General features: G+C 44.7%; 4 protein-coding genes across 8 annotated transcripts; 3 read left to right on the forward strand and 1 right to left on the reverse strand.

The window, feature by feature from the left end:
• The first annotated feature begins 11,598 nt into the window (after positions 1 to 11,598).
• LOC125554339 lies at positions 11,599 to 12,946 on the forward strand. Its single transcript, XM_048717914.1, has one exon. The coding sequence runs from the start codon at positions 11,662 to 11,664 to the stop codon at positions 12,751 to 12,753; it is 1,092 nt and encodes a 363-aa protein (XP_048573871.1). The 5' UTR covers positions 11,599 to 11,661; the 3' UTR covers positions 12,754 to 12,946.
• A 7,412-nt stretch (positions 12,947 to 20,358) lies between these two features.
• Positions 20,359 to 35,500, forward strand: LOC125554340. The gene is made up of 7 exons (XM_048717915.1): positions 20,359 to 20,984; positions 29,878 to 30,198; positions 30,815 to 30,987; positions 31,537 to 31,719; positions 31,802 to 31,892; positions 32,159 to 32,228; positions 34,685 to 35,500. The coding sequence occupies exons 1-7, from the start codon at positions 20,641 to 20,643 to the stop codon at positions 34,775 to 34,777; spliced, it is 1,275 nt and encodes a 424-aa protein (XP_048573872.1). The 5' UTR covers positions 20,359 to 20,640; the 3' UTR covers positions 34,778 to 35,500.
• A 903-nt stretch (positions 35,501 to 36,403) lies between these two features.
• LOC125553001 lies at positions 36,404 to 39,145 on the reverse strand. Of its 2 annotated transcripts, XM_048716725.1 has the most exons (2): positions 37,976 to 39,145; positions 36,404 to 37,901 (listed from the first exon to the last, which is right to left on the reverse strand). In XM_048716725.1, the coding sequence occupies exons 1-2, from the start codon at positions 39,038 to 39,040 to the stop codon at positions 37,854 to 37,856; spliced, it is 1,113 nt and encodes a 370-aa protein (XP_048572682.1). In that variant the 5' UTR covers positions 39,041 to 39,145; the 3' UTR covers positions 36,404 to 37,853. The 2 variants fall into 2 exon arrangements, with proteins under 2 accessions (XP_048572682.1, XP_048572681.1); XM_048716724.1 differs by having other exon boundaries at positions 36,405 to 39,143.
• A 1,085-nt stretch (positions 39,146 to 40,230) lies between these two features.
• LOC125553002 lies at positions 40,231 to 44,732 on the forward strand. Of its 4 annotated transcripts, none has more exons than XM_048716729.1 (3): positions 40,231 to 41,711; positions 42,798 to 42,877; positions 44,356 to 44,732. In XM_048716729.1, exons 1-3 carry the CDS (start codon positions 40,411 to 40,413, stop codon positions 44,358 to 44,360), a joined length of 1,386 nt encoding a protein of 461 aa, XP_048572686.1. In that variant the 5' UTR covers positions 40,231 to 40,410; the 3' UTR covers positions 44,361 to 44,732. The 4 variants fall into 4 exon arrangements, with proteins under 4 accessions (XP_048572686.1, XP_048572684.1, XP_048572685.1 ...); XM_048716727.1 differs by having other exon boundaries at positions 40,232 to 41,711; positions 42,690 to 42,877; XM_048716728.1 differs by having other exon boundaries at positions 40,232 to 41,711; positions 44,350 to 44,732.
• Positions 44,733 to 72,089: the final 27,357 nt, after the last annotated feature.

Here is a 72,089-nt window from a genome sequence, read left to right on the forward strand (position 1 = left end):
GTTTTTCACTTGTTCAGCATCATTGCTTTCAGAAAGTTCAGTAATTTCAAATTTAGTTGCCAGAAGGGGCAGGCTGGCCAGTCTGTGGACATTGACCCATAATGTTGTTGTTGTCATGGATTTTGGAGTGGACGTGAAGGCTGCTTCAGGTGGTATCTTTTCATCGGCGTGTGGCTGCTGACGACATGGTCGTGGGCTCGTTGCTATATGCACCTTGATCCGAAGATAGCGAGCGCCAGACACAACTCTATGATGCAAAGCTGCGGGAGTGAGATTTTGAAAAGAAAATGTTTGTAACGCAAGGTAACTTATTATTGTAGTGACCAGACTCTGTGATGAATATGTTACTCTGTAATTCAGATTCTATGATGCAAGTCTGGATTGTTTTCTTTAAAAGATTTCATTTCAGAGTAAGTAAATGGCATATGCATTGTAGCTAATTCTAAAATGCAGCGCGGGCCATTGGGTGAAGGATATGTTTCAAGGCAGGTAGTGTACTCTTATTCCCAAATCAACATTTGTTCCTGGAACATAGTAACAATTTAATTAGTTTCATGAAAGGCGATTTTTCCTGTACACAGCAGTAGAGTGCTGTGCAACAATTGAACAATATGTGCTCCCTCCGTCCCAAAAATTCAAGAATTTTGGGACGGAGGGAGTATTAGGTACAATCATTTTAATTTGTTTGGCAAGCGTAGCTGGTATGTCGGTTTGCTGGGTGTCATCATCAGCAAGGAGCTCTCCCCTGGCTCACTACACGGGGGTACCTTGTCTTAAGCTCACTTTCCGGCGGCAGCTCCATGGAGTACCGTCTGTGACTTTGGTGAGCACGAGGAGGACAGCGTGGGGCCTTTGCTTCGGCGTGCACTGTCTGCCCCTCTGTGGCGCTGCTGACATTGGTGGCGGCGGAGAGAAGAATGTGGTCCGCAAAAACCGAACCATGGAAATAAACCACCCATGTAGCAATCCCAGTCGGCACGGAGGCATGGGCTCAAGCAGTCAGACCGGGGAAACAATTCAAATGAGTAATTTCTAATTTGTGGCACAAGTTTACTTAAATTAGGTAAAGATGTGAAAGATCTTCTAAATGGGTTAATTTCTATCACAATCATGAAAGTTGGAGTAAAAATGGTATTAATTAATACCGCATAATGTGGTTATAGAAAACTGGACGGCCGCTTGTTGAGTGTGGATGTCTAGGAAAGATGAAACCAGTGAAGTGTCTGACCCCACTTGGCAGGAATGTGCCGAGCTGGTAGATATGTGATGTGTCACACGCGGGGAGCTCCATGAGTGCACGAAAATAAGAAAAATATCATAGAGGATGCATGAAATTTTCCCATGATGTTCAAAATCATGTTAGAGATCCTTAAATTCATACGAATTGAGTTATTTTGTGGGGATCTCATATGATCTCTACCAAACTATCCCTTGCTCAAGCGGTCATCTAAAAGGAGAGAACTCATACGGATTGTGAAGTCGGAACCGAATTTCGTTCAACTAAAAAAAACGGACTTTTGTTTTAAAAAGTAAATTCCAGATCCAAAGCAAAATCTCGTTTCACCTGGTTGAGCCCCACTTCATCAATTCGTCATAATTCCATAGAAGACCATTTAATCAATGTTATTTTGCTAATAATTCTTATCTAATAATATACGTAGTAGATAGTAGATGATGTTGCTGAATGCAGAAAATGCTTTCATTTCTCAAAAAAAAAACTTGTGCCATGGGTTGACCATATCTTGAACTTTGTGTGGTGCCACATGCCAGTCATTTGCCTTCTAAATTTATATAGGTATATTTAATCTTTCTTACCAATACATCTGGAATAGCAATGCCCGTTTGAACATTCATGGATCTATCTAAATAGTGTACTTGCACAAGGTAGTTTAACTACATAATGTGAATAGTTGGTGTAAATTGAACCGATGTACTATCATGATCATGCTAATACGATTAAGTTGGATCATTTAAGCATTTGTATGCATTTCATGTTGCTATTTCCCTATGAGTTTTTTAATAGAATGAATATTCAATAGTTTAATAAAATTGATGGTCATGCATTGATTTGTGTTTTCTTCCTATTAGGGTAAATGTTGCTAATTGTTACTTTTTTTAATAAGAGTGGTAACAAAGTCGTTGATTAGAGTAAACTCGAATGGCAACAACAGAAACAATAAAGGTACTATACACAACCTTGGGGTTGTAGGCAGAAGCTTCAAATGTGGTAACGTCAGGTCTTTGCTGAACCTTCTCCAAAAGAGTAGCAACAGAATTGTTCACCTTCTGTGAAATGTGATTCAACGCTCTTATATGTTTCTACTGCATGTTCGTGTTGCCTCAATGGTCAGTGCGCATCTGTTGATCTGTGTACAAGTAACCAGATAAATTTGGTGCCATTCAACATTTGATCTGTTAATTTTTTTTGTCAATGCCATTTCTATATGGCATGTTCAATACCGCATCGCAATGTTTGCCATGCTATGAAAAGACCACCATTATTTTGCTCATCTGTTAATTTTGCACGTTTTTGTGCGTGTTATGAGATGTTGCTGTTACGAAAAACTCATGTGTTACATTTTGTCTCATTCAATGCATTCTGCTACCATCACATGCCCCTTACAAGGGTTCGGTTTTCTGTATATACCAGTTGTACTAACATCTTAGTCTGCTGACATGCGCTGCAAGTGCTAAGCTGATGGGTCAGGCAAGCCGGATTTTTCGTCAGTCATCAGCGCCTTCAGTAGGATCATTTTCTGCTCTGCAGTTGGGTAACACTTTTGCATGGTATTGTAGTTTAGACTCCATGCTAAACTTTGACAAGAATCAAGGCACCAAACTGGAGGCTTTGGCACCTCAAAGAATGACGTTCAACACTTGGTCTGAAGATACCGTCGCAACTAGGATTCTATTCGTATGATGCAAAGCTGCTGAGTGGGGATTAGTCTCATAGGACTTGAAAACTCTTTGTGACTGCTACACATAGTTTCTGTACAATGCTGCTTAACGTTGAATGGTTCAGGGTCCGTTTGTGGTTATGTACAATAATGTTCCTATTACTGAAACATTTCATCTCTTAGAAATAGGATAAACATCATCAACATATTTGATCCTCTACTCTTCTTTCCTTTCTATGTGAATCTATTTTTGATACTCTTGGCAGCAGTTCTCTGTTTGTGTTCAAAACATATTTGTGAGGAATGGGCACTACCATGTAATTGTATGGCTCATTTGGGCCATTCGGGAGTATATAAGTATTTATCTTCAAAACGGCATACCTAATTAGTTTTGCTAAAAACAATTGAGCTACCTGTAGTCTGTCGTGGATCATCAGAAAACTACAGGCCTAACAACAGTGGTACGGTGGCTCTGTTATCAACATTGTGCTGTAAATACTTTGCATTTGTTTGGTCATGTTTCTCTCCATCGGAAGATAGTCATCAGTTGTCTTTATATGCATGTCTGCAGGCCAAGAGCTTTATCGTTAACCATTATCCACAGAAATGGCGGATCAGTACTTCAGTTCATTACGTGCAAGCCCTATCATTCTCTAGAAAACCGCACTGGCCGCCTATGCCAACATGGACCAATAAGATGGTGGTGTGGGTACCTTACTATTTAAGGTGCCTCCTTTCTGTGTATATAGTATAGATCTGCAACTTTTCTATGTTTCTACTTTCATAACGTTGCTCTCAAGATGGATTTCAGCTTGGTTGTTTAGGTGTAGTAATTTTCAGAACTTTCGTGTTGATCTGAATAGCTGATGCTTTCACTTTTTGTTCTTGATCTTGATCACACTGAGAAAAGGAAAATCACCTTATTTGACAATTTAAGTGATGGAGAGAGATTCTTGAACTTCAACTTCAAAAACATCTTATATTAAGGTACAGAGGTAGTACATTCTTATCCAACTTCCACATGCTCGACGAGATTTCTTTTTACCTTCAGTTCATGGTATACATACGGGGTTTTGGATGTGGAGTTTGCAAAGCTTCGTTGAACGCAGAACCGTTTTTCTGTTAAATAGTGCTTAATCATAAAATTTACAACACCTTGTTTCAAAGGAAGTTTGCAAAATACTTTAGATCATAAGTTCATAACCACCTTGAGTAGTGGCGGAGTTTGAGCATAATCCAAGAGGAGGCCATTACCTAGAGGGGAGAAAATTAATAGGGAAGAAGGGGCCAATCTCTAATTTAAACACTAGTTAGGCCTAATATATAGCATATTCTTCAATGGATGCAAAACTTAAGGGGGGGCCATGGCCCGTGGTGGTCTACATGAAGCTCCGCCATTGACCTTACATATAGAAACAAATGGGCATGGAAGATCAACATTTTTCGAAGTTAGAAAAATGATGACATACATCATGCATGGGTGTCCTTGCGGATGTGCTAACTTTGATCTGATTGGGCTCTTGGCCCAGTCAACAATGGCTTGAATCCTGTCGGCGATATTTTGGTTGTCTTTGTTAGTTTCACAGGCTCGGACGACCACCTGCGGGTCTAGTTTTTTGTGTGTTAGTGGCGGCTCGGGGGAACCCTAGTCCCACCAGTCGCTGGCACTTCTCGTGACGGTGCGACTCCTCTCCCTGCCCAGCGGCGGCGCGACTTCGATCTGGTGGCGGCGATGCTTCGATCTGGCAGCGACGGCGCTGCTCGCGATGGGTGTGGTAGGGTGCTCCGCCCGGTGGTGTGCCCTGGCTTGCAGGGATGGCTTGGGCTGTTGATCCCTCCAATTTGATCTGGGTTGGTTGGTGGAGCTCGACCCAAAGCTACGGTCGACCGTGTGCCTCGTCAGCTGATGCGGTCTACTACCGTGAAAACAATGGCGGTTGTCCTCGTGCTCTTTTTGCATCATGGCAATGTCCTCCTCGATTTGGTCATCGACGTGTTCCGAAACTGCTGCCGAAGATCCTGCCCAAGATATTTGGACCGGATAGAATTCGGTCGTGCATGCCATATCAGCCTATGAGGTTCCATGACAGCGTGGAGCGGAGCTCTATTGTTTGTTGACACCATGGGACATGTCGGCTTCTCAATTTCTATGGCGTAGACAGCTGTGGAGAAGGTCATGGTGGTTGAGATGAGATGACCGGTTAAACGGACGGAGCCTTCGAGGCGATGGAGTCAGCTAGGTGTTTGATAACTCTTAGGAGCAACAGTGTCAAATGGGGGCGGCAACACTGGAGGAATTAATTTTTGGTGGTGCTCCTCAGGGTGTCGAGCCGTGACTTTCAGGGTGAAAATCTAAGATCACTACTGGAATCAGATAATTTGCCATCTGCCAGCTCTTTGCCGTCTGCTAGCTGACGGCAAAGAAGCTCTTTGCCATCAGCTACCAAAAAGCAGACGGCAAAGATCAGGCTGACGGCAAAGAAGCTCTTTGCCGTCCGCCAGATCTTTGTCGTCCGCCAGCAGACGGCAAAGAATCTTTGCCGTCAGCTGGCAGACGGCAAAGAGAGAGGTGGCCCCCACCCCCCGCCCGTTTGGGAAAAACTTAACGGCCCACCTCTTTGCCGTCCGCCAGCAGACGGCAAAGAGGCAAAAGGGCGGACGGCAAAGAGGGGCGGACGTCAAAGAGGCAGTATCTAACGGCCCGTACCCCCTGCCCCTCTCTGTTCTCTCCTCGCCCCGCCACCACTTCCCACCCCACCGCCGCCGCCGCCACCCGCCGCGCGCCGCCGCCTCTCGCCCCCGCAGCCGTCGCCCCGTCGCCCCGGCCCCCCGCCGCCCCCGCCCCCCCGCCGCCCCGGCCCCCCGCGCCCCGCCCACCGCCCCGGGCCCGGCCCCCCGCCGCCCCAGGCCGCCCCGGCGCCCCGGCCAGCTCCTCCACCGCCCCGCCCCCCTCCTCCACCGGCCCTGCCCCAGGTGAGCCCCCCTCCTTTTTTCTGTTTTTTTCTTTTTTAGTTTTAGTTTAGATTTAGTTTTAGTTTTAGTTTTAGTTTAGTTTTAGGTTTAGATTTAGTTTTTTCCTTTTTTCTCTGTTTTATTAGTTTTAGGTTTATGTTTAGTTTAGATTTAGTTTTTAGTTTTAGGTTTAGTTTAGTTTGAGGAAAGAAGAAGAAGAAGAGAAAAAGAGGAGAGGAGGAGAAGAAGAAGAGGAAAAAGGAAAGGAAGAAGAAGAGGAGGAGGAGAAGAAAAAAGAAGAAGAGGAAGAAGAAGAAGAAAAAAGAGGAGAGGAGGAGAAGAAGAAAGGAAAAAGGAAGAAGAAGAAGAAGAAGAAGAAGAAGAAGAGAAGAAGAAGAGAAGAAGGAAGAAAAGGAAGAAAAGGAAGAATAGGAAGAAGAAGAAAAGGAAAAAAGAGGAAACCCCGACCCGACACGGCACCCCGACCCGACACGGCACCCCGACCCCGACCCGGCACCCCGACACGACACCCCGACCCTAGACCCCGACCCCGACACCCCGACCCCGACCCGACCCGACACCCCGACCCCGAGCCTGACCCGACACCCCGACCCCAACACGGCACCCCGACCCCGACCCGGCACCCCGACCCCGAGACCCCGACCCCGACACCGACACGACACCCCGACACCGACACCCTGACACCACACCCACCCTTACCCCGACACCGACACGGCACCCCGACCCCGACCCGGCACCCCGACCAGACACCCCGACCCTCACCCCGACCCCGACACACCCGACACCCCGACCCCGGCCCCGACCCGACCCGGCACCCACCCGACACCCCGGACCCCGAACCCCGCACCCCCCACCCGACACCCCGACCCCACCGACCGACCCCGACCCCGACCCCGACCCCGACCCCGCACCCCGACCCGACACCCCGACCCCAAGACCCCGACACGGCACCCCGACACCGACAGGACACCCCGACCATCGACACCTCCCGAAAAGGTGTTCTTTGGCCTTCCAGAGGCCGACGGGGTCATATATTTGTGAATTATTAGTTAGGTCATATATTTTTCGATTTTGTTATGAAAAACATCATATATAATTGTGTTGATCGTGTAGTTTTAAATGTGCAGTTGTTTCATCGCTGCGAGGTTTGGTGTTCGACGACCTCGCCGTGCGTTTGACGAGCTCTGCCCCTTCGTTCGTGGGTGAGCACAAATGACAAGTCCTCCTCCCCCATTAATTATTTGATCTATTCCGATGAAACTTGATAGCTAGCTATATATGTGTCTTGAATCATCAGTATGCGTAACCAATATGTGTCTCCCGTTCGAAAGCGTCATAGTTATAAATATGCATGCATTTGCATATTTATAACCTTGATTCTTTCGAATTGTCCAACGCTATCCATGGACAGCCCGAGTATGTGTAGATTGGGTTCGTTTTTCCATATGCTTTGCTCCGGATCCGACGCATATATTTCGTCAGTGCCTCCCCTGTTGTTCTCCGGGTACACATCCTCTCTGTTTATTGCAGAGACGTGTATCAGGAGAACAGCGGGGAGGTGCTGCCGAAATTTTGCGTCGGATCCGGAGCATAGCATGGGAAAATAAACCCAATCTACACATACACGGGTGGGATTAGGACCTATCATTACCTATTAGAGTGTAGGTTGCATGGACGTAATAAAATTGACAAAGTAGATCAACTGACGAATATATACATGGTGAATTACAAAGTTTCTATTTGCTAACTTAGGCGCCTCTGAGATGGTGTGTGGATCGGATGGATTGTTGGGAGGTGTTGGTCGATGAGTGGTGCTCACAACGATGGCTAGCCCTCCACAACGAGGCCAAGGACAAACGTGCCCAAATGGAAGGTGTGCCACACCATCAAGGCAGCTCCAACTTATATCAGTTCGGGCGCAACTGGGTATGTGGTTTGCTTCATGATTCATGCAATTCATTCATCATGCTAGCTTGAGCCCTTTAATTACTAATTTTCATTGTTTCTCTTTTTCAGGCACGCTACAATAAGGCGGATAAGGTGCCAGAGGTGTACGACCTGTATGCCATGGCCCACACTGCCTCTTTCAAGAAAGTCAAGGCTTTCTCTCAGTCTGACCTCGATGATGCAAACAACTTCACCAACATCTCCTCCCACAACAAGCTCATGAGATATAGAGATGAGGGGAAGGCGAGGAAAGGGGAGGACTTTAACCCGAGCCAGGGTCCCATTGATCCAGAGCTGTTGATGATATCTGGTGGCGGGAGGTCCCATGGCTCCATAGCCATTGGAGATGGACTTATCCGTTGTCCTAGCACTCTCCTGGAGATCAAGGCGCGCCAGTCGAGCTCCGCTCCTGAGATAAGGCCTCGTGAACGGCCAGTGCAACTCGCCATCAAGGTTAGTGATACGTACTCAGTTATCTTTCTCCATTACATTGTGTGCGCTTCCATCAATGATTACAAATGGTCATGTGAGTGGTGTTGCGGGCTGCTATACAGAGTGAGAGAGATAGAACGGAGAAACTTCTGGCGAAGGCGGCGGAGAGGCAGCGGGAGTTGGAGGAGAGGACGACAAAGATGATGGAGGAGGAGAGGGCACGGAATGACATGCAGGCAAGGGCCATGTACGAGCTCCTTGTGGTAAGTTTCTTCTGCAGATTAGCCAAAACATTCATGTAGTGTTTGTCTCATTACTAACTAGTATGACTGAGTTGTCAAAACCAAATGTGCAGTCTGTGTGCGAGAAGACAGGTCAGACCGCTCCGCCGATGCCAGTGATTGCTCCTGGGACCACGGTGAGTTTTATTTAATGGACATTACTTGCTAGTCTTAACATTTGAGTGTCATCATACTAACAAGACATTGGAAATGATCTTTGGTGCAGCGTAACTCCAGACAAGCATCGCACGATCCTTCTCCAGCTACCGACACGAGCCACCCCGCTCCTACACCTCCTACATCTTGGTAAGTTTATCTAGTGTTTTGCTTAACACATGCATAAAGACCTAGACTTAGCTTTATTTCCTCCAATGCTTACCATAATGACCTAGACTTAGCTTCTTCACCTCCAAAATGACTTAATAAGCTTACTGACCTTCAAAACCATCCATTTTACCTAAGTTAGCTCTAAAACGATATGTACTTAGCTTACTTATGTCAAAAATTGCATAATTAGCTTAGTTAGCTTATAGACGATCCATTTTATCTAAGTTAGCTCTAAAATGACCCATTTTACCTAGGTTAGCTTATAAATGATCCAGTTCATTCAAGTTAGCTCAAAAATGACCCATTTTACCTAGATTAGCTCCTAAATGATCCATTTTACCTACGTTAGCTTTAAAATGACCCATTTCACCTAGGTTAACTCCAAAATGACCAATCTTACCTAGGTTATCTCATAAACGATCCATTTCAACTAATTTAGCTCATAAACGATCCATTTCACCTAGGTTACCTAAAAAACGATCCATTTCACCTAAATTAGCTTATAAATGATCCATTTCACCTAAGTTAGCTCAAAAAGATCCATTTCAACTAGATTAGCTCATAAATGATCCATTTCACCTAAGTTAGCTCAAAAACGATCCATTTCAACTAAGTTAGCTCATAAATGATCCATTTCATCTAAGTTAGCTAAAAAAGATCCATTTCACCTTAGTTACCTGAAGAACGATCCATTTGACCTTAGTTAGCTCATAAACGACCCATTTCAACTAAGTTAGCTCATAATGATCCATTTCACCTTAGCTAGCTCATAAACGACCCATTTCAACTTAGTTAGCTCATATATGATCCATTTCACGTAAGTTAGCTCATAAATGACATACTCTTCTTGTTCTAGTCTTCTTCTTGTTCTAGTCTTCTTCTTGTTCTACTCTTCTTCTTGTTCTACTTTTCTTGTTCTAACTTTCTTATTTTTCATTTTGCAGAGTTCATTCACTTGACGAAAGCTTGCATAGATGGAGTGCTCCTTATCCCTTTCTCTGTTTCTTTTGTATCGTTGAACTATGCATGTATCGTTGGATGAAACTATTGTAATATATATGGTTGGATGCCTCTATGTTGAACTTGCTATGTATGATGGAACTATGCATGTAATATATATGGTTGGATGATGAAGTTATGTGTTGGATATCTTATATGTTTGCTCTGTAATGGCCTTTTGAAATATATCTATATATGTCATCTATATTTGTGATGAAAATTGTTGGATTTAATAAAAAACAGATAAAAGAGCCAATATGCAGGCTCTTTGCCGTCTGCCACCGACGACAACGGGCTCTTTGCCGTCTGCCGCGGACGACAAAGAAGGCACGTGGCATCCAGCTGTGCTTCCTGGGAGCTGACCCGTTTGGTCAGTTTGCCTACAGTGGCAGACGGCAAAGACTTTGCCATCAGTGGCAGACGGCAAAGAACCTGCCATGTAGTGACGTGTAGATGACATCATACGGCGGACGGTAAAGACACCAGAAAGTTTGCCGTCAGCGGCGGACGGCAAAGGCCTGCCGTTAGCCACTTAACGGACTGACAGCGCAATTATTGCCGTCCGCCTTCTTTGCCGTCCGCCGCGCTCTCTTTGCCGTCTGCGGCGGACGGCAAAGACTTTGCCATCAGTAGCAGACGACAAAGTAGCTGTTTACCGAAGCCTACTTTGCCGGAGCCTTTTGCCGTCCGCGGCTGACGGCAAAGTAGCTGATTCCTGTAGTGGATCTGGCCTTTATTGGTTGTCCCTGACAACTGCCTTGTTGAAGGAATTGTTTTGAGAGCTCAAACTTCTCCAGGGTGAATACGTAAGATCGTGGATCAGGCAACGATGGTGCTTGTGCGCTGTTTTCTTCTTGGAGACCTTTTTTTAAGTGTTGTATTTAGTGATGATTTGTGTGTGACTGTTGAGAGAAGTCGATCTGTTGAGAGGCGAGTTGGTGGCACCAATAGGCAAAGCTCAATTCAAATAAGAGTCGTTGCCAGACGCATAAGCGATGACTTCGTTGGAGATGATGTGAGCCAGAGCTCATGATGACACCTCGTTGATAGCCCAAACGGCCGCACAACAAACATCGCACTCGCAAAACAAGCTATTGTCAGACCCCTCGACACCGAAGAGGGAAGTGAAGTTCATTGGCTAGAAGAGAGGAAGATATGTTTAGGCATCTCCGACATCCAAAGAAAGATAAGACTCTGCAAAGACTAGTGCAACTTGCACATCGGCGAGCTCCCACGGCTCAAAGTCGCAATCCCTAAGCCCCTATACTATCGAATCTGGTGGTTCATAATCCAGGTCGTGTTTGTATGTCCCACTGCACCTCCTTTCATTGAAATATTAAAATGACACGCTTAATATAGTGCACCGTTGACTTCTTCCTACTCTGAAAAAAATACACATCTAGTCAGAATAGAGAAAATCAACAGAGTTAACGAGAGTGGTGGGATGGAAGCGATATGGTAAATTACAGTGGGTAGAAATTAGACGTGAGTATTTGATAACGACACAAAATATGCCACATGAGTTCGTGACAGAGAATAAGAACCACACCATTTTCTTATTTTATGGCTTAGCAATATATAGGTAACTTACATAATCATGTAAAAAAATGTGCTAAGCTTGGGCTAGGACGAATTTCCTCAGGATTAGAAAAGTAAATTAATTTCTACCCAATCGAAAAAAAAGAAAAAAAATGAATATATAGTGGAAAAAGGAGCGGCCCGAGTCCAACCCCAGCCGCCGAACCATTCTCCACTCTCTCGCGCACACACACTCTCCCCCAGACCTAGACCTAGGGTCGGCCACCATGGAACCGCCGCCGCCGCGTCGCCGCGCCTCGCCGCCGGCGATCCCGGACGAGCTCTTCGAAGAGATCCTCCTCCGCCTCCCACCCGACGACCCCGCCTGCCTCCTCCGCGCCTCCCTCGTCTGCAAGGCCTGGAGCCACACCGTCTCCAGCCCCAGATTCCGCCGCCGCCTCCATGAGCTCCACCGCACACCCCCCGTGCTCGGCGTCCTCCACAACTGGGCGGACGAGCGCATCCCCCGATTCATCCACACCACCGCATCGTCCTTCTCCCTCGCCGCCCCGGTCTGGCGCACCTGGCGAGCCCTCGACTGCCGCCACAGACGCGCCCTCTTCTTCCCCCAGGAATTCGGTGGTCCGGAAATGCTCCTGTGGGATTCAATCACGGGCGCCCAGCAGCGCATACCGGTGCCCGCGGCGTTCAAGAGCGACGATTTCCCAACGGCTGCCGTGTTCTGCGCAGCCGACGGGTGCGACCACGGTGACTGCTTCGGTGGTCCTTTCCGCGTGGTCTTCTTCTTCACCGTCGAGGTAGACGAGGGGACGCACGCCACGTCGGCGTGCATATACTTGTCCGAGACTGGCGCCTGTGGCGAGCTGACCTCAGCTCACTCCAACCGCGAGTTCTTGGAATTCAGAGAAAGCTACAGCGTGCTCGTTGACAGATCTGCGCTCTACTTCATGTTGGACGGCAACGCGGATACTGCGTCGGTCGTGCAATTTGACTTGGCAAGCCATGACCTGACTGTGTTCGGCCTACCGGACACATACTACGACTTTGCATATAGCCTCGTGCTGGTGGAGGACGGTGGAATCGGAGTAATCCAATGCTTGAATACACGTCTCAAATTGTGGAGAAGAGAGGCCAGCGCTGAAGTAGGATGGGTGCTGAACCGGGTCATGTGCTTGGAAAATTTCCTCCCAGTGGATGCTCTCTTGCATGCACAACATAAAGTGCAAGTGGTGGGCTTTGCTGAGGAAGCAAATGTGATTTTTGTTGACACGGTTGCTGGCCTCTTCACAATAGAGCTACTATCGGGGCATGTGAGAAAGGTGTGCAGTGATCCTGGCGTCCGTATTTTCGGTTCATAGTTGCTCCCAATTGTCAGCTTCTACACTCCTGTACCCCAAGGCAAGCACCAGAATCTGCTAGCTTCGAAGCCTAGTGAGGAGGGGGAGAGGAGGAAAGAACAGTGGATCAGGCACAACAATTGTTGAACAAGGGGTCCAATGCTACCAAGGAAGTTTTTATTAACACCTTCGAATACATCAGCCATGACCTTGATATCAGGTTAGAGCTCTACTCCTGAACTCCGAGCCACGCTCAAACATTTGTGTGGATAGCATTGTTGAAAGAAACTTCTATCTAGTTCGGCACTCTTTACGGATCAGCTTTTGGTTTCCATGTGTCCTTACTTGCTTTGGGCCTTTGAGTTTTGTAGTTTAAGAGATGTGTGTAGAAGGTTATTACATGTTCTACAACGAGGTGGTTGCCAAGCGATGTTTATCTTTCTTTTGGTTGGCGCAAGCCCTATTGCGTGCGTGCGTGCGTGTGCGCGCGCGCGCGGCTAATTGAGTCAAGTTAGCATTAGTATTGTTAGATGGCAATACTTTAGAGTTAGGACTTGGCATCTTTTGTCATGATATGTCTATTTTGACGTGCAATTATTGGAGTGATAGATGTTGTCCTACTTGAGAAGAGTTATATGCCTCTGGTGCTGGCTTATTGTAAATATCTCATCGATGTGCCATTTATTTGTATGGTACCTCGTAACTGTACCTGATAGTTCTGTGCAAACACTGCCAGTTGTTAGAAACAGAACTCAACAGAACATATAGCAACTTTGGTCATTAAAACAGATGATGGAATAACTGTAGCTGCGCTACAAAACTTTACAATTATAGACTGAAAATTTATGCCTTTGTTTTCACCTAGGATTTCCTGGAGTTTGTGAATGCACAACCAGGAGAGATGATGCCAGGAACTCAACGAGCTCTCAAAGCAATGTCGACGATGCTCCACCTTTGTAGAAAGGATAGGTTGACTATTGTGCTATATCTCTCATTGTTCCTTCCTTGGGACCATTGTTGGTACCAGAGCTGCACCATTGTGTGGTGAAATGCATGATTTCTGCTGAGGTTGCATTGTTCTATAGGCTTTGTATGAAATGATTTTTCAAAGAAGTTGTCAAATTAATTGAACCTACAATTTTAACATGGCATTGCGATTCACCCGAGAAAGTCATATTACCCACATAAAACAATGGTCATATACTCCTGCATGTGTGTTTAGACTTGGAATTCAATAGAACTTATCTCTTGGATTTACAACATTATTCTGTATGGGGTCATTTAATTTTAATAATGTTATTCAGTTTTGTAATGTAGATGATGTTGGAGAAAATAATAGGCTTAATAATATGTTTGTTTTATTGGTTGGATCATTTTTGCAAAGTGTATGCCAGCTACTTGCCTTATAAGGTTATATATACTTATTTAGTTATTCTTATCTTTCTTACCGTTGGCGGCTTCACTATTTTTTGTTTCTTGCAGTTTACTGTCTAAACTGTGTACTTGTATCGGGTAGGTTTTGCTGCATAAAAGTTACTTTTGTACTCCCTCCGTTCTAAAATAGATGACTCAATTTTATACTAACTTTAGTACAAAGTTAGTATAAAGTTGGGTCATCTATTTTGGAACGGAGGGAGTAGTAATCATGTGTTACAAATTTACGCAATAATGTGAATATCCAATGGTTGCCTTTTGTGTGCTATGTTAAGCAGAGGCTCTCAGGCAAGATAGAAGAGCTATTCTTCTAGTTCTTGCTTGCTTTATTCCTCACAAGGGGTTCTTTTTATATAGAAGCCTAACAATCTGATCTAAGTAACAAATCATGGATATTACCCCTAATTTGTTTAAGGCTCAAGCTAAAAGATATATTCCTAATTTAAATGATAAACTCCTATCCGAGAGATCATGGGAATCCTCTCCCTAACTTGGTGCTCGGTGGGCCAATTAGACGTACCTAACATTATCTTTGTCACTATCACCTTTGGAGATACTTCCTTTGACTGTGTATCCCAAATTCTCATTGAAAACTGAACTGTCTATCAGATTGCTGTCCGCAACAGTTAACATGTCCTCTTTCGCTTGTTCTTCAGAGCAACAGCAAGAGGAAGAGGAGAGGAAACGTCAATACAAAGAAAAGTGAAGAAGGTAAATGCAACAGTTTGTGTATATTACTGCCTTGTTTTACCATTAGTTTTCTGCTGCGCGTGAGAATTACTGTCAGCAGTCCATGGGCTGTTGAAAATCAGTAGAATTCATACTGACTGGGTTTAAATGGTTTCAGAAAGTGCAGGGTGGCCCAGAATGAACCTGAGGACATTGACCCCAGTGTTGTTGCTATGATGGGTTTCGGATGTCGAAGAAGTGAATGCTTTCAGGTGGTGTGTCTTTTCGTCGAAGAAGACATGGCCGTCGGCTCGTTGCTATATGCTCCTGGATCTCATGATTACGCCAGCCAGACACAGCTGACTGATGCAAAGCTTAATATTGGAACGATGAAACTCTGTAATGAATGGCGACCTTGTGCTGTAAATTGGTGATCATCCGAGTAACATTTCATCTTTGAGAAACATGATAACTAGCAGTTGAAGTACTCCATTATTAATCTATTTCTCAAGACCCTTGGGCTGCATGTTTTCTCGGTCACAAGAAAATAATTAGCAGTTGAAGTAGGCTGTTATTAATCTATTTCTCAAGACCTTCTGCCGTCACCACTACTTCTCTGTTTGAAATTATTTCATTTAATAGTGTATGCATTATCTTATAGCTGCAGTTTGGGTATTAATCTCCTAGGACTTGAAAAACTATATGCATTATCTTACAGTTTGTGAGCAATGACGCTTAATTAGCATTGTAATGGTTTAGCTGTTCTGTAGATGATATGCTCGCCTGTTGGGATAGTATTCTTCTTTTCCAGATCAACATTTGTAATTTGTATCTCGTGTAATTCTGCATCGTAGCAACTTACAGGATGTTTCAGTGTCAATATTTCCTTCCATCCGTGGCATAAACATCACTTGCTAAAAAACAATTGATTGCTACATGATACTCCCTTTGTTTCAAAATAGATGACTCAACTTTGTACTAACTTTAATACAGAGTTGGTACAAATTGGGTCATTTATTTTGAAACGGAGGGAGTATTACACAGTACAATGTTGCAAATAAGCTCACTCTCTTGACATTCACAGACTGAGCAAAACTTAGAACGAACGAAGCTTGGTTTTTGTTAGGCAAGACTTAAATTTCTGGCCCTGCACATGTCTGCCTATTTGCATCACATGAATTATGGAATGTGAATAAACGAGCACAAAATTATGGTGGCAAACTGCACAGTACACGAACATTGAGATTTTGGACGAAGCAGAAGAGGTCTAATAGAGGCCGAGCTGGGACCTTCCCGACGGGGACGACGCTACGAGTGACTGCGCGCAGCAAGGTCTCAGGCGGAGGCAACGAAGCAGATTGATGAGTGCGGCTCTGCTAACGTTGGAGAACAGGTGGTCTAGAGATTTAGGCAAACTCCAACCCAGCACCGCATTTGGTCTGCCCCTATCCGTTACGGTAGAGATGCCCAAAACGAGGCATCTGACGTAAAATATGTCGGTCGCCAATTTCTAGCATAAATTTGGACCGGATTTGCATCCAAACGAATTCTGGACGGATGGGCACGTGTCTCGGTGTCTGCCCTCGGATCCGTTTGTCAGCCATCCAAACCACTTCCCACCGGACTCATTTAATCGGACGCATGGACGGGCCCGCTTGACAGCCACCTAGCCACCCCTAGCTGAGGTCCCGGTCCTTTTTAATGGCTATCCCCTGTGCGTGGATCGGACAGTCCACTTCTCCATTTTCGTCGCCTTCCACAATCTTCCTCTGCCCCCAAGCGCCCGACAAGCCCGAGGCCGCGTCACCCAAGCTCCTCCCCTCGTCGGCAATCATGGGAATGTGGAAGTGGACCCCTGGAAAGTCTGTGAAGCACGACCACGAAGCGGGGGGTGCCCTCTGGCTCGTCAAGGCTGAGCAACGCCGCTGGCTTCTCCATCTCCCCGCCGACCGACGTGCGACGGCAGAGGCCCTACGTCAATGTGGAAGTGTGCCAGCAGTACTAAGACATGGCTACCCTGCTGTCGTGGCCCGATGCGCACCTGCCTAACAAGTGGGATATGAGCACGGATCGGGTGCTCATGTCGCTCATCTCGGCGAGCTGCCACGCCCTTCTCCTGGAGATCAACCGCCGGCGAGCGCAGCTGCCTCTAGATCTCCTTGAAGACCCCATGTTCGCTGCCGACTCGCCAATCTGAGACACTTGGTTTCGGGATGAGCATATCATGCGGCGACAAAATCTTTTTTCCGCTCATGCTCCGAGCCGTCACGGCCGCATGCTTGTGCTCCCGCACCACCCTGTGCGCGTACTCCCAGCCCACCCAGTACGCGCACGGTTGCCCTCCCCGCCACCACCACCGCTAGCCCTCGCGTCGAAGAGGATGATGAGGTCATCCGAAAAGTGCTTGAGGACTCCAAGGCCGAGTACGAACGTAACCACTGGGAACGCCTGGACGTGCCGCTCGCCTTGTCGGCCACACGCGATGTAGTCGTCCCGGAGCCGAAGGACGGGGTGGTTTTGGAGCCGCCAACTATTCCCTGGGACCCGCGATGGTGGGGCGGTCGTGGACGTGGACGTCGACGCTGCCATGGACGCCGAAGTTCGTGTCGGCCCCGCCCGTACCCTTGGATGCATGGTCACCGTCACCGCCGCGTGCACCAGTGGTGCAGGCACCGTCCGCCCACCTGTGGCAGCCACCTCTGTTCGTCGACTTCACCATGGACAGCAATGACTACTACGACTAGTACTAGATCTAGGTTTTAGTACTCGCTCCGTAAATTAATATAAAAGCGTTTAGATCACTACTTTAGTTATCTAAACGCTCATCGGTTTGCTGAGGAAGTAGTTTTTATGCCTTTTAAATGTCTTTTGTGTATGGTAGTGAACGTGGACTTTTGGTACACATGGTTTTATTTGATTTGCGAAATACAATCATCCGTGTTGGGTGCAACTACGGGCTAGCTGGCGCAAACAGATTCTCGTGTCTGCCTGGCCAATCCAAACGAACAAAAACCAGACAATAGGGGTGTCCTTTTGCGTCGGCCGGTTGGAGTTGGCCATAGAGGCATGGCCTTCGCTGACACGACATGGCAATGGAAGGCGGCGACTGGGAGGGGGGTGGGGGAGACAATCTAACCAACATTTTTTTGGAAGAACTTACAATCTATTTCATCAACTGCCATGGTTGCACAAAGAACAGAGGTGGATAATCCTTCATAGTAAAAAAAAAGATGTTTTAAGAAAAACCAATGGCTGTGTGATCATGACGTAAACGGATGCTCGTGTTCGTCTGACCGATCCAAACGGACAAAAGTCGGACAAAAAGGTGTCTTTTTGCGTCGGACGGTTGGAGTTAGCCATAGAGACATGACCTTGGCTTACACGAACATGGTGGTAAAAGGTGGCAAAGGGGGGAAGGGGCATACAGTCTAGCCAACACTTTTTTTTAGAAAAACTTACAATCTATTCATCAACTGTCATCATTGTACAAATAACAAAGGAAGATAATCCATAATAATAATAATAAAAATGGATGTTTAGAAAAATCCAGAGGCTGTGTGATCTTGGTCGCTGAATGGTGATCTAATGATCCACAAAAAATCGACTGCTTCAATATTTTTTCCAAGTGCCTGATAAATAGGCGTTCACTATACATATATTACTTCTGTATCAAAATATAAGATGCTTTTTAGACTAAACTAGCCTAAAAAAAGGTACTATATTTTGGAGTAGCTATGTTTTTGAGAATTTCCAAATGGATTCATCAACAGGAAAAAAACAATTATAGTTTTTTCCTGAAATCTAAAAAGTGGCCGCGCACTTTTTAGTCGAACCGAGCGGCCGGCTCTCACAGCGCATGCATGTGGTAATTTATTTGTCTGCTAGTGCATGTAGGCGTGGCATTAAATACGTTCACACTGCTCCTTTAGTTTAAGAAAGACAGATCCATCTGCATTTATTTCGGGTTTTTAAAAATTCAAAAAGCTATATCTTTCAAACCGCGCGTCGGAATTCAAATCCGTTTTCACCGTTGAAATCCTCGCGACGAGATCTTTGAAACTAGATCCCGCATGAGTATATTTTGACGAATTTTTTTCGATGCCAACTTTGGAGCTATATAGTGCAACTCTATTACTGCATTGTGCAACTTTATTACTACATCGTGTAACTTTTTTCCAAAACTAATGTTTGGAGCTGCGCCTTCGTATGAGGTTACAACCTAGCAACCACGACAATTTTGATGTGCGACTAGTCTATTGCCTTGACGAAAGTCGATGTGCAACCTCCTCTTGTAATGTAGTCTAGTCGCACACACATTGATGTTTAGTTGGCTTGTAATGTAGTCTAGTTGCACATATATTGATATTTAGTTGGCTTGTAATGTAGTCTAATTGCACACACATTGATGTTTAGTTGGCAGGAAGACTAATTGCACACGCATATGCTTAGTTGGCTTGTAATTTAATCTAGTTGCACACACACTGATGTTTAGTTGGCAGGACACTAGTTGCACACACATATGCTCAGTTGGCGTGGCAATCTAGTCTAGTTGCACACACATTAATGTTTAGTTGGCAGGACTTTTTTGGCACACACACATATGCTCAGTTGGCGCGGCAATCTAGTCTAGTTGCACACACATTGATGTATAGTTGGCAGGACTTTTTTGGCACACACATATGCTCAGTTGGCGCGGCAATCTAGTCTAGTTGCACACACATTAATGTTTAGTTGGCAGGAAGACTAGTTCGTCGAAACATTCCCATGCGGGATATAGTTTTGAAGAGCACGTCGCGAGGATTCCAGCAGTGAAAACGGATCTTAATTCCGACGCGCGGTTTGGAAGATATAGCTTTTTGAAAATTTGAAAACCGAAACAAATGCATATGTGATCTGTTTTTTCCAACTGATTGTGACCGGTGTGAATGTATTAAATGCTAAAAGATACATGCGCTAGCGGACAAAAATTACACACATACATGTCTATGCAGAGCAGACGCTAGCGGATAAAAAATTTCTATTTTAGGCCGGCGGCCGCTACGTAGACTCGTCCTAGTTTTTTTTAGTAGAAAACAATTATAGTTAGTGGGCAAAACAGTCGAACCATTCCCAGTTCCGACCTGGCTGAGCCGAACCGGAACCATTCCCCACCCGCACCCAAACCCACCATGGCCGCCCCGCCGCCGCCGCCACCGCCACCGCCACCGCCGGCTCTCCCGGACGACGTCGTCGAAGAGATCCTCCTCCGCCTCCCGCCCGACGACCCAGGTAGCCTCTTCCGCGCCTCCCTCGTCTGCAAGGCCTGGAGGAGCACCGTCTCCCATCCCCACTTCCGCCGCCGCTTCATCGGGCTCCACCGCCACCGGGCACCCCCCGTGCCCGGCTTCCTCCACGACTGGAAAGACGAGCGCATCCCAGACTTTGTCCCCACCACCGCCTCGCCCTTCTCCCTCACTGCTCTAGACCGCCGGTTCTGGCGCGCCCTCGACTGCCGCCACGGCCGCGCCCTCTTCCTCTTCGACGACAGCCAGGAAACTCAGGAACTCATCCTGCGGGAGCCAATCACGGGCGCCCGTCAGGGCATACCGGTGCCCTCGGCGTTCACGTGCGGGTGGCCGACCGCGGCCGTGTTCTGCGCAGCCGACGGGTGCGACCACTGCGACTGTGCGGGGGGGCCCCTTCGGCGTGGTCTTCGTCTTCACCCTCGACATCTCGCCCAACGCAGACGTTGTCACATCGGCGTGCTTGTACTCGTCGGAGACTAGCACGTGGGGCAAGCTGAACTCGAGGGAACACGAGTTCGCCATGGACTTTGAGCATAATTCCAGCGTGCTGGTTGGGAGGTCTCTGCTCTACTTCCTGTCCGACGGTGGGATGACCCTGGAGTACAATTTGGGCAGTGGTGAACTGGCTGTGTTGGACACGCCACCTAACGATTACGGCAGTAAAAACCACAGATTTAACCTCATGGTGGCGGAGGACGGTTTGCTGGGGGTTGCCGAAGCCATTGATTTTCAGCTCATATCGTGGAAAAGGGAGGCGAGTGATGGCACTAATGCACGATGGGTGGTGAGCCGGATCGTCGACCTGGACATCGATCCATGCACACTTGTTCCAGTGTTGGGCTTTGCGGAGGGGGCAAATGCTATTTGTTGGGGAACGTAGCAGAAATTCAAAAATTTCCTGCGTGTCACCAAGATCTATCTATGGAGAGTCCAGCAACGAGGGGAAGGAGAGTGCATCTACATACCCTTGTAGATCGCTAAGCGGAAGCGTTCAAGTGAACGGGGTTGATGGAGTCGTACTCGTCGTGATTCAAATCACCGATGACCAAGTGCCGAACGCACGACACCTCCGCGTTCAACACACGTGCAGCCCGGTGACGTCTCCCACGCCTTGATCCAGCAAGGAGAGAGGGAGAGGTTGAGGAAGACTCCATCCAGCAGCAGCACAACGGCGTGGTGGTGGTGGTGGAGGAGCGTGGCAATCCTGCAGGGCTTCGCCAAGCACCACAGAAGAGGAGGGAGAGAGAGATGCAGGGCTGCACCAACGAGAGATCGAATCGCGTGTGTTATGGGCAGCCCTAAGCCTCATATATATAGGGGAAGGGGAGGGGCTGCGCCCCCTCTAGGGTTCCCACCCCTAGGGGGGGCGGCAGCCCTAGATGGGGAGCAAAGGGGGCGGCCAAGAGGGGGAGAGGAGAGGGAGGCGCACCAATATGGGCCCTAAGGCCCCATATCCCCTAGGGTTTGCCCCCTTTCCACCTCTTAGGCGCATGGGCCTCAGTGGGGCTGGTGCCCTTGGCCCATGTAGGCCAAGGAACACTCCCCACAGCCCATGTGGCCCCCCGGGGCTGGTGGCCCCACTTGGTGGACCCCCGGGACCCTCCCGGTGGTCCCGGTACGTTACCGATAAACCCCGAAACTCTTCCGGTGACCAAAACAGGACTTCCCATATATAAATCTTTACCTCCGGACCATTCCGGAACTCCTCGTGACGTCCGGGATCTCATCCGGGACTCCGAAAAACATTCGGTTACCATATACAAACTTCCTTTATAACCCTAGCGTCATCGAACCTTAAGTGTGTAGACCCTACGGGTTCGGGAGACATGCAGACATGACCGAGACGTTCTCCGGTCAATAACCAACAGCGGGATCTGGATACCCATGTTGGCTCCCACATGTTCCACGATGATCTCATCGGATGAACCACGATGTCAAGGACTTAATCAATCCCGTATACAATTCCCTTTGTCCATCGGTACGATACTTGCCCGAGATTCTATCGTCGGTATCCCGATACCTTGTTCAATCTCGTTACCGGCAAGTCTCTTTACTCGTTCCGTAACACATCATCCCGTGATCAACTCCTTTATCACATTGTGCACATTATGATGATGTCCTACCGAGTGGGCCCAGAGATACCTCTCCGTTTACACGGAGTGACAAATCCCAGTCTCGATTCGTGCCAACCCAACAGACACTTTCGGAGATACCTGTAGTGCACCTTTATAGTCACCCAGTTACGTTGTGACGTTTGATACACCCAAAGCACTCCTACGGTATCCGGGAGTTGCACAATCTCATGGTCTAAGGAAATGATACTTGACATTAGAAAAGCTTTAGCATACGAACTACACGATCTAGTGCTATGCTTAGGATTGGGTCTTGTCCATCACATCATTCTCCTAATGATGTGATCCCGTTATCAACGACATCCAATGTCCATGGTTAGGAAACCATAACCATCTATTGATCAACGAGCTAGTCAACTAGAGGCTCACTAGGGACATGGTGTTGTCTATGTATCCACACATGTATCTGAGTTTCCTATCAATACAATTATAGCATGGATAATAAACGATTATCATGAACAAGGAAATATAATAATAATCAATTTATTATTGCCTCTAGGGCATATTTCCAACAGTCTCCCACTTGCACTAGAGTCAATAATCTAGTTCACATCGCCATGTGATTAACACTCATAGGTCACATCGCCATGTGACTAACACCCAAAGAGTTCTGGGTTTGATCATGTTGCTTGTGAGAGAGGTTTTAGTCAACGGGTCTGAACCTTTCAGATCCGTGTGTGCTTCACAAATCTCTATGTCATCTCCTAGATGCAGCTACCACGTTCTATTTGGAGCTATTCCAAATAACTGTTCTACTATACGAATCCAGTTTACTACTCAGAATAATCTGGATTAGTGTCAAAGTTTGCATCGGCGTAACCCTTTACGACGAACTCTTTTACCACCTCCATAATCGAGAAAATTCCTTAGTCCACTAGTTACTAAGGATAACTTTGACCACTGTCCTGTGATCCGTTTCTTGGATCACTCTTGTACCCCTTGATTGACTCATGGCAAGGCACACTTCAGGTGCGGCACACAGCATAGCATACTGTAGAGCCTATGTCTTAAGCATAGGGGACGACCTTTGTCCTTTCTCTCTATTCTGCCGTGGTCGAGCTTTAAGTCTTAACTTCATACCTTACAACTCAGGCAAGAACTCCTTCTTTGACTGATCCATCTTGAACAACTTTCAAGATCATGTCAAGGTATGTGCTCATTTGAAAGTACCATTAAGCGTTTTGATCTATCCTTATAGATCTTGATGCTCAATGTTCAAGTAGCTTAATCCAGGCTTTCCATTGAAAAACACTTTCCAAATAACCCTATATGCTTTCCAGAAATTCTACGTCATTTCCGATCAACAATATGTTAAAACATATACTCATCAGAAATTCTATAGTGCTCCCACTCACTTCTTTGGAAATACAAATTTCTCATAAACTTTATATAAACCCAAAATCTTTGATCATCTCATCAAAGCGTACATTCCAACTCCGAGATGCTTACTCCAGTCCTCAGAAGGATTGCTGGAGCTTTGCATACTTATTAGCATCTTTCAGGATTGACAAGACCATCCGGTTGTATCACATACAACCTTTCCTCAAGAAAATCGTCGAGGAAACAATGTTTTGACATCCTATCTGCAAGATTTCATAAACAATGCAGTAATCACTAATATAATTCCAACAGACTCTTAGCATCGCTACGAGTGAGAAAGTCTCACCGTAGTCAACTCCTTGAACTTGTCGGAAAACATCTTAACGACAAGTCGAGCTTTCTTAACGGTGATACTTACCATCATTGTCCGTCTTCCTTTTAAAATCCATCTATACTCAACAGCCTCACGACCATCAAGTAGTTCTTCCAAAGTCTACACTTTGTTTTCATATATGGATCCTCTCTCGGATTATATGGCCTCGAGCCATTTATCGGAATCCGGGCCCACCATCGCTTCCTCCATAGCTCGTAGGTTCATTGTTGTCTAGCAACATGACTTCCAAGACAGGGTTACGTACCACTCTGAAGTAGTACGCATCCTTGTCATCCCACGAGGTTTGGGAGTGACTTGATCTGAAGTCTCATGATCAATATCATAAGCTTCCACTTCAATTGGTGTAGGTGCCACAGGAACAACTCTTTGTGCCCTGCTATACACTAGTTGAAGTAACGGTTCAATAACCTCATCAAGTCTCCACCATCCTCCCACTCAATTCTTTCGAGAGAAACTTTTCCTCGAGAAAGGACCCGATTCTAGAAACAATCCTTTATTGCTTTCGGATCTGAGACAGGAGGTATACCCAACTGTTTTGGGTGTCCTATGAAGATGCATTTATCCGCTTTGGGTTCGAGCTTATCTGCCTGAAACTTTTCCACATAAGCGTCGCAGCCCCACACTTTTAAGAAATGACAACTTAGGTTTCTCTAAACCATAGTTCATACGGTGTCATCTCATCGGAATTACGTGGTGCCCCATTTAAAGTGAATGTGGTTGTCTCTAATGCTTAACCCATAAACTATTGTGGTAATTCGATAAGAGACATCATGGTATGCATCATATCCAATAAGGTGTAGTTACGATATTCGGACACACCATCACACTATGGTGTTCCAGGCTATATTAGTTGTGAAACGATTTCCACAATGTCTTAATTTTGTGCCAAACTCATAATTCAGATATTCATCTCTATGATCATATCATAGATCTTTTATCCTCTTGTCACGACGATCTTTCAACTTCACACTGAAATTACTTGAACCTTTCAATAATTCAGACTCGTGATTCATCAAGTAAATGTACTCAACATCTACTCAAATCATCTGTGAAGAAAGAACATAACGATATCCACTACATGCCTCAGCACTCATTGGACTGCACACATCAAAATGTATTACTTCCAACAATTTGCTTTCTAGTTCCATTTTACCGAAACCGAGGCTTTCAGTCATCTTACCCATGTGGTATGATTTGCATGCCTCAAGTGATTCAAAATCAAGTGAGTCCAAACGGTCCATTTGCATGGAGTTTCTTCATGCATACACACCAATAGACATGGTTCGCATGTCTCAAACTTTTCAAAAACGAGTGATCCCAAAGATCCATCAACATGGAGCTTCTTCATGTGTTTTATACCAATATGACTTACGTGGCAGTGCCACAAGTAGGTGGTACTATCATTACTATCTTTTGGCATGAACATGTGTATCACTACGATCGAGATTCAATGAACCATTCATTTTAGGTGTAAGACCATTGAAGGTATTATTCAAATAAACAGAGTAACCATTATTCTCCTTAAATGAATAACCGTATCACGATAGACATAATCCAATCATGTCTATGCTCAACGCAAACACCAATCTCGATGGTAGAGGGAGCGTGCGATGCTTGATCATATCAACATTGGAAACACTTCCAACACATATCGTCAGCTCACCTTTAGCTAGTCTCCGTTTATTCCGTAGCTTTTATTTCGAGTTACTAACACTTAGCAACTGAACCGGTATCTAATACCCTGGTGCTACTAGGAGTACTAGTAAAGTACACATCAACACAATGTATATCCAATATACTTCTATCGACCTTGCCAGCCTTCTAATCTACCAAGTATCTAGGGTAATTCTGCTCCAGTGGTTGTTCCCCTTATTACAGAAGCACTTAGTCTCGGGTTTGGGTTCAACCTTGGGTTTCTTCACTAGAGCAGCAGCTGAATTGCCGTGTCATGAAGTACCCCTTCTTGCCCTTGCCCTTCTTGAAACTAGTGGTTTCACTAACCATCAACAATTGATGCTCCTTCTTGATTTCTACTTTCACGGTGTCAAACATCGCGAATATCTCAAGGATCATCATATATGTCCCTGATACATTATAGTTCATCACGAAGCTCTAGCAGCTTGGTGGCAATGACTTCGGAGAAACATCACTATCTTATCTGGAAGATCAACTCCCACTTGATTCAAATGATTGTTGTACTCAGACAATCCGAGCACAAGCTCAACAATTGAGCTTTTCTCCTTAGTTTGCAGGTTAAGAAAATCGTCGGAGATCTTATACCTCTTGACGTGGGCACGAGCCTGAAATCCCAATTTCAGCCCTCAAAACATCTCATATGTTTCATGACGTTTCAAAAACGTCTTTGGTGCCTCAACTCTAAACCGTTTAACTGAACTATCACGTAGTTATCAAAACGTGTATGTCGGATGTTCGCAACATCCACAGACGACGTTCGAGGTTCAGCACACTGAGCGGTGCATTAAGGACATAAGCCTTCTATGAAGCAAATGAGGACAATCCTCAGTTTACGGACCTAGTCCGCATAATTGCTACTATCAACTTTCAACTAAATTTTCTCTAGGAACATAACTAAATAGTAGAACTAAAGCGCGAGCTACGGCATAATTTGCAAAGATCTTTTGACTATGTTCAGGATAATTAAGTTCATCTTATGAACTCCCACTCAGATAGACATCCCTCTAGTCATCTAAGTGATTGCATGATCCGAGTCAACTATGCCGTGTCCGATCATCACGTGAGACGGACTAGCCAACGTCGGTGAACATCTTCATGTTGATCGTATCTACCATACGACTCATGCTCGACCTTTCGGTCTTCTGTGTTCCGAGGCCATGTCTGTACATGCTAGGCTCGTCAAGTCAACCTAAGTGTTTGCATGTGTTCCGAGGCCATGTCTGTACATGCTAGGCTCGTCAACACCCGTTGTATGTGAACGTAAGGATCCATCACACCCGATCATCACGGCGTGCTTAGAAACGACGAACTGTAGCAACGGTGCACAGTTAGGGGAGAACACTTCTTGAAATTTTAATGAGGGATCATCTTATTTACTACCGTCGTTCTAAGCAAATAAGATGTATAAACATGATAAACATCACATGCAATCAAATAATAGTGACATGATATGGCCAATATCATATAGCTCCTTTGATCTCCATCTTGGGGCTCCATGATCATCATCGTCACCGGCATGACACCATGATCTCCATCATCATGATCTCCATCATCGTGTCTCCATGAAGTTGTCACGTCATCTATTACTTCTACTACTACAGCTAACGGTTAGCAATAAAGTAAAGTAATTACATGACGTTTATGTTGACACGCAGGTCATAAATAAATTAAGACAACTCCTATGGCTCCTGCCGGTTGTCATACTCATCGACATGCAAGTCGTGATTCCTATTACAAGAACATGATCAATCTCATACATCACATATATCATTCATCACATCCTTTGGCCATATCACATCACATAGCATACCCTGCAAAAACAAGTTAGACGTCCTCTAATTGTTGTTTGCATGTTTTACGTGGCTGCTATGGGTTTCTAGCAAGAACGTTTCTTACCTATGCAAAGACCACAACGTGATATGCCAATTGCTATTTACCCTTCATAAGGACCCTGTTCATCGAATCCGATCCGACTAAAGTAGGAGAGACAGACACCCGCTAGCCACCTTATGCAACTAGTGCATGTCAGTCGGTGGAACCAGTCTCACGTAAGAGTACGTGTAAGGTCGGTCCGGGCCGCTTCATCCTACGATGCCGCCGAATCAAGATAAGACTAGTAACGGCAAGCATATTGAACAAAATCAACGCCCACAACTACTTTGTGTTCTACTCGTGCATAGAATCTACGCAATAGACCTAGCTCATGATGCCACTGTTGGGGAACGTAGCAGAAATTCAAAAATTTCCTACGTGTCACCAAGATCTATCTATGGAGAGTCCAGCAACGAGGGGAAGGAGAGTGCATCTACATACCCTTGTAGATCGCTAAGCGGAAGCGTTCAAGTGAACGGGGTTGATGGAGTCATACTCGTCGTGATTCAAATCACCGATGACCAAGTGCCGAACGCACGGCACCTCCGCGTTCAACACACGTGCAGCCCGGTGACGTCTCCCGCGCCTTGATCCAACAAGGAGAGAGGGAGAGGTTGAGGAAGACTCCATCCAGCAGCAGCACAACGGCGTGGTGGTGGTGGAGGAGCGTGGCAATCCTGCAGGGCTTCGCCAAGCACCACAGAAGAGGAGGGAGAGAGAGATGCAGGGCTGCACCAACGAGAGATCGAATCGCGTGTGTTATGGGCAGCCCTAGGCCTCATATATATAGGGGAAGGGGAGGGGCTGCGCCCCCTCTAGGGTTCCCACCCCTAGGGGGGCGGCAGCCCTAGATGGGGAGCAAAGGGGGCGGCCAAGAGGGGGAGAGGAGAGGGAGGCGCACCAATATGGGCCCTAAGGCCCATATCCCCTAGGGTTTGCCCCCTTTCCACCTCTTAGGCGCATGGGCCTCAGTGGGGCTGGTGCCCTTGGCCCATGTAGGCCAAGGAACACTCCCCACAGCCCATGTGGCCCCCCGGGGCTGGTGGCCCCACTTGGTGGACCCCCGGGACCCTCCCGGTGGTCCCGGTACGTTACCGATAAACCCCGAAACTCTTCCGGTGACCAAAACAGGACTTCCCATATATAAATCTTTACCTCCGGACCATTCCGGAACTCCTCGTGACGTCCGGGATCTCATCCGGGACTCCGAAAAACATTCGGTTACCATATACAAACTTCCTTTATAACCCTAGCGTCATCGAACCTTAAGTGTGTAGACCCTACGGGTTCGGGAGACATGCAGACATGACCGAGACGTTCTCCGGTCAATAACCAACAGCGGGATCTGGATACCCATGTTGGCTCCCACATGTTCCACGATGATCTCATCGGATGAACCACGATGTCAAGGACTTAATCAATCCCGTATACAATTCCCTTTGTCCATCGGTACGATACTTGCCCGAGATTCGATCGTCGGTATCCCGATACCTTGTTCAATCTCGTTACCGGCAAGTCTCTTTACTCGTTCCGTAACACATCATCCCGTGATCAACTCCTTTATCACATTGTGCACATTATGATGATGTCCTACCGAGTGGGCCCAGAGATACCTCTCCGTTTACACGGAGTGACAAATCCCAGTCTTGATTCGTGCCAACCCAACAGACACTTTCGGAGATACCCGTAGTGCACCTTTATAGTCACCCAGTTATGTTGTGACGTTTGGTACACCCAAAGCACTCCTACGGTATCCGGGAGTTGCACAATCTCATGGTCTAAGGAAATGATACTTGACATTAGAAAAGCTTTAGCATACGAACTACACGATCTAGTGCTATGCTTAGGATTGGGTCTTGTCCATCACATCATTCTCCTAATGATGTGATCCCGTTATCAACGACATCGAATGTCCATGGTTAGGAAACCATAACCATCTATTGATCAACGAGCTAGTCAACTAGAGGCTCACTAGGGACATGGTGTTGTCTATGTATCCACACATGTATCTGAGTTTCCTATCAATACAATTATAGCATGGATAATAAACGATTATCATGAACAAGGAAATATAATAATAATCAATTTATTATTGCCTCTAGGGCATATTTCCAACAGTCTCCCACTTGCACTAGAGTCAATAATCTAGTTCACATCGCCATGTGATTAACACTCATAGGTCACATCGCCATGTGACTAACACCCAAAGAGTTCTGGGTTTGATCATGTTGCTTGTGAGAGAGGTTTTAGTCAACGGGTCTGAACCTTTCAGATCCGTGTGTGCTTCACAAATCTCTATGTCATCTCCTAGATGCAGCTACCACGTTCTATTTGGAGCTACTATTTTCGTGAAAACTGTTGGTAGTCTCTTCATGATCGAGCTGCAGTCGGAGCAGGCGAAAAGGGTGTGCCATAATCATGGCTTCTGTAATTTGATTCCAGTTGTCAGCTTCTACACTCCACATTCTGGGCTCCAAGTGCCCGGGGGTGAACACCAGGACCCAGCGCCACGGCTGAACCTACTGAGGAGGGGTGGTCAGCAAGGGGTATGGGAGGAGAAATCACTAGAATTGGCGCAAGTGTTGTTTGATAAGGGGTGCAAGGCTATCAATGAGAAGGACTTGGCCCACGCGGCTGACTGCTTCAGACATGCTCTCGAGATCAGGTTAGGATTCTACTCCCAAACTCCACTTGTTCTCCTAGCTAGGCATGCTGCTGTAGCGTAACATATGGATAGTTTGTGAGAAAGAAAACTTCCAGTTAGTTCATTGTTCTTTTCATGTGTGGCTCAGAGCCTTTTGAGTCCTGACATTTGTAGCTACCTTAGTAGGATTTAACATGCTCTATGTTAATGTGGTTACCAAGGGTGGTGTTTTGGTTTCATGTACGTATTTGACAGTGAGCACAATGGTGTGGGTGTTGGTCTTTGAGGGGTTAGTGAGTCCAGTTAGCCAATATGACCTGACAACACCACCTGGGATAGGTATTATCATATTTTGTTGTGATGTCTGTAATGCGATGAGAATTAAATCAAAGTCCAAGTGCTTGAGGGATAGGTATTATCCTATTTGATCACTGTGCAGTTCATTTATATGGCTCCTCTTCCTCAGATTTGTACTTCATAATCTGTGCAAGCACTAGTAACTATAAAAGACAGTCAACAGAACGTAGTTACACCTTGTGTCATAAAATGGTTTTGTCCACTTCAGAGTACATGTTTATGCTATAATGTTAACGATGATGCATCAGCAAATTTATGCATTGTTGTTGTTGTCACGTAGGGTTCGACATTATGGAGGCCTTGCTCCTGAGTGTGCTAGCACGTTTTACCGTTATGGAGGTGCCTTGTTATGCAAAGCTCAGGAGGCAGCCAATCGTTCAGGTAATGTTTCAAAGCATGCACCGAATGAAGAATCAATCACACCTACAACCAACAAAGATGATTGTGAAGAAGGCATGCTTTATCATTTATATCAGTTTCACCACTATAGGTTGAAATATATCACTGTATTTTGCATTGTTCTTCAGGTTTATGGAATGGTCTCCTAGAGAAAACTGCAGGATTAGTTGACCCCACAACTTTAACATGGCACTGCTACTGCCCTAGACACTCATATAGACTGAAAGGCATTATTATCCTTTTAAATCTATATACTGTAGTATCTAGTTGATAACACTACTGGTTGCAATAAGTTCTCATTGTCTGTTCATGCCTAATGAAGAGTATACCTAATAAACTTATTATCAGTAATTTGCCCATGCCAATGCAAAGTACTAATAGTTTGGGACTTGGAATGTTTTCACTAATATTATATGATCACAGTATACTAAGTGAGTTGGATCTTCTATGCATTTGTGTGCATCTAATTGCTGTTTGTTTCCTCTTGGGCTGTGTGCATCCTCGATTCAGAGGCCCGGAATAATAAAACTCTTCCATTTTCTAAAGGAAAAAAATGTTTTTCTTCTTTCAATGGTACGTGCTGATATAGTTGTTGTTGGTTAGGGGCAAACTTGCGTGGCAAAGGTCAGACGGATGGGAACATGACAGGCGATGGAGATGATTCTGATTTGGATTTGGCCTGGAAAATGTTGAATACTGCAAGGGTGATAGTTGCCAAGAGTCCAGAGAAGACAATGGAGAAGGTTACTATATTGACTGCTCTAGCTGAAATCTCCATGAGAAGAGGTAATCTCAGCTATCTCAGTTACCATGTGTTAGGCTGGTGAATGGTCATTTAAGGCCTCACATTTGATTTTCACTTTTGTAGAGGACAGAGACAGCTCAATCGGTTACTACTTTGAAGCTTTAGCGATCTTGGAACATTTGGTTAGGCCTGACCATTTTCGAATTGTCGATCTGTATCCTCTTTGTGGTGATAAGAGTGTCAGCCACTCTGCTGTATAGTAGTAGAACAAATCAGCATAATAGTGTGGTTTCAAATAATTTGAGTTGACCCAAATCTTGCACAGGTGCCTTCACCTGCTTTTGAATCCACATGTTAGTGTAGATTTGGAGTAGGACTGTGATCACCAGAAAAAAAATGTTAGGTAGATAATGCTGTTTTGTTATGATTAGGTCTTTGAGTTCAATTCTTCCTTTGTTGATTACCTTAATTCAGTTCTAGAAACGTCCGCATATGTTTGGCCTTTGAGTTAGCATCCAAGGTTGGGGATGCAATCCCATATTGTGCAAAGGCTATGATATGGCCGCGTGTAATTAAGTGCGATGATCAACTATTGATACAACAACGTATTTCATCTCTAGTACTGAATATTGCTACAGAGTTTTTCAAGATGAAGATGGATTGTAGCATCACATCTAAGCGTGACACAGTTGTAACAAATATGAGCCAAATATGGAGTTATGTCTATACCTAAATCAGGACGTGAAGGCCACACATGCATTGGTGTGGTCAGCCAAAAGTCAATTAGAAGCCATCAAAAGTTGTGTACTACGTGGATGCAAGAGTTTAATTCCTTCTCAAAGATATCACGTTAGTTATTTCTTGGACGGTACAAGCCACCTGAAACGACCAAAAGTTACACGCAGATGGAAGTTTATCACGTGAAGGATCATGAGTTTAAATGAGTCTGGAGGGCCGCCAATGTTGGAAAAAATAGATCAAGAGCAATCAAATAATAGTCAAACTTTATTTTAGTAGGTCTTTTGCATGCTTGCCGAGATGTAAAAGGCAAGTTAGTTTAAATCTAGAAAGAGTCAGCCTTAGGAGGTACATGTGCGTCGCCTCTTCCAAGTATTTCTAAAATAGCTAGGTCCCGGTCCATGTTAAAAGCCAGGTTATTTTATATGAAAATAGACACAATGTGTTTCGGGTAGACACACCCGTATCAAGTTTTGGAGGGATCTTTAGAAAACCTCTGTTGCGATTTCTCTTCGTGGAAATTGTTTGCGCGTGAGTACCTCGTCGAGATTTGGTTTTCTCGTGCTGGGCCGCAAGGTTCAAACCCTCTACTTTGTGTACATCGCGTGCGCGGGCGAGAGGTTGCTACTGCTGGTGGTGGAGTGTCGTGAAAGATCAGGCCGCAACAAAAGATCGGATCTCACCACGAGGTTCGGTCTACATCAGGTGGTATTCAGAGCATTAGGTTGTTCACGGCACTACGGAGAAGATGGCAAGTGCATCGTTATTCAGTAAGTTAAGTTATGGATTTCAGTTGGAGGAGGAAGGTCGTTGGACTGGCCTTTTTCACACCCGTGTGGTAGTGAGAGAGAGATCATGTGCTATGACGATCGATCACATGAATTTGATCAACGCAGCAAGCATCGAGATGGTGAAGAAGCTGGAGATACCAATAACAGCACATCCAAAACCATACTTTTTTAAGAGCTCACTGTCACGCACCAAACTAAGGTATCGTTTTTGTTGGGAAAATTCTTTTGCGAGGTTTTGTGCGATGTGATTCCAGCGCCGATGGTTTCGTGCCACTTGTTGTTGGGTGAGCCATGGTACAAAGAGCATGATGTAGTGTATGATTATCACACACACACATATACTGTCAAGAAGGGTAAAAAGTGCAATCTTGTGCCTATGGATGAGGAGCGTTTCATTACATGGAGGAAAGAACATCTTGAGAAGATAAAAAAGCAAGAAGAAGAAGAAAGGAAGAAGGCCGAAGCTGCTGCAATTGTTACTATCGTCGTCGTTCAGTCTGCAAATAAAAATATTGTTGAGATCAACTCGAAACCGAGGACGGTTTCGTTTCAAGGAGGAGAGGATGATATGGCCGCGTGTAATTTAAGTGCGATGATCACTGTTGATACAACAACGTATTCATCTAGTACTGAATATGCTACAGATGTTTTTCAAGATGAAGATGGATTTGTAGGCATCACATCTAAGCGTGACACAGTTATACAAATAATGAGCAAATATGGAGTTATGTTTCTATATTCCCCTAAATCAGGACGTGAAGGAGCACACATGCATGGGTGTGGGTCCAGCCAAAAGTCAATTAGAAGCCATCAAGTTGTGTACTACGTGGATGTGCAAGAGTTTAATTCCTTCTCAAAGGGAATAAATCACGTTAGTTATTTCTTTGGACGGTTACAGCCACCTGAACGACCAAAAGTTACACGCAGATGGAAGTTTATCACGTGGAAGATCATGAGTTTAAATGAGTCTGGATGGGGGCCGCCATGTTGGAAAAAATAGATCAAGAAGCAATCAAATAAAATAGTCAAACTTTATTTTAGTAGGTCTTTTTGCATGCTTGCCGAGATGTAAAAGGCAAGTTAGTTTAAATCTAGAAAGAGTCCAGCCTTTAGGAGGTACATGTGCGTGCCTCTTCCAAGTTATTTCTATAAATAGCTAGGTCCGGTCCATGTAAAAGCAGGTTATTTTTATATGAAATAGACACAATGTGTTTTTCAGGGTAGACACACCCGTATCAAGTTTTGGAGGGATCTTCAGAAAACCTCTGTTTTGCGATTTCTCTTCGTGAAAATTGTTTTGCGCGTGAGTACCTTCGTCGAGATTGGTTTTCTCGTGCTGGGCCGCAAGGTTCAAACCCTCTACTTCGTGTACATCGCGTGCACGGGCGAGAGGTTGCTACTGCTGGTGGTGGAGTGTCGTAAAAGATCGGGCCCCAACAACGGATCGGGTCTCACCTTGAGCTTCGGTCTACATCAGGCTATTTCATTATGCAAGTCGCGTATACATAATCTGAAAATTGCCAAGGAAGCTTTGTTGGCTGATAGAGACCTTATAGCATCTGCTGCTTAAGGACACTCAGGAAAGTCGACTCTGGAAGATGAGATATCTTACCTTGCTAGAATGTTGCCTCGATTCCAGAAGAGGGTGAACAAACTTAATTTTATTCATGCTACCAGTTTGGTTCTGCTCATGAATCTAGTGCTCTATGAACGAAGAATACGTTTTGTAAGGAACAATAACATCTCTCTTAATTGTTTTGGTTCAGCTTGAAGAACTGAAGCAAGCAATGTCAACCCCAAGCGACGGCATAGATAATATTATGAAGAGGGTGGTCTCACAGGCAAGTCATGAGCAGAGTGTTAACAATACTATGGCAAGAACTGCATCTTTGACTTCTTCACAGATGGCACGATCAAACAACAGCTTCCATTCCCCAACTATGTCGACGGCAGCACCAAGAGGAAGCACTGGAAGTAGCGTAACCGACTTTGAGATTGTTGGCAGAGACATGAAACGAGCTAAAGATGAGTCGATCTCCTACGAACCTTCTCCAAAGAGACTTGCAGCAGATGATTCACCATCCGTGAATGAAATTTGATAGCAGCTAGATAGAAATTCTGAAACTGCCAAGATATGCATGGGACACTCTAACAAGATGTTACTACTCCCCATTCATTTTCGCTCAATGGTGAATACTTATCTGCTGATTTGTATACTCATTTTTTGATCTGGTCACTAGGTGTTCTTGGCATTAGCACATAATAACTGATGGATCATCAGTGGCTCTCCGCAGTGCGATACTCATCCATTGTTTTCTACTCCCTCCGTTCCTAAATATAAATATTTTTAGAGATTCCAATATGGACTACATATGGAGCACAATGAGTGAATCTACACTCTATACTATGTCTATATACATCCGTATGTAGTCTTACTTAATTGATCAGCTAGCATTACATGCCTCTTAGATGTAGTTTTTGCAAGTCAGTGATCATTTGAGAAACATTTATTGTCTACGTGTTGCATCAGTTGCAATGAAACATTTGAATTTTCTACTGTTTGAAGAATGTTCTATTCTTGCTAATTGTGAGAGGCAGGCTAGTAGTGACGATTAATACTTTTTCTTTCCGAATGGAGGTTAAACAATTAGTTATCAGAAAACTAGAATGTTGCAAATACTAGATGCATTTACAGATTACACATTACATTGTTGCAAGCGAGCTCAGATCTCTAACATTAATTGGCAGACTGAGCAAACAAATGCACAACAAAACTATAATGAATTAAGCTGATGGTATGTACTAGAGGCCGGAGAAGATGGCGGACAAGGATGTAGGTGAGGCCACAGCATCCTGCCGCACATTCGGATCATCTCAGGTGAGAAGTGTGGACAAGGCAAGCCGTAGATGAACTCGTCGGCGGCCGGCTCCTCAGGCTCTGGGTCTGGCTGCGTTCCCTCCATCCAGTGGTGTTTGTCGTTCCCCTCTGCGGTGATGCTATGTGCGAACCTGGCGGCTTCCTCCTCCGGCACAACCACTTGATATAAGCTAGGGAATTCTTGTTCCACATTGTGGAAGAAGTTGCTAGGCAGCGGAGCAGATCCGTCCATCTCTTTCTCTTGCACCTCCGGCTGAGCTGCCGGTGCCATGGCCAGATCACCTCCGGGCCCAACCATGACGACGTTGTTCTGGTATAAACCAGAGAGAGAGAGATCAAATGCCGAATGACAACGACACTTATCTAGCAACTTGTATACACATCAACAGATGAGTATTGACCATTGAAGCAACATGAACATGCAGTAGGAACATCTAATACCGTGTCTCAAGCATATCTTGGCAATTTCAGAACTTTATATCTAGCTGAACCACATTTCACAAACGGTGAACAATCTGTTGCAAGCCTCTTCTGGAGAAGCTTCAGCAGAGGCCTGACATTACCCCATCTGAAGCCTTATCCTACAACCCCAAGATTATTTACAGTACTTTTCGGCTTCTGTTGTTGCCATTTGAGTTGCCCCCTAACCAACGACTATGTCAGTGTTCTTATTAGAAAAAAAAATAGCAACAGGAAGAGATGCATACAAATGCTTAAACGACAAACTTAATCATTATAGCATGATCATGAAAATAGACTGATTCATTTAACAGCAACTACTCACATTATTCCATAATTTATGTAAGACAGGATTGCTGCTCTTGTGTAGTTAAAGCTAGCCTGTGCAAGTACACTATTTAGATAGATCCATATATGATCAAACTGGCACTGCTATTACAAATGTATTGATAACAAAGATTAAAATATGTGTACATAAATTTAGAAGGCAAATAGCTGACATGTGGCAGCGAACACAAATTCAGATATGGTCAACCCACAGCACAGTTTTTTTTAAGAAATGAAATGTAATTCAGATACGTTGCAGAATTTAAGAGACATAAAACAAATGTTGATTTGAAAAGAAGAAAACTAGTCTCCAAACAGGCGAACATTTCGTACACCGAATAGGCCGGCACATACTACAGAATTAAATATATCTTTTTTAAAGAAGAACCGGCAAGAATAAAAAACAAGTGTTGAGAAATGCAGATATCTATAGAAGGCTAATTCCTCTAAGAGGCATGTAATGCTAGCTGATAAATTAAGTAAATCAGAACTTAATAAATAGCACATATGAGTTGCGCTTAAGAAGCACCTCTTGCACATGAACAAGAACATCCAAAATGGCTTCTACAAACCTCCAAGATAAAAGCAAATACGCCTCCAATTTTAAACAGTAAAGAGGAAACAATGGAAAAAATCGGACCACAACAAACAATGCAGCTGGATAGTGGTGGGAAGGTATTACTGAGAAACACCTAGAAACAATGGATGAGTAGATGCAAGTAGATAAAATAAACTTGTAGTGTGCTGATACCAAAAATACGAAAGGACATCAAGTTCCAGCCTTCCATTCAACAGGTAAGTATCAAGCATTGAGGGAATATGACAGGGGAATAATAAAATCGTGTTACAAAGTTCCAGCCTTACAGGCATATCTTGGCAAATTCTGAACTTCCATCTAGCTGCTACCACATTTCACGGATGGCGAATCATCTGCCATCAGTCCTCTTTGGAGAAGGTTCAGCAGAGATCGCCTGAGTTGGGTTCAGCCACGGCGGTGGGTCATGGTGTTCGCCCCATGAGTGCTTCGAGCCTAGCATGTGGAGTGTAGAAGCTGACAACTGGAATCAGATTACAGAAGCCACGATGACTGCACACCTTACTCACCCGCTTGGATTGCAGCTCAATTGAGAAGAGGCCAGCAACCGTCACCACGAAAATGACATTTGCTTCCTGAGCAAAGCCCAACACTTGCACCGAATTTGTTGCATCCACGAGAGCATCATTTGGAAGCAACATATTCAAGTTGATGACCCGGCTAAGTACCCATATCGCATCAGTGCCGTAACTTGGCTCTTTTGTCCACAATTTGAGACGCTGACCCAATTCTTGACTAACACCCAGTGCACCCCCCTCCGCCAGCATTAGGTTATATCTATAGTCAAACCCATCATCATCAGACATGTAATCGGGTTGGCAATGAGGTGTGTTGAACACAGTCAGCCCGTGCCTCACTAAATCATACTCCAGGATCAACCCACCGTCGGACAAGAAGTAGAGTGACCTTCCAATGAGCACGCTGGAATAAAATTCGAAGTACATCACGAACTCACCGTGCATCGAGGTCAGCTCGCCCCACATGCCGGTCTCCGACGAGTACACGGCGGCCGACGTGAGAAACGGATCCAGCTCAGCGTCTTCTTCATCGACACAGAAGACGAAGACCACCCGAAAAGGGCCCCCGAAGCAGTCGCGGTGGCCGCACCCGTCCATTGCGCAGAACACGGCAGCCGTCGGGTAGTCGCCCTGGAACGCCGCGGGCACCGGTACGCGCTGCTGGGCGCCCGTGATTGGCTCCCACACAAGGAGCTCCTCGGCGTCCTGGCCCTTGGAGAGGAAGAGGGCGCGGCCCTGGCGGTAGTCAAGGGCACGCCAGGAGCGAGAGTCCGGGGCGGCGAGGCAGAAGGACGATGCGGTGGTGTGGATGAATCGGGGGATGGCGTCGTATTCCCAGTTGTGGAGGACGCCGAGCACGGGGGGTGTGGGGTGGAGCTCGTGGAGGCGGCGGCGGAATCTGGGGCTGGAGACGGTGTGGCTCCAGGCCTTGCAGACGAGGGAGGCGCGGAGGAGGCAGGCGGGGTCGTCGGGTGGGAGGCGGAGGAGGATCTCTTCGAATAGCTCGTCCGGGATCGACGGCGGCGAGGCGCGGCGGCGCGGCGGCGATGCTGCCATGGTAACCGTTGGTGGCTAGGTCTGGATGTGATGTGTGTGCGGGTCTGCGGGAGAGGGTGGAATGGCTGACGCGTCACACTCGCGTGGGCCGGCCCAACACGCGAGCTGCTCGCTCGCTCTCAAAGTCTCACAGCATGTTTGGTTGGGGTAGTTAGAGCGGAATTGAAGGAGTATGAGACTTCAAATCTATTGTTTGGTTAGGAGGATTGGGAATTGATAAGGGAATAATTATGGGACTTGAGACTTCAGCTCCCACCGTTTTGTTAACATGGGAAGGGGTGGGAGTTGGAAGGGAATTATTTTAGTGAGTCAATCTTAGCCCTTCATTATAACTTACGTTAATTTCTCTTGTCTATTTCCTTGTCAATTCCCACGGACCAAATACGGGAATACAATTTCTCATCAAACTCTCACACATAATTTTCATCATGCGCCAAACAGAGGATTGGGAATAAAACGACTCATTCCATGTCTAATCTCAATACAACTCCCTACATTAAACTTCCATTCCCCTTCCCATTTTTTGCCAAACACGCTGTGAGGGGATTGGGAATCTGGGCGGAGCGGAGGCTCATGGTCCTCCTCGAAGTGGAGTGGAGGCTCGGCTAAGCCTCAACACCAAAGGCGTTTTCTAAACCTCCTTTCTTTTACGAACCGACCAACTACTATGGTGTTGTGCACTCAGCGCAATCCATAACAAAAAGTAATAAAATTTTCTTAAGAAAAAAATATACATATATACTCGTAACTTATTCTTTCGCCAAATCTAAGCTTTCGCCGTAGGCGGTGTCGTCTCCTGATCTAGAGAAAGGCTTTCCACGTTGAGTTGGAGGCAAATGACCAAAAACTCAATCGATGATCGTGTCGGCTGGCTGGTCTCCTCCGACAATCCGCCGAATCTTTAGGCAGACAATCTTGTTCCTCCTTGCCTCAATGCTAGAAGGAAGGGAGTGTTGCGTTGCGTTGGAGTCTGTGGTATGCCGCTCCAGAGGTCTCATTAGACCAAGTGGTATGTCCCCGGTGCTACCCATGATCGTATTCAACGAGGTAATATTTTTACCATGGCAGATGTTGATATTTTTTCATATAAATATGGTTAAACTTTGTGAAGTTTGACTTTAGAGAATTCTAATATGCAGAGTAAAAAGGACCGGAGGGAGTACAAGGAAAGTAAAAGTTATTAGTTATGCAAGTTGAAATGTTGCAGAAATTTTCCTTTTCAGTTTCTTTTTTCCACAAGGAAAACAGTCTCGATCGTTTCACCCTCTGAGTCTCTGAGGCTGAACCTGGTTGTTGTGGTTGAGCCCAACCACTCCACCGTCTTCCCCATTTCCAGATCCACACCAACGAGACCCAGCGAGCGGAGCACCATGGCAGAACCGCCACGGCACCGCACCTCGCCGCCGGCGCTCCCGCACGAGCTCGTCGAGGAGATCCTCCTCCGCCTCCCACACGACGACCCAGCCTGCCTCCTCCGCGCCTCCTTCGCCTGCAAGGCCTGGGGCCGCGCCGTCTCCCAGCCCGACTTCCGCGGCCGCTTCATCAAGGAGCACCAGCATCGGCCACTGCCCTTGATCGGCTTCCTCCACAACTGGGAGGACGAGCGCGTCCCCCGCTTCCTCTCCACCACCGCCTCGCCCTTCTCCCTCCCCGCCCCGGACCGCGCCTCCTGGCTCGCCCTCGACTGCCGCCACGGCCGCGCCCTCTTCCTCTCCGAGTCCGAGGGATCTGGTGCTCAGCAACTCCTTGTGTGGGATCTAAACACGGGCGTCCAGCGGCGCATACCAGTGCCCCCGCTGCACAGCAGCTACGTGTACAGGACCGCGGCCGTGCTCTGCCCAGCGGACGGGTGCGACCACCGCGACTGCAACGGGGGTCCCTTCCGCGTGGTCTTCGTCTTCACCATGGTCCGGTGTGTGCTGATGTGGCCCGGTGTCACGTCGGTGTGCGTCTACTCGTCAGAGACTGGCACGTGGTCCGGTGAACTGGGCAAGATTAGTCACCAGTTCCACGCGTTGACGTTTACATGTCATTCCAGCCTGCTCCTTGGGAGGTCTCTGCTCTACTTCATGTCCGACGGTGGGTTCATCCTAGAGTATGACTTGGCCAGCAACGTCCTGACTGGCTTCGAGACGCCATACAACAGCAACAAGCAGATATTTAACCTTATGGTGGCGGAGGATGGTGGAATAGGAGTTAGCGAAGGCTTCAGTTCCCATCTCAAACTGTGGTCAAGGGAGGAGAGTGATGCACAGTGGGTACTTAGCCGGGTCATCCACCTGCAAAATTCGCTCCCACCTGCTGCTCTCGTGGATGCAGAGGCTGAACTGATGGTATTGGGATTTGCCGAGGGAGTGAATGTCATTTTCGTTAACACGGTGGCTGGCCTCTTCACAATCGAGCTACAGTCGGAGCGGGTGAAGAAGGTGTGCGATGATCATGGCTTCTGTAATTTGATTCCAGTTGTCAGCTTCTACACTCCCGTGGACCGTCTCGAATACCAGGACCTGCTGCCGTCGATCCCTAGTGAGAATGTAGGTGATGAGGAGGGGGGAGAGGAGGAGAAAACAGTAGACGAGGCACAGCAGCTACTTGACAAGGGGTCCAATACTATCAAGGAGGGTGGCTTTGTCGACGCCGTTGAACGTGTCAGCCATGACCTCAATGCCATGTGAGAGCTCTACTACTAAAAGCCTCCCCTGTTCTGAGCTATGCAATGCTGAAACACGTGTATGGATTTGATTGTGGAAAAATACTTCCCATTAGTTCAGTACTCTTTAGGAGCAGCTGTTGGTTGTTTCCATGTGCCCTTAGTTTTGTTACTTTGGGACTTTGAGTCATTAGTTTGGGAGATGAGTTTAGAACGGTTTTAGATGTTCTACGCCGACGTGGTTGCCAATCAGTGTTTATCTTTCTTGTGTTTGGAATCAGCGGTTAAATTAGCCCTAGTGTTTTTTTATGGTAGTAGTTGAGAGTTAGGACCTGACATTTTTTGTTATGATATGTGCAATGCGATGAACATCAAATAAAAGTGTATTTATTGGATGGATCAGCTGTTGGTTGTTTCCATGTGCCCTTAGTTTAGTTACTTTGGGACTTTGAGTCTTTTAGTTTGGAAGATGAGTTTATAATGGTTTTAGATGTTCTGCGACAAGGTGGTTGCCAAGCAATGTTTTTCTTTCTTTTGTTCGGCAACGACCTCAACTGTGTTTGAGTGATTCCACGGGTCGAATTAGCCTCAGTGTTTTGATGGCACTACTTGAGAGTTAGGACCTGACATCTTTTGTTATGATTTATGCATTGCCATGAATATCCAATCTGTATATATTGGAGGGATATGTATTATCGTATTTGAGAAGAGTTCTATACCTCTGCTCCTGACTAGTCTCTTGTTATAAACATCAGTGAACAGAGCATAGTTACCACACCTCGTGTCATCAAAATGGTTGATTGAATAATTTTAGCTGTGCTATTCTACCTCAGATTGCAGTAACTTTCATGTCCTTGTATTGTCTATAAACTTAACAATTACTCCCTCCGTAAAGAAATATAAGAGCGTTTAGATCACTCAAATAGTTATCTAAACACTTATATTTCTTTACAAAGGAAGTATAGACTAATAAAAATGTATGCCTTTGTTTTCACCTAGGGTTGGGGGTCATGGAGAAGTTGCTCCAGGGTGTGCTAGCACGTTTGACAAATATGAATGTGCATACATAGCTCAAGAGGTGAATGATTCTTTGGATGATGTTTCCAGGAGTGTATCAAATGAAGAATCGGTGAAGGGCACATCCAGCAAAGATGATGCTGAGGACTCAAAGACCTCTGGTAGCAATGGTGAGGATGCTGCTCCATCTTCGCATGGTGAAATTCTTTATTTTCTTTGAAGTTTGCATTGCTCTCCCAAGATTTCGCATGAAATTTAACTTCTATGGAATAGTTTCACAATTAACTTTTGGGATCAACCGGGCCCACAATTTTAAAGAGGCACTGCCACTGCCCCCAATTAGTCATATACTCCCACAGAAAAATGGCCATGTAATCCTGCATATGCAAACTACTAGTAATCTTGCTTGGGGCTTGGAAGGAGAACTGTTTGCTATTTGTACTTATCTATTGAATTCTCATCCACATTCCTTGGAAGACTGTTTAATCAATGCAGTTTTGCTAATAGATAGTAGATGATGTTTCTGAAAGCAGAAAATGCTTTCATTTCTCAAAAAAACTTGTGCCATGGGTTGACCATATCTTGAACTTGTGTCTGGTGCAACATGTCAGCCATTTGCCTTCTAAATTTATATACATATGTTTTATTATCTTTCTTACCTATACACTTGGAATAGCAATGCCAGTTTGAACATCTATGCATCTATCTAAATAGTGTACTCGCAGAAGGTAGATTTACTACATAAGATATCCTCTTTTAAATCATGTCTTACATAAGTTATGCAATAATGTGATTAGTTGGTGTTAAACGAACCAATCTATTATCATCATCATGCTATAGTGATTAAGCTGGACCACTTAATCATTTGTATGGATCTCTTCCTGGTGAGTTTTCAATCGTATAATAGAATTGATGGTCATGCATCAATATGTTTTTTACCTCTTAGAGTAAATACGGGTAATAGTTGTTTTTAACAAGAACATTGATATTGTCGTTTACTAGGGGAAACTCAAATGGTAACAACACACGCCTAGACGCACTGTAAATAACCTTGGGGTTGTAGGTAGAGGCTTCAAATGTGGTAATGTCAGGTCTCTGCTGAACCTGTCTGTAAAAAAAGAGACTAGTAACAGATTGTTCACTGTCTGTAAAATGTGGTTCAGCCAGATATTAGGTTCTGAAATTGCCAAGATATGCCCAAGACACGGCATTAGATGTCGCAACTGCATGTTTCATGTTGCCTTGATGGTCAATACTCATCTGTTGATGTGTATACAAGTAGCTTGATACGTGTTGTTGTCATTCAGCATTTGATCTGTTTTCTTCTTTTTTACCAATGCTATTGCAATGTTTGGCATATTCAGTATGCGGTTGCAATGTTTGCCATGCTCTGAAAAGACTGCCATTGTTCTGCTCTTTTCTGTGATGCGACATTCTTTGCATCAGTCTTGGAGGGTTGTATAAACCATATTGCATGTTCCTGTGCATGTGTGAAATGTTGCTTTTTATGTAAAATTCATATGTACCATATTCTGTCTGACTCAATTTATTCTGCTAGCATGACATGCCTCTTACAGGAGTTTTGCTTTCTATGTATATATCAGTTGTGCTAACATCTCACTCTGTTGCTATGTGCTGCTAGTGCTAGGCTGATGGTCAGGCCGGATGTTCATCAGTCATCAGCGCCTTGAGTAGGATCCTTTTCTTCTCCACAATTGGGAAACACTTTTGTCATGGTATTGTAGTTTAGATTCCAGACTAAATGTAGACAAGAATTAAGGCACCAAATGGGGAGGCTTTGGCACCCTGAAGAAGTGAAATAGCGAATGATGTTCAAGAGCTGGTCTGAAGGATAGTGTCGCAACTAGGATTCTATGATGCAAATTAGCTGCCGAGTGGGGATCAGGGTCAATGATGCCTAACATTGGAGCGGTTCAGGGTCTGTTATGTTGTTCTGTACAACGATGTTTCGATCTTTTGAGAAACATTTCATCTTTGAGAAATAGGATAAACATTATCTACATATTTCATCAGTTTCTGTACTCTGTTTTCCCTATCCATATGAATCCGTGTTTTATACTCTTGGCGGCAGTTCTCTCTTTGTGTTCAGAGCGTATTTGTGAGGGTTTCAACATTACTGGTTACTAGCATGTACTAGTATTTATCTTCAGATCAACATACCAAATTAGTTTTGCTGAAACCAATTGAGCTAGCTGCAGTGTGTCGTGGATCAGAAAACTACACCCTACAGGTGTCGATTTCAGTCAGTGTTATCAACAGATAAACATTTGAGCCAGTGATCGTTTGATAAACATTTTCATCTTATTTTCCTCGGTTAGAAACATTTCATCATCTTCTGGAACAAGGCAGAAACATGTAATCTTTGATAAGTAGGATGAACTATTGTACTGGTGTAAATACTTTTTTTTGTCCTGTTTCTCTCAACCAGAAGATAAAGGTGCTTCATCAGTTCCTTCTTTTTTGTTCTTGATCTGAATCTCTTGATGACACCGAGAAATGAAAATCATGTTATTCAACAAATTGACAAATTTGAGATTTTCTTTTTTTTTGGGGGGGGGGGGGGGGGGAGCTTATCCAACCGTCATACCAGCTATGCTTGCCAAAAAAATAATTTATAATGATTGAACCTATCACTCGCCAGCCCGATTTTGTATCCCTGATTAATCTCTCCTGCCCCTGACCTCCTCACTCCGCTTCGCCCCCAACGACCTTGCCACCACCGGGCTCGCAAAGTCCCTAGCACCCATGGTTTTCTCTGTCACCTTGCCTAGTGCATCGCCTGGTCCCTCGCGCTGGTGCTATGCCCCCTCGTTAATTAGGTGGCTACCGGTGCCATTAGTCGGCTACCCCATCGCCGCCGAGCTTACAAGCTCCCTTGCTGCCCTGGTTCTCCGCCAAGGGACAGGGCATTAGTACCGACCCTTTAGTCCCGGTTCAGGAACCGGGACAATAGGCCCTTTTTCTACTAGTGCTTGTGCGCCGTCTTGGTTTGACAGAGATGCTTTCATGCATGGAGGATAGCCCAATTCGCCCCCTCCTCCATCCTCATCTCACACAGGGTTTGATTCCTCTCATCTTGATTCATTTTTTATTTTCTGCAATGCGAGTTGATTTATGTCACTTTTGTCTTGTTGAAATATGTGTTCATATCTTGGTTTGTTGAATTTTTGGGGTGTCGATATGTTCTAGCTGATGTGTATTTGATCAGATCCCTACCTAGCTGCAGCATTGTCGCTGATCTATTCTAGGCATATGTGTAGGCCTTTGTCAAGGATATAGCATGTGGCTGGGAGATTCACCAGCGGTGGAATCTGTTTCTATTTCATGTTTTTGCAGAAATTTAGTTGATGTAAGCTCACAAAATGTCCTATAGAGTAGATGAGATCCGTTTGTAGATTATACGTGCACCCGGATATCAGTGTCAAGCATGGTATTTTCCATCTTCACTTTTTGTGCTTCCAATACGTCTTGTTTATATAGTTATAGCAAAAAACAGATTTGCTTCAAGCGACCGTGCTTCCTATGGGTGATGGAACTTCAATCTATTTCCATGCTTAGCTTGCCATGTACTGCTGCATGTACCATCATTCATATGTACGGTTGGAATTCAGTTTATTGGCATGCCTGCTTGGTGTACATATTATTTCTTTATAGCGTTAGCATCTATACTACCTGGTGTCTTATGTACAGATACTTCTTCCATAGAATGGAACTTTACTTTCGTGCCATGTTTCCCAGATGTAAAGTACATTGCTTTGAAGCATCCATGATTTTTTACGTACAGATAGAACTGCAATCATGCTTCTTGATTTAGTGTATGTGTTTCCGGTCTTTGTATATTTTATTTTATTTTATTTTTAAACACCATACTTTATCATATATCTCATCACTTGTATAATTTCCATTTCTTGCATTGTGTAATTAGCCTTTTCATTCTAGTAATAATGCATATATATCCAACTGTTAATCCGCATATATTTAGATTTCATTGCATATATCTCCTCGAGTGATCTCTCTATCGTCGGTTGTAATCCTATGCTTAAGACAATTACCATGATATGATTGCCAATCCATTTCCCGGAGTAAGTAATTGTATATGTATATGTATGCTTCCATCTTATTTATTATTGCTTCAAAATGCTAAATTATGTGCTTCTGCGATACATATGTTTTTCCGTACTAGTTCACAAAAAATACCTATCCTTCCATTCAAACCTTTTATTGCTTCAGTTGTAATGATGTTTTGCTTCAAGTAATTTGGACAGCATTGTAAGCACCGTTTGAAGCAACGCCACACTGACTATTTACTTCTTTGAACCGGTGGAAAGAAAACGATATGAAGCTCCTAGTGTGTCATGGGCGCCATGATAAAGTGTGCCTTGAGGAACTGCGCCAAAATACCAGCTCGAGGAAGGAACTGTGCCAAAGGCCAGCTTGAGGGCCGCATTGTCACATCCCATATAGAAGCAAGTAGGGAATCTGGATAGAGAGGAAAGGGGGAAGAGAAGGGAACGCCGGTTCGGGCCTCGCGGGATCACTTTCTCCCATGGGCCTGGTACGCCGGTGTTGTGCGGGCCGATATCGTCGGCAGAGCTGCACAACTCGAGGCCCGTAATACGCTTTTCAGTTTTGTTTTTCCATATTTTAGAGCAGCTGAACTACACAGACATAGGCTATTAGGATTAAGATGGATATAAATAAAAGCAGATTATTTCCGTTTAGGATGTCAGTTGCATTCTCCTGAAGCATAGAAACACCACAAGTGATAAGGGTTCACTAAGAGCATTAAGATACATGGTTCAAAATACATAGCATGGGAACATCTCGAACAAGAGCAAATAAATTATGCACTTACTCTAAACAAAAGGGCTGAAACACCTAACCATTTAGAACTGCTTCACTTTGGATGCACTCAAATGTGGCATGCAACATATTCTTTAGTTAGTACCCTAAGAGCACCTACCGATGCCCTCTAACTTCTCTGACCAAATGGCTCTGCGTCTGAACCTCTGCATCGCCTTCTCAATGTTGACAAAAGGTCTATTCCTGATTTGATCCATGTCATTTTCTCCAGAGGAGACATTCGGCGGTGTCACATGGCACATATGATTAGAGAAGGAAGGAATTCATAGAAGCGATCTTCCAATTATCATCAAGATGGATTCCATCGTTGCAGTCAAGCTTATTCACGAGGAGGAAGTAGATAGATCGATCTTTTCCTCTCTTATAAAAGAAATTAGACATCTTATGTGTCTTCATGATTCTTGTATTATTCATGTAACTCGCTCATAAAGTAGGGTTAGCGATAGCCTAGCAAAATTTGCTCATATTGAAGGGAGAACCATGACTTGGATTGGTTTTGGCCTTCTTGATTCTCTATAGCTGGTTGCTGATGATTATAAGGGCTTGGTGAGTTGAGTAATACAATTTTTTCACTCTTAAAAAAGAAAAAGAAAAAGAGAAGGAATTCACGAACCTTGCTAAAAAGAATGAGCCCCTAGCATTTCAGTTCTCGGGCGGAAGCAATTTGCTTGGCTTTATATCCATCCCAGGGTATCATTTCTAATACATATGTTGGACAAGCTCGTACACATTGAGTGCATCATATACATTTATCATAAATTTTGCTTTTCCATTATTCTTTGGTGCAGTTGCGTAATCCACACTATTCCCTCTTCACGTATGGTTACCCGATGGTATGTTGTTATATGTAGCCACTATTAGTTGATGGTTCAAAAATAGATCTTCTTGTTTCATCCTCTTCATCCCACTGTAATTGCAGTCTCTGACTTCTATTTTAGACCGTGGCTTTGATATGTTCAATAGCCTCCATAGCAGTAGTATCTTTTGACATAGCCTCAACATAGGTTAGTGGTAATGAATTTTCCCTTTAAGAAGAAACAAAATAATTTTATAATGTGTAGAACAAGCATACAATTGTAGAATTTTCGTAAAAAATAAGTTTTCTAAGGAAAATGAATTGGCGGAATTGGTATTACCCTTTAAGAAGAAAGAAAGTGAAATAAAAACTAAAAAATTAAAATAATGAAATTTTTAAGCAAGAGTGAACTATTGGCATCGGTATTACCCCTTAAGAAGACAGAAAAGCAAAAAAAGACAAAATTTGCGTATATTTGAAAAAAATGCGATTTTTATAATATGCAAGCATAAGCATATAATAGTGAAATTTCGCAAAAAAATATTCTAAAGAAGGAATGCTTTAGTGGCATTGGTATTACAAAATCAAAATAATGTAGTTTCCTAAAGAAGAATAAATTAGTGGCATTGGTATTATCCTTTAAGAAAAAATAAAAATAAAAAATAGAACAAGCAACGATGAACTTGCACACAATATTCACAAAAAATATGTTATTTAAAAATATTCAAGAACAAACAAATAACAATGGAATTTTTGCAAAAACCATTCCTAAGATGGAATGAATTAGTGACATTCGTTTTGTCCTTGAAAACGAAATAATGACTAAAAAAATCAAAATAATTCACAATGATATAGTAGTTAGTACCCTTATAAGAAGAAGGATAACTATTTTCTCTAAAAAATAGAAACTTGCACACAACTTCGTTCTAAAACTGCATTTTTTGTAGTGTGCAAACAATAATCATATAATAGTGTAATTTTCGTACATATGTGCATAGTATTTATGTATATGCATTTACACTCACCCAACATGCCCAAAGTACCCACAAAAGAAAAAAAACAACGACCAAAGAAAAACAGAAACACAGAAAAAACATTTAAAGGTATGGAAGGCTTGCTACACTGGGATTTTGCTCCTGGTCTTGCTCTATCCGATCAGGTGAGGAAGAAATTTGGATCTACGGTGCACTTTTACCCCTCTCGGGACTCCAAGGAATTCTTCTTGGTGGTCACATTTTCATCTGCCTCCTTCGCTTTGTCTGTGGAATCTGTGGGCATAGTCTTGCAATGTTGCATTGGTGGGATTAGTGCTGGTTTCAAGGTGGTTCAACTCAATCCACGGGTCTTTCGTTTCTCGATGGCTAATAACAAAGTTGGTCATTTTATCCAGGGCCGGCCCTGGGGTATGGCCAGAGGGGCGACGGCCCAGTGCCCAGGCTGGAGGGGGGCCCATGATGTAGTACACACATATAGTATAGCCCAACAAAAAATAGACAAGGGAAAAAAATATGAGATGAGGAAAACAAGATGGGCTCGACCCATCAGATCACCTGGTAATGTGTAGCGAAGCGTCACACACGCAAGTCATGGCCGCACGATGCACGCGTACATGTGAAACAAACCAATCGGATTTTTTTTTAGAAAATGGAACAAATCAATCGGTTCGTCTTCATCGTCTCATCAGCCCGTCGCTCCGTCGTTCCTCGCACGGTGCCTCAGCCGCTCGTTGCCGCCGCGGCATGCAGCAGTCCGGCAACTCGACCTTCCAGCAATATGGCAATATGTATGTATGTGAACATAGGTACGTATCCAATATCCATGTTCGGATGTTCCTGATCCATTCATTCCTACCCCAATTTCAGTAGTTTCTTTAGCACATATATTAAAAGAATCATCCATGATTCATCCCATGAAGTATCAAAAAATTTATGTATAATTTTCTATTTCAATCTTTCATAGTATGTATTAAATCATCCTAAATTTTTGTCATTCTGTGTACATGTCTAGGGTTTTGATTGTCCGATCCATAAATTTATAATTCGTTGTCTACTCTTTGCTTCGTAATATTAGGACATTAGCATGCCATGTTGCCTAAGAAGCATTTGCCGGGTGCTGAAAAAAGAAAAACAAAGAAAGAAATATGTCTGAAAATTCAACCATTAAAGGGTTCTTTGACAAAGTATTTTACATCTTCAAGTATTATTGATGTCAATGAAGAACACATGCAAGGAACTAATCTTGAGCATGAAAATTCTGATGTTAAGGTCAATGAAGATGGTGCAAGTACAGAGGAGCAAATAAATTTGTTTCCTATTTGAGGTAATCATGTCATGTTAGTTTTATTTTGCATTGCTCAACAATTATTGTAGTCAAATTTCAAACTAAAGATGTGTGGTTGAAAGTTTACTTTTAGTATTATGCACGTGAAGTTATATATACTGTTTATGTATCACGCAAATACATACATATATATATATATACACACATATATAGGACTCCTCTTCTGTACTCCTAGGAGTATGTACTTCCATTCTCAATATACCTCATATAGGCATTAATTTACCTCTTTATTATTCTCAATATACTTCATTAAATATTCTAAGATACCCTAATACGAGTTTTGTTGAAAAATTATCATCTGCGATGTACTTTTTGTAATATACCCTTTTCACGTACAAACACATCAGTATATATGTAAACATTTAAAAATATGTAGACTCACATGAATTTTTTCATGGAACTCATTTTGGGGTATCTAATAATTACTAATGAAGTATATTAAAAATAATAAAGTGGTATAAAAGATTCATCTATGTGGTATATGAGAAACGGGAGTACATACTCCCAAGAGTACACAACCATTTTCATATATATATATATATATATATATATATATATATATATATATGGTCTTAAGACTTAGGAGCCCATGTCGTCGAGTTCGCTTAGGGCCTCCCGAAACATAGGGCCGGCCCTAATTTTATCTATGGGCTCAAGGATCGAGTCTGGCCAGATTTCATTTGCCATTTCCATTTGTTCAATGGTTGTTTTAATCGTAGCCACCTTGCCAATATCTCTTGGCATGCTGATGAGGAGTTGCCCTTGCTTTCGGCTCACAAGCCTATTGCGGTCCCATCAAGCATGTCTTTGTCTCATCATATGGGCGTTTTGAATCCTGCCTCGTGCCGAGAGCTTAGCAAATTTGAGCTACTGCCTATCAAGAATATGGTTTTTACCAATACCCATCATGCTGAAGCTTCTTCTTCGCGGAGTGATGCGCATCAAGATCAGATGAAGCTTCATTCTCATATTCTAAAAATCAAATTCGGGTCTATTTCTTCCAGCCATTATGAGGCCACGGTGACTGCGGCCCAGGAGGAAAGATTACGTTTAAGGGACATTTATTTGGAGCAAGCAAAATTTGAGGATAATCAATTGCCTTCATTCCTACGGCCAGGCACATTTAATTGCCCCATTATGATCCAATACCGGCTATTCCTCAAAGTTTTTTAGCTTCGGCTTTCAAATACGCGCCTCCTCACAAGAAATGGCCTCCTACTTTGTCGGCCCAACACAAAGAAGATCTGGTCCAAGCCAGCTACTCGGAAAAGGAAATCACGCTTCTTGCCGTGCATTGGGCCAATTTGTGCTCGTGTTGCCTTCAATGGGGGCACAGTCGATTTTCTTGCCAAGCCAGGATTATTTGTATTCATTGCTCCACGACGGATCACACGGTGATTAATTGCCCCTCGCGGCTTTCCCAGCTCTCAAATTCTGGCATTACATCTCAGCTACATGGAAACCAGGATAATCATCTGGATTTTAGGGCTCCTCCTGTCCATCTTAAGCAGGCTCGGTCAAGGCCTCCTTCCACGGTCAGATGCAACTTTTGTGGGTCCTATAGCCATGTGGCAAAATCCTGTCTCTCCAAACGCTGGCATGAGAAATGGAGGTGGGTCCCCAAGAAAATCAATCTTTCCAACCTTACCCCTGACGCTCCCCATTCTGCCTCGAGTTTCCAAACGGCACCGCCCAGAGTCAGCCTCACCATCCTACCACCACCTTCGCTCTGCCCCTCCCCTCCAGTACTGTCGCTCCCATCCCACTCATCCGCCATGGCCAACTATCCTCTGAACCCTGTCCCCTTCCTTCCTTCGGGCTTTGCCGTCGAGCCAGGACCTGCAGATCGCCTGGTGCGCAACGGGATGGTGGTGGGGCCAATCCCCCTCTGAATCACGACTTTCTGGCGATCGCTGAAGCTAGAAGCCATGTTCCTCTTCACCAACGCACGGCAGTCCGTGCCGCTGTTCAAGGTTTGCTCCATGAGGCTCATCTCTTTACCACTGAGGAAAGTGACCATCCGTTTGGCATTGGGATTTTTGGATTTGCGGATTCTTGCCTTCGTGACTTTGTTGTGGCTACACCTCTTGAACTGGAAGAGGAGGACTTGCTCATCACCTTTGTGCCGCACAATGAAGCTCTTAATAGGCGCACAACTACTTTTGGTCCTGCGGTTTGGCTTATGTTCTTTGGTTTTCCATATGACTATCAAACCGATTATTACATCACGAAAGCTTTGGGTGGGTATGGATCTCTGATCTCTTGGTACAACCCTAGACAAGACAGAAGGTTCATGTTAGTTAAGGCACAGATTATACATCTTCGTCTTATGCCTAAAAGTTTTGTTGTATGGCAGCTTGGGGGGGGGGGCTAGAGACTGCTGGACTGTGCAGGTGACAATTTTGAGGAGCAACAACTGGAATGCTATGCTACCTGAGGTTCCCCCTGCCGGCGAGGAACCACCTCCTCCAGAAGGCAACCCCCACCCGCAGTTTGGTCCAGATCTTACGGCTGAACAGCTCTACCAGCAGCAGGTCCACAAACTGGCTTGTTCAGAACGCCGCACCCAATAACGATGCCCCTGTTGCGCATGGTAATGCCCCTAATCAGAATCAGAACTTGGCTGCTTGGGATGCTTGGCCGGAGTCACCGCCAGCTGTGGCACAGCCGCTGGCGATGCCACCCCATCTCATGAATCTCCAGGCCTGGTTGTCTGCTTAAGGTCTGAGGGTGCAAGATGGTGTCACTCCTGAGAACAACGTTACAGACAATGCTGCTGATGCTTGGAACGACTCCATCACTGTCTCTAAAGATTCTAGCTCTGATAACTCGAGCCAGAAACTCCCCTGTCCAAACCAACTTGCCCGATCAACTCACAATTTCGGTGGATATACATAACCATGGCCTGCACTTTGGGCTTTCCTCTCAGGGCAACCAACTGCTGTCCTTACTGCTTGCTGACCCCATCCCTCGCCAACAGTTAAATGCTTCCATCTATCAGGCGCTTCGCCCCTTCCTGGCAAACATGGGACCTTGGAGATCGGCCTATGTGGTGCATCCTGTCTCTGCTCATGTCGAGATTCAAGTTTCATCAGATGAAAATGGTCTTTAGCTCACTCAGATCGCACAGCTTCAGTCATCACCTGCTGTTGATATTCAGGAGATTGCTCAGTCTGAGGATGATGGTCCCACTCCGCTTGCTACTCTGTCTAGCGCTGGTACTGATCTCTCCCTTACCTCCCACTCTAGCATTATGGAGAGCTCTGGTCACGGTAACTCTGAACTTTCTAAACCTACCATGGGGCTATCTAAATCTGTTTCACTAGTCTCCTCTGAAGATATGCCTGCACCTATGCCAGATGTTTCCAACACAGGCTCTGAGAACATCTCTCTGTCAACTGATGTGCAAGGGCTTGTGCCTGCCCCCATGAACTCTGCTGCTTCGTCGTCAGGCTTGGCTCTGCTCCTGGAGGCTCGCAAAGGGAAAAAAAACTGCTCCCATCACTACTGCACCACTTTGTCGCAGCACCAGGAACAATAAGTATGACGGATTCCGCATCACTCAGACACAGGAGTCACGCATCCCCAAGTCCAAAGTGAAGCCCCGGATCATTCCCTCAGCGGTGTCCAATGTGAACTCTTCTGTTCATCACATGTAGGTTGAATCTGAAGACATACCCCCTCCTACGGCCATCGCCACCATGCAGAACATTGGCACTCACCTCTGCGCCATTCCTGCGGACGAGCTCACCATGGAAGTGCTCACCAAGGACGACGATGGCCCAGTGATGTCTACTACACAACCTTCTTCTTGTAGACGTTGTTGGGCCGCCAAGTGCGGAGGTTTGTAGGATAGTAGCAAATTTCCCTCAAGTGGATGACCTAAGGTTTATCAATCCGTAGGAGGCGTAGGATGAAGATGGTCTCTCTCAAGCAACCCTGCAACCAAATAACAAAGAGTCTCTTGTGTCCCCAACACACCCAATACAATGGTAAATTGTATAGGTGCACTAGTTCAGCGAAGAGATGGTGATACAAGTGGTATATGGATGGTAGATAAAGGTTTTTGTAATCTGAAAATATAAAAACAGCAAGGTAACTAATGATAAAAGTGAGTGTAAACGGTATTGCAATGCGTTGAAACAAGGCCTAGGGTTCATACTTTCACTAGTGCAAGTCCTCTCAACAATAATAACATGATTGGATCATATAACTATCCCTCAACATGCAACAAAGAGTCACTCCAAAGTCACTAATAACGGAGAACAAACGAAGAGATTGTGGTAGGGTACGAAACCACCTCAAAGTTATTCTTTCTGATCAATCTATTCAAGAGTTCGTAGTAAAATAACATGAAGCTATTCTTTCCGTTCAATCTATCATAGAGTTCGTACTAGAATAACACCTTAAGACACAAATCAACCAAAACCCTAATGTCACCTAGATACTCCAATGTCACCTAAAGTATCTGTGGGTATGATTATACGATATGCATCACACAATCTCAGATTCATCTATTCAAACCAACACAAAGTACTTCAAAGAGTACCCCAAAGTTTCTACCGGAGAGTCAAGACGAAAACGTGTGCCAACCCCTATGCATAGGTTCATGGGCGGAACCCGCAAGTTGATCACCAAAACATACATCAAGTGGATCAATAGAACACCCCATTGTCACCACGGGTATCCCACGCAAGACATACATCAAGTGTTCTCAAATCCTTAAAGACTCAATCCGATAAGATAACTTCAAAGGGAAAACTCAATACATTACAAGAGAGTAGAGGGGGAGAAACATCATAAGATCCAACTATAATAGCAAAGCTCGCGATACATCAAGATCGTATCACCTCAACAACACGGGAGAGAGAGAGATCAAACACATAGCTACTAGTACATACCCTCAGCCCCGAGGGAGAACTACTCCCTCCTCGTCATGGAGAGCACCGAGATGATGAAGATGGCCACCGGTGAGGGGTTCCCCCTCCGGCAGGGTGCCGGAACGGGTCTAGATTGGTTTTTGGTGGCTACGGAGGCTTCTGGCGACGGAACTCCCGATCTATTCTGCTCCCCGAAGTTTTTAGGGTGTATGGGTATATATGGGAGGAAGAAGTACGTCAGTGGACCTTCGGGCTGTCCACGAGGCAGGGGGCGCGCCTAGGGGGGGTGGGCGCGCCCCCACCCTCGTGGGCAGCCTGAGACTCTCCTGGTCCAACTCCGATACTCCGTGGGCTTCTTCTAGTCCAAAAATAAGTTCCGTGAAGTTTCAGGTCAATTGGACTCCGTTTGATTTTCCTTTTCCGCGGTACTCTAAAACAAGGAAAAACAGAAACTGGCACTGGGCTCTGGGTTAATAGGTTAGTCCCAAAAATAATATAAAAGTGCATAATAAAGCCCATAAACATCCAAAACAGATAATATAATATCATGAAACAATAAAAAATTATAGATACGTTGGAGACGTATCAGCATCCCCAAGCTTAATTCCTGCTCGTCCTCGAGTAGGTAAATGATAAAAATAGAATTTTTGATGTGGAATTCTACCTAACATATTCATCATGTATTTCTCTTTAGTGTAGCAAGAATATTCATATCCATAAGATTCAAGACAAAAGTTTAATATTGACATAAAAATAATAATACTTCAAGCATACTAACTAAGCAATCATGTCTTCTCAAAATAACATGGCCAAAGAAAGTTCATCCCTACAAAATCATATAGTTTGGCCATGCTCCATTTTCGTCACACAAGAATGATCTCATCATGCACAACCCCGATGATAAGCCAAGCAATTGTTTCATACTTTAGTAATCTCAAACTTTTTTCAACTTTCACGCAATACATGAGCGTGAGCCATGGATATAGCACTATGGGTGGAATAGAATATAATGAGGGGGTTATGTGGAGAAGACAAAAGGGAGAAAGTATCACATCGACGCGGCTAATCAATGGGCTAGGGAGATGCCCATCAATTGATGTCAATGCAAGGAGTAGGGATTGCCATGCAACAGATGCACTAGAGCTATAAATGTATGAAAGCTCAACAAAATATCTAAGTGGGTGTGCATCCAACTTACTTGCTCACGAAGACCTAGGGCACTTAAGGAGGCCCATTGTTGGAATATACAAGCCAAGTTATATAATGAAAAATTCCCACTAGTAAATGAAAGTGACAAAACAAGAGACTCTCTATCATAAAGACCATGGTGCTACTTTGAAGCACAAGTGTGGAAAAAGGATAGTAGCATTGCCCCTTTTTATTTTCTTACTTTTTTGGGCCTTCCCCTTTTTTGGCCTTTCTCTTTTTTTTGGGACAATGCTCTATTAATGACGATCATCACACTTCTATTTATTTACAACTCAAAGATTACAACTCGATACTAGAACAAGATATGACTCTATATGAATGCCTCCGGTGGTGTACCAGGATTGCGATGAATCAAGAGTGACATGTATGAAAAATTATGAACAGTGTCTTGGCCACAAATACGATGTCAACTACATGATCATGCAAAGCAATATGACAATGATGATGCATGACATAATAAACGGAACGATGGAAAGTTGCATGGCAATATATCTCGGAATGGCTATGGAAATGCCATAATAGGTAGGTATGGTGGCTGTTTTGAGGAAGATATATATAAGGAGGTGTGTGAAAGAGCGTATCATATCACGGGGTTTGGATGCACCGGCGAAGTTTGCATCAACTCTCAATGTGAGAAAGGGCAATGCACGGTACCGAAGAGGCTAGCAATGATGGAAGGGTAAGAGTGCGTATAATCCATGGACTCAACATTAGTCATAAAGAACTCACATACTTATTGCAAAAATCTACAAGTCATCAAAAAGCAAGCATTACGCACATGCTCCTAGGGGGATAGATTGGTAGGAAAAGACCATCGCTCACCCCCGACCGCCACTCATAAGGAAGACAATCAAATAACACCTCATGTTTCAAATTTGTTACACAACGTTTACCATACGTGCATGCTACGGGACTTGCAAACTTCAACACAAGTATTCCTCAAATTCACAACTACCCAACTAGCACAACTTTGATATCACTATCTCCATATCTCAAAACAATCATCAAGTATCAAACTTCTCTTAGTATTCAATGCACTTATATGAAAGTTTTTATTATATCCCTCTTGTATGCCCATCATATTAGGACTAATTTCATAACCAAAGCAAATTACCATGCTGTTCTAAAGACTCTCAAAATAATATAAGTGAAGCATGAGAGTTCATCTATTTCTACAAAATAAAACCACCATCGTGCTCTAAAAAGATATAAGTGCAAATGACAAACTACTCCGAAAGATATAAGTGAAGATCAATGAGTACTCGAACAATTATGCAACTATATGAAGACTCTCTAACATTTAATAATTTCAGATCTTGGTATTTTATTCAAACAGCAAGCAAAACAAAATGAAATAAAATGACGCTCCAAGCAAAACACATATCATGTGGCGAATAAAAATATAGCTTCAAGTAAAGTTACCGATGAACGAAGACGAAATAGGGCATGCCTTCCGGGGCATCCCCAAGCTTAGGCTCTTGCCACTCCTTATTCCATAATCCATCGAATCTTTACCCAAAACTTGAAAACTTCACAACACAAAACTTAACAGAAAACTCGTCAGCTCCGTTAGCGAAAGAAAAAAAAACACCACTTCAAAGTATTGTAATGAACTCATTATTTATTTATATTGGTGTTAAACCTACTGTATTCCAACTTCTCTATGGTTTATAAACTCTTTTACTAGCCATAGATTCATTAAAATAAGCAAACAGCACACAAAAACAGAATCTGTCAAAAACAGAACAGTCTGTAGTAATCTGTAACTAACGCAAACTTCTGGAACCCTAAAAATTCTCAAATAAATTGCTGGACGTGAAGAATTTATGTATTAATCATCTGCAAAAAGAATTAACTAGATATCACTTTCTAAATAAAAATGGAAGCAGTTCTCGTGAGCGCTAAAGTTTCTGTTTTTTACAGCAAGATCAACAAAACTTTCCCCAAGTCTTCCCAACGGTTCTACTTGGCACAAACACTAATTGAAACATAAAAACTCAATCATAAAAGAGTCTAGATAAATTATTTATTACTAGACAGGAGAAAAAAAATCAAGGAACAAAAATAAAATCGGGCTGCCTCCCAACAAGCGCTATCGTTTAACGCCCCCTAGCTAGGCATGATGATTTCAATGATGCTCACATAAAGGATAAGAATTAAACATAAAGAGAGAATCATGAATAATATGACTAGCACATTTAAGTATAACCCTCTTCCTATGCATAGGGATTTTGTGAGCAAACAACTTGTGGGAACAAGAATCAACTTGCATAGGAAGGTAAAACAAGCATAACTTCAAAACTTTAAGCACATAGAGAGGAAACTTGATATTATTGCAATTCCTACAAGCATATATTCCTCCCTCATAATAATTTTCAGTAGCATCATGAATGAATTCAACAATATAACCAGCACCTAAATCATTCTTTTCATGATCTACAAGCATAGAAATTTTATTACTCTCCACACAAGCAAAATTCTTCTCATGAATAATAGTGGGAGCAAACTCAATAAAATAATTATCATATGAGGCATAATACAATTGAAAACTAAAATCATGATGACATGTTTCATGGATATCATTATTCTTTATAGCATACAAGTCATCACAATAATCATCATAGATAGCAACTTTGTTCTCACAATCAATTGGAACCTCTTCCGGAATAGTGGATCCATCACAAAATAAAGTCATGACCTCTCCAAATCCACTTTCATCAATATAATCATCATAAATAGGAGGCATGATTTCATCATAATAAATTTGCATATCAAAACTTGGGAGACTAAATATCATATTCATTAAACGTAGCATCCCCAAGCTTGGGACAAACATTAATTGCAGCAAATATATTCTCAAAAACATCATCTTCATCAAACATAGCATCCCCAAGCTTGGGCCTTTTCATATCATAAGCATAATCACTCTCATCATCAATAGTATGGATAGCACCGGTAGTATAGCAATTACCATCATCACAATGAGTAATAGGAGCAACATTATTTGGGAGAGATACCTTTCTACCTTTGCTTCTTCGTCTTTTCTTTTTCTTCTTCACATCATGTGTGGGTTTAATCTTCTTTTTGGAGCTCCTTATTAATGAGATTGGTTGAATAGAAGGCTCCTCCTCGTTACCTGATTCATCATAAGAAATAATAGGAGGATATTGGGAAGTCTCTTCCCTTTCATTAGTATTCTCTTCATCCTCTATTTGTTTTCTTTTCTTTATGTAATTGGCAATATAAGGGTTTTCAATGCAATTCACCGCACAATACATATAAATTTCCTCTAGATCAAAATCAAGAAATTTATCAAGATTAAATTTTGGAATACCCTCGGTTATACGTTTCATTTCTTCATAACCCAAAAGAAGACTAAGCTCTTTATGATGCTCAAGGGTAATCAAGTTATCACAATTTTTGGACATGACTTGATCATGAAACAAATAGCATTGGACCTTTAAATGACCATGTTCATTGCAAAGTTCACAAGGATGGCGATAAATATTGAATCTTTCAGCACAAACATCTAGCCTTTCTTGCAACAATTTAGTTTCTAAATGCTTATGCCTCTTACAATATATATCTTCCCTATTTGGTGTGTACTTGCAAACCCAATGCACTCCACAAAAATTGACATGTTTATAGGAGACATTTTCATCATAACTAGTGCAATCATCATTAGTACTATGGATATTCAAGGAGTTTATACTAACAACATCGCAATCCGGCTCATCATTCAAAGATTTAGTGCCAAACATTTTAATGCATTCTTCTTCTAACACTTTGGCACAATTTTTCTTTCCATCATACTCACGAAAGATATTAAAAAGATGAAGCGTATGAGGCAAACTTAATTCCATTTTTTGTAATATTCTTTTATAAACTAAACTAGTGATAAAACAAGAAACTAAAAGACTCGATTGCAAGATCTAAATATATACCTTCAAGCACTCACCTCCCCGGCAACGGCGCCAGAAAAGAGCTTGATGTCTACTACACAACCTTCTTCTTGTAGATGTTGTTGGGCCTTCAAGTGCAGAGGTTTGTAGGACAGTAGCAAATTTCCCTCAAGTGGATGACCTAAGGTTTATCAATCCGTAGGAGGCGTAGGATGAAGATGGTCTCTCTCAAGCAACCCTGCAACCAAATAACAAAGAGTCTCTTGTGTCCCCAACACACCCAATACAATGGTAAATTGTATAGGTGCACTAGTTCGGCGAAGAGATGGTGATACAAGTGGTATATGGATGGTAGATAAAGGTTTTTGTATTCTGAAAATATAAAAACAGCAAGGTAACTAATGATAAAAGTGAGTGTAAATGGTATTGCAATGCGTTGAAACAAGGCCTAGGGTTCATACTTTCACTAGTGCAAGTCCTCTCAACAATAATAACATAATTTGATCATATAACTATCCCTCAACATGCAACAAAGAGTCACTCCAAAGTCACTAATAACGGAGAACAAACGAAGAGATTATGATAGGGTACGAAACCACCTCAAAGTTATTCTTTCTGATCAATCTATTCAAGAGTCCGTAGTAAAATAACATGAAGCTTTTCTTTCCGTTCAATCTATAATAGAGTTTGTACTAGAATAACACCTTAAGACACAAATCAACCAAAACCCTAATGTCACCTCAAGTATCCGTGGGTATGATTATACGATATGCATCACACAATCTCAGATTCATTTATTCAAACCAACACAAAGTACTTCAAAGAGTACCCCAAAGTTTCTATCGGAGAGTCAAGACGAAAACGTGTGCCAACCCCTATGCATAGGTCCATGGGCGGAACCCGCAAGTTGATCACCAAAACATACATCAAGTGGATCAATAGAATACCCCATTGTCACCACGGGTATCCCACACAAGACATACATCAAGTGTTCTCAAATCCTTAAAGACTAAATCCGATAAGATAACTTCAAAGGGAGAACTCAATCCATTACAAGAGAGTAGAGGGGGAGAAACATCATAAGATCCAACTATAATAGCAAAGCTGCGATACATCAAGATCGTATCACCTTAAGAACACGAGAGAGAGAGAGAGATCAAACACATAGCTACTGGTACATACCCTCAGCCCCGAGGGAGAACTACCCCCTCCTCGTCATGGAGAGCACCGGGATGATGAAGATGGCCACCGGTGAGGGGTTCCCCCTCCGGCAGGGTGCCAGAACGGGTCTAGATTGGTTTTCGGTGGCTACGGAGGCTTCTGGCGGCGGAACTCCCGATCTATTCTGCTCCCCGAAGTTTTTAGGGTATATGGGTATATATGGGAGGAAGAAGTACGTCGGTGGACCTCCAGGCTGTCCACGAGGCAGGGGGGCGCGCCCAGGGGGGTGGGCATGCCCCCCACCCTCGTGGGCAACCCAGGACTCTCCTGGTCCAACTCCGATACTCCGTGGGCTTCTTCTGGTCCAAAAATAAGTTCCGTGAAGTTTCAGGTCAATTGGACTCCGTTTGATTTTCCTTTTCTGCGATACTCTAAAACAAGGAAAAAACAGAAACTGGCACTAGGCTCTGGGTTAATAGGTTAGTCCCAAAAATAATATAAAAGTGCATAATAAAGCCCATAAACATCCAAAACAGATAATATAATAGCATGAAACAATCAAAAATTATAGATACGTTGGAGACGTATCACCCAGCTGTCAGTGTCAAAACCGGCGGATCTCGGGTAGGGGGTCCCGATCTGTGCGTCTAAGGCTGATGGTAAGAGGAGGCGGGGGACACAATGTTTACCCAGGTTCGGGCCCTCTCGATGGAGGTAATACCCTACTTCCTGCTTGATTGATCTTGATGATATGAGTATTACAAGAGTTGATCTACCACGAGATCGTAGAGCCTAAACCCTAGAAGCTAGCCTATGATTATGATTGTTGTTGTCCTATGGACAAGACCCTCCGGTTTATGTAGACACCGGAGGGGGCTAGGGTTACACAGAGTTGGTTACAGAGAAGGAGATCTACATATCCGAATCGCCAAGCTTGCCTTCCACGCAAAGGAGAGTCCCACCCGGACACGGGACGAAGCCTTCAATCTTGTATCTTCATAGTCCAACAGTCCGGCCAAAGTATATAGTCCGGCTGTCCGAGCACTCCCTAATCCAGGACTCCCTCAGTAGCCCCTGAACCAGGCTTCAATGATGATGAGTCCGGCGCGCAGATTGTCTTCGGCATTGCAAGGCGGGTTCCTTCTCCGAATACTCCATAGAAGATTTTTAACACAAGGATTGTGTTCGACTCTGTAAAACAAATTCCACATACCACCGTAGAGAGTATAATATTCCACAAATCTAATCTGCTGACAACTTTTCATAACGTGACATCTGCCGTGGTTCGATCATTACGAACCGTTTTTTCCAGCCTGCCACTGCACGTGTTGGGAGGCAGTTTTATTGGCACGTCTCGTCAAAGCAGAGATCGTGTTCCCCTTATCACGGGATTCTCATCAATACGGGTGTGGGTAACCCAATCGTGCTTGTTAGTATGACTCCTCGATTTTAGGCAAGTTCCAAACGGCCACGCGGAGGACGCTTGATATTCACCCTCTTTATAAAGGGGCCAAGGCCTGTCCTTTTCTTCTCGCGCTCGATCATTCCCCTCCCCCACCTCGAGTTCCAACACCCAAGGCTCAGGCTAAGCGCTTCGGACCTTCAACCATGTCCGAATCCAACCTTCAAGGTCGGTGGATGGCCTCCTCTGTCACAGAGAAGGACATCAAGAAGCTAAGGGAAGCCAGGTATCTGACCGCCGAAATCTCGCACAGGCTGCCTGCTCAAGGGCAGGTCATCCCCACTCCCGAACCCAACGAGAGTGTCGTATTTGTTTCCCACTTCCTCCGAGGGCTAGGCTTTAGTCTTGATCCCTTTGTAAGAGGGCTTATGTTCTATTACGGGCTCGATTTCCACGATCTAGCTCCAGATTCCATCCTTCACATCTTGTCGTTTATCGTCGTGTGTGAGGCCTTCCTCCGCATCACCCCACACTTCGGCTTATGGCTCAAGACCTTCAACGTGAAGCCGAAGACGATCGATGGGCGACACACAGAATGCGGAGGTGCCATAATAAGCAAAGGCGCCGATGCTCTATGGCCAAAGGGTTCCTTCCCGGAGGTGTCCAACTTATGGCAGCGAGAGTGGTTTTACATCACAGCTCCCCGAGGTACAAAGTGGGCAGCTGCCCCCGCCTTCTGCTCGGGTCCCCCGCCGCAACTGGCGTCATGGGTCAACAAGGGGCTGGACTAGGGGCCAGTTAATGACGTGCTGACATTGCAAAGTTGCATCCAAGATCTCCTCAAGAGGGATGTCAGTCTTGTCAAGGTAATGCAAGTTATGCTAGTTCATCGGGTCCTGCCATGCCAACGTCGATCTCTCTGTATGTGGAAGTTCAACCCGGAAGGACCGCGAACTATTCAGCAATTCTTCGGCGTGACACTCGAAGAGATGTATGGATTGTTCTTCGGATCACGAATAAAGTGTCCGGACACCACCGAGGATGTGGGTATCAACTGCAACCATTTAGATACCCACGTAAGTAATTCTGCGGCCAAACATGCTATCTTTTTATTTGTCATAACATCATTCTGAAAAAATCGCTCTCGGCCAGGACTGGATAAGAAAGGCGGAGAGGATCAGGTGTTCGGCCCCTTCCCGAAGGCTCACCGGATCATGTACTAGTCAGGATGCTTGAGCACGCACCTTATCAAGTGCCATCAGGGGAAGATAAAGGGAGGAATAAAGAAGCTGAAAGCGGGCTTCACACATTACTCATCCAAACCGAGGAAATTAGTGCCTCCGTGAAGGAGGATAATTGGGGAGAAGAATCTAGAATCCCCTCTCCCCAAGGAAGGAAAAGGACCGTCTCTGAAGACTTGGAAACGAAGGTTTCCAAACAAGGGAAGAAACCTGCGCCAGGGGGTCCTGCCCCGGAGGGCGTCCTTACCGCACATCGCCCGCAAGGGGGCCAGCCTTCCACCGAGCTATAAGTGAACAAGGGTACTTTTGGTAAATATATCCTGCTTTATCTCCGAGGACAATAACTGAGACATATATCTTGCAGTCCGGCTCGTGGCCCTTCTCGACAGAGTTCGTCTTCGGGGGATCTTCTTCCGGAGATGATGGAGACAGAAACGCCTCCCCCAGTCTCCCCGCCTCCTGGGGCGGACGACCCTGAGGTGTCATCACGGAGGATTTCTCCTGATCCGCCAAGGCCAGAAGGTAACCCTTCGGCCACCCGAAGTCCGGAGTATTCGACTCCTAAGGAGAGCAACATAAAGAGTCTGGGATTGTCCGGTGCACAACCGGACGCACTAATGGGTCTTTTGGAGCAAGCGGCTATCTCAGAGGCGCATCGTACTTTAATGGGTACGATGGTTGATAGGATTTCATCCGCCAAAAGTGGGTTGCATGAGGCTTTTACGAGGCTGCTAAGAGGCTTTGAGGTACGCAAAAATATATAAATTTTTTGACGGTACCGCACACGCTAGGTGTGCTCTATACAGATAGTATCCCCTGAGACTCTGGTTGCTGTCCAGAGGCGGCAAACAGAGGATCATAGTCCCAGGTAATGATCACGCTGCTTTCATGTGCAGGCGGCTGAGGGTCCGGTGGCTGGCCGGACTGCTGAGTTTGCCGGACTGAGGCGGCAACTTGACGCGGCAGATGCTGACATTGCGCTTGTGAACAAGTGACTTGACGAGGCATAGGGTATGTATTTTCGGGTGGTCAACAAATATTAAGAGGAGCATGATGCTAGTATCTATAATATGTTGTGACTGCAGATGGAGCTGCCGCTGTGGAGACCCTTCGGGTGGAACTTGCCCGAGCCAAGGAACAAACCAGGAGAAGTGATGCAGCCTCCCTAAAGGCGGCTGAAGACTTAAGAGCCGAGCAGGCTGCTCATCACCAGAGCGAAGATAAAATAGCCAAGATGGCTGTTGAGCTGAAAGATGCCACCGGCCGATATGAGCTTCTTGAAAAGGAAAGCCAAGCGAAAGCGGCTGACCTGAAGAAAGCCGTGGAAGCAGCCAAGGAAACCCGCTCTAAAATCAGAGCGGCGAAGGAGGAGCTCCATCAAGCCGGAGATATCACGGCTGGGAAGCCCTTTTTGTTGTGGACGAAGTTCGGAGATCCAAAGTATGCCCCTCTGGATCAATTATGGAGTGCTACAGACGCGTACTTGGACTTGGCAATGAGTGCTGCTGATGCGACTGAGTTTTTCAAAGATCAGAAAGATCATGAAGTGGAAAGATTGTTCTAGTCGCAGTTCAGTGCTCCAACGCGTCCGCTGCTGTTAAATGAACAAATGGTCGAGTGGGACGAGCTCCATAGGTTGTCCGGACTTTCCATGAGGTCTGTCGTGGATCATCTTTGGCCGAAGGGACCAAGGCCGAATAGTTATTTTGGTTTAGTGCAACGATTCCTTAGTGCTGTGCCGCATATCGACGCTGTAAAGAGGTCGGCGTGCATAGAGGGTGCGTGGATGGCTCTTGCCCGTGTTAAGACATACTGGGCAGAGATGGAGGCCACCACTATTGCAAGCCGGGATCCGGCCGTAGGCCAGGTCTCGGTTGAGCACTATTTTGAAGAAGTCCTAGAAGGCGCCCGTTTAATAGAGGCTCAGTGCTCGAAGAGTATCATGTTCGAGTGACATGTATCCCAATTGTAAAAACAATACTATTTGGATTATAAAGGTTGTGTTTATACATTTTCCTGAAAGTATTATGATGCCTCCTGTGCGGCCGTTTATGTATGTATATAACCTGAAAGTTTGCAGTCGTCGGCTTCAGCCCCCACGCACATAATGCGGGGGTGTTCGGAAAAGCACGTATTCACACTTTACCCAACGTCTTGGTCCATTAAGGAGGTGATAGCGCGGTGAACAAGGCAATCGGACTATATAGCTTTAACACTTTCACTTAGCCATAGGAGTTTGACCGTGGGGCTACTATATAGCCCCTGGTACTTCCGCGCTCATCCGAATACGGTGCGCGTACATACATGACCGGGAAACCGGTCCTTCGTTAATGCAGATGAATCGCGAAGATTCCACTAAGTCGTCGAGTGGTTGACCAGTCCCGCGCTTTATCATGACAGTCCATTTTCGGCTTTCTCTACTGAGGTGCTCATTCGAATGAACCAGGGCACAATCGCAGTAGTTCTCACGGTGCCACCTTAGCCGATAGAGCGGAACGTAAGGTAGCAAAACACGGGAGCCGGGCAAACCCAACTATTGACCAAAGACATGATTTGGAGCTGATGCATATAAGGCCAAACTCGCGACGCCGAACACTCCCTAAGGTATTCGGACTTTACAACATATACTGCGCTGAGTAACGCCCTCGATAATGAGCCCTGATTTTCCAGGTACTTGCATTAGTCTGACGTGACGAAATGCCAAATAACGCCAGCATCCCTTTCGGTTGTGTTGAGTATCCGGAGGGAGTGAAGCAAGAAGAGACAGTAAAAAAGGTTTACACATGGTCTTAATCTAAAAAGAAGCCTTTGAACGGGGCCCTGCTGCACGTCTGCGCCTCTGGCGTCTGTGTCTCCGTTGTGCCGTATCCTGGAAGGGTGTAGCACGATGATCATCTATAAAAGAGAAAAACGCAGGTGAAAGTCTTCGTGCGAAAAATTGGTTATTCTTAATAAACCATTTTTTGCGGGAGTTCTTAATAAACCATTAAAATGCAATCTAAATAGGGTCAAGTCGAACTGTAGCCCTTTTTACATGCGGGAAGCCCCTAGCACCACCTATGGGGGTATATCCATTGACCCAATCTCAGGTTTATCTGAGCTGTTACAACTAGTGGTGCGCCGGACTCGTCTAACCATGTCCGCGGTCTTGATGACCGATCGTTTCTTCTGGTTGGAGAGGCCATTCAGTGATTGGTTGCTAGAGCCACCACATATTCCTCCGGACGTGAGGAACCCTCTGTGTTTCTGCTAACTATGATGATGCCACGTGGACCGGGCATCTTAAGCTCAAGATATGCGTAATGCGGTACTGCATTAAAACGAGCGAAGGTCGTTCTTCCGAGTAGTGCGTGATGGCCGCTTCGGAATGGAGCGATGTCGAAGGTTAATTCTTCACGTCGGAAGTTGTCGGGAGAACCGAATACAACCTCTAGTACTAGAGAGCCCGTGCAGCGGGCCTCTAGGCCTGGTATTACTCCTTTAAAAGTAGTATTGCTTTGGCTGATTCTTCTCGGGTCTATCCCCATTTTGCAGACGGTGTCCTAATATATCAGATTAAGAGTACTGCCGCCGTCCATAAGGACTCGGGTGAGATGGTATCCGTCAATTATTGGCTCTAGCACCAAGGCAGCCGATCCTCCGTGTCGGATACTAGTCGGGTGATCCCTGCGATCAAAAGTGATCGGGTGGGCCGACCAAGGGTTGAACTTGGGGGTGACGGGCTCCACGACGTATACGTCTCGGGGTGCGCGCTGGCGCCTCCTCTTCGGTATGTGAGTTGCGTAAATCATGTTCACTGTTTTTGAAGGAAATATTCCCTAGAGGCAATAATAAAGTTATTATTTATTTCCTTATATCATGATAAATGTTTATTATTCATGCTAGAATTGTATTAACCGGAAACATAATGCATGTGTGAATACATAGACAAACAGAGTGTCACTAGTATGCCTCTACTAGACTAGCTCATTAATCAAAGATGGTTATGTTTCCTAACCATAGACAAAATAGTTGTTATTTGATTAATGGGATCACATAATTAGTTGAATGATCTGATTGACATGACCCATTCCATTAGCTTAGCACCCGATCGTTTAGTATGTTGCTATTGCTTTCTTCATAACTTATACATGTTCCTATGACTATGAGATTATGCAACTCCCGTTTACCGGAGGAACACTTTGGGTACTACCAAACGTCACAACGTAACTGGGTGATTATAAAGGAGTACTACAGGTGTCTCCAAAGGTAGATGTTGGGTTGGCGTATTTCGAGATTAGGATTTGTCACTCCGATTGTCGGAGAGGTATCTCTGGGCCCTCTCGGTAATGCACATCACATAAGCCTTGCAAGCATTACAACTAATATGTTAGTTGTGAGATGATGTATTACGGAATGAGTAAAGGGACTTGCCGGTAACGAGATTGAACTAGGTATTGGATATCGACGATCGAATCTCGGGCAAGTAACATACCGATGACAAAGGGAACAACGTATGTTGTTATGCGGTCTGACCGATAAAGATCTTCGTAGAATATGTAGGAGCCAATATGGGCATCCAGGTCCCGCTATTGGTTATTGACCGGAGATGTGTCTCGGTCATGTCTACATTGTTCTCGAACCGTAGGGTCCGCACGCTTAACGTTATGATGACAGTTATTATGAGTTTATGCATTTTGATGTACCGAAGTTAGTTCGGAGTCCCGGATGTGATCACGGACATGACGAGGAGTCTCGAAATGGTCGAGACATAAAGATTGATATATTGGATGACTATATTCGGACACCGGAAGGTTCCGGATGAATCGGATTTTTAAAACCGGAGCACCGGGGGGTTACCGGGACCCCCCGGGGGGTTAATGGGCCTTATGGGCCTAATGTGGAGAAGAGGAAGGGGCTGCCAGGGCAGGCCGCGCGCCCCCTCTCCCCCTAGTCCGAATTGGACAAGGAGGGAGGGGCGCCCCCCTTTTTCTTCTCTCCCCCCCTCTCTCCTACTTGGACAAGGAAAAGGGGGAGGAGTCCTACTCCCGGTAGGAGTAGGACTCCTCCTGCGCCCACCTCCTGGCCGGCCGCACCCCTCCCCCTTGCTCCTTTATATACGGGGGCAGGGGGCACCCTAGAACACACAAGTTGATCCTCGTGATCGTTCCTTAGCCGTGTGCGGTGCCCCCTGCCACCATATTCCACCTCGGTCATATCGTTGTAGTGCTTAGGCGAAGCCCTGCGTCGGTAGAACATCATCATCGTCACCACGCCGTTGTGCTGACGGAACTCATCCCCGAAGCTTTGCTGGATCGGAGCCCGGGGAGCGTCATCGAGCTGTACGTGTGCTAAGAACTCGGAGGTGCCGGAGTAACGGTGCTTGGATCGGTCGGATCGGGAAGAAGACGTACGACTACTTCCTCTACGTTGTGTCAACGCTTCCGTTGCGATCTACAAGGGTACGTAGATCATACTCTCCCCTCTCGTTGCTATGCATCACCATGATCTTGCGTGTGCGTAGGAAAATTTTGAAATTACTACGTTCCCCAACAGTTGGTATCAGAGCCAGGTTTTATAGTGTTGATGTTATATGCACGAGTAGAACACAAGTGAGTTGTGGGCGATATAAGTCATACTGCTTACCAGCATGTCATACTTTGGTTCGGCGGTATTGTTGGACGAAGCGGCCCGGACCGACATTACGCGTACGCTTATGCGAGACCGGTTCTCCCGACGTGCTTTGCACATAGGTGGCTAGCGGGTGAAGTTTCTCCAACTTTAGTTGAACCGAGTGTGGCTACGCCTGGTCCTTGCGAAGGTTAAAACAACACCAACTTGACAAACTATCGTTGTGGTTTTGATGCGTAGGTAAGATTGGTTCTTGCTTAAGCCGTAGCAGCCACGTAAAACTTGCAACAACAAAGTAGAGGACGTCTAACTTGTTTTTGCAGGACATGTTGTGATGTGATATGGTCAAGACATGATACTAAATTTTATTGTATGAGATGATGATGTTTTGTAACTGAGTTATCGGCAACTGGCAGGAGCCATATGGTTGTCGCTTTATTGTATGCAATGCAATCACGCTGTAATGCTTTACTTTATCACTAAGCGGTAGCGATAGTCGTGGAAGCATAAGATTGGCGAGACGACAATGATGCTACGATGGAGATCAAGGTGTCGCGCCGGTGACGATGGTGATCATGACGGTGCTTCAAAGATGGAGATCACAAGCACAAGATGATGATGGCCATATCAATATCACTTATATTGATTGCATGTGATGTTTATCTTTTATGCATCTTATCTTGCTTTGATTGACGGTAGCATTTTAAGATGATCCCTCACTAATTATCAAGAAAGTGTTCTCCCTGAGTATGCACCGTTGCGAAAGTTCTTCGTGCTGAGACACCACGTGATGATCGGGTGTGATAGGCTCTACGTTCAAATACAACAGGTGCAAAACAGTTGCACACGCGGAATACTCAGGTTATACTTGACGAGCCAAGCATATACAGATATGGCCTCGGAACACGGAGACCGAAAGGTCGAGCGTGAATCATATAGTAGATATGATCAACATAGTGATGTTCACCAATGAAACTACTCCATCTCACGTGATGATCGGACATGGTTTAGTTGATTTGGATCACGTGATCACTTAGAGGATTAGAGGGATGTCTATCTAAGTGGGAGTTCTTAAGTAATATGATTAATTGAACTTAAATTTATCATGAACTTAGTCCTGGTAGTATTTTGCAAATTATGTTGTAGATCAATAGCTCGCGTTGTTGCTTCCCTGTGTTTATTTTGATATGTTCCTAGAGAAAATTGTGTTGAAAGATGTTAGTAGCAATGATGCGGATTGGATCCGTGATCTGAGGTTTATCCTCATTGCTGCACAGAAGAATTATGTCCTTGATGCACCGCTAGGTGACGGACACTATTGCAGGAGCAGATGCAGACATTATGAACGTTTGGCTAGCTCAATATGATGACTACTTGATAGTTTAGTGCACCATGCTTAACAGCTTAGAATCGGGACTTCAAAGATGTTTTGAACGTCATGGAGCATATGAGATGTTCCAGGAGTTGAAGTTAATATTTCAAGCAAATACCCGAGTTGAGAGATATGAAAGTCTCCAACAAGTTCTATAGCTAAAAGATGGAGGAGAATCGCTCAACTAGTGAGCATGTGCCCAGATTGTCTGAGTACAACAATCGCTTGAATCAAGTGGGAGTTAATCTTCCAGATAAGATAGTGATTGACAGAATTCTCTAGTCACCATCACCAAGTTAGTAGAACTTTGTGATGAACTATGATATGCAAGGGATAACGGAAACGATTCCCAAGCTCTTCGTAATGCGGAAATTGACGAAGGTAGAAATCGAGAAAAACATCAAGTGTTGATGGTAGACAAGACCACTAGTTTCAAGAAATGGGCAGAGGGAAGAAGGGGAACTTCAAGAAGAACAGCAAGCAAGTTGCTGCTCAAGTAAAGAAGCCCAAGTCTGGTCCTAAGCCTGAGACTAAGTGCTTCTACTGCAAAAGGACTGGTCACTGGAAGCGGAACTACCCCAAGTG

Source organism: Triticum urartu, chromosome 4, assembly GCF_003073215.2.
Source record: "Triticum urartu cultivar G1812 chromosome 4, Tu2.1, whole genome shotgun sequence".
Classification (NCBI taxonomy): domain Eukaryota; kingdom Viridiplantae; phylum Streptophyta; class Magnoliopsida; order Poales; family Poaceae; genus Triticum; species Triticum urartu.

Coding starts and splice junctions, on each gene's coding strand:
- LOC125554340 (XM_048717915.1), top strand. CDS start 20,641: ATGGACTTTGAGCATAATTCCAGCGTGCTGGTTGGGAGGTCTCTGCTC. Junction 20,985..29,877: donor GCGGAGGGGGCAAATGCTAT/TTGTTGGGGAAC, acceptor TGGAGCTACTAT/TTTCGTGAAAACTGTTGGTA. Junction 30,988..31,536: donor CAAAGATGATTGTGAAGAAG/GCATGCTTTATC, acceptor GTTGTTGGTTAG/GGGCAAACTTGCGTGGCAAA.
- LOC125554339 (XM_048717914.1), top strand. CDS start 11,662: ATGGAACCGCCGCCGCCGCGTCGCCGCGCCTCGCCGCCGGCGATCCCG.
- LOC125553001 (XM_048716724.1), bottom strand. CDS start 39,040: ATGGCAGCATCGCCGCCGCGCCGCCGCGCCTCGCCGCCGTCGATCCCG.
- LOC125553002 (XM_048716726.1), top strand. CDS start 40,411: ATGGCAGAACCGCCACGGCACCGCACCTCGCCGCCGGCGCTCCCGCAC. Junction 41,712..42,689: donor AGCCATGACCTCAATGCCAT/GTGAGAGCTCTA, acceptor GTTTTCACCTAG/GGTTGGGGGTCATGGAGAAG.